Source organism: Alosa sapidissima, chromosome 10 (assembly GCF_018492685.1).
Source record: "Alosa sapidissima isolate fAloSap1 chromosome 10, fAloSap1.pri, whole genome shotgun sequence".
In the NCBI taxonomy this organism is placed as follows: Eukaryota; Metazoa; Chordata; class Actinopteri; order Clupeiformes; family Clupeidae; genus Alosa; species Alosa sapidissima.
In genome coordinates this window covers 32,151,049-32,211,996 of record NC_055966.1, presented here as the reverse complement: position 1 = coordinate 32,211,996, position 60,948 = coordinate 32,151,049, and the positions used below count along the sequence as shown (strand labels likewise).

The following is a 60,948-nucleotide window of genomic DNA, read 5'->3' as shown; positions in this document are numbered from 1 at the left end:
GGTGTATGAAGCTGTTGGTGAGTCTGGTAGTGCGGGAGCGCAGGCTTCTGTACCTCTTCCCAGAGGGCAGTAGATCGAACAGATTGTGAGCGGGGTGACTTGCATCACTCACAATTTTGGTCGCCTTGCGGGTGAGGTGGGTGGTGTAAATGTCCTTCAGGGAGGGGAGTGAAGCACCAATAATCCTTCCAGCTGTGTTCACTATGCGCTGCAGGGCTTTCCTGTTGTATTCAGTGCAGCTTCCGCCCCACACAGCGATACAGCTGGAGAGGATGCTCTCAATGGTGCCTCGGTAGAATGTGGTCATGATGGCTGGTGGAGCACTTGCTCGCCTGAGTTTCCGCAGGAAGTACAGGCGGCGCTGAGCTCTCTTCGCCAGTGATGCAGTGTTGGTGGTCCAGGAGAGGTCTTCGCTGATGTGCACCCCCAGGAATTTGGTGCTGCTCGCTCTCTCCACCACAGCACCGTCGATGGTCAGTGGCAGGTGTTGGGTGTGACCTCTCCGGAAGTCAACAACAATCTCTTTGGTCTTGCTGACGTTCAGCAGGAGGTTGTTGTCCCTGCACCACGTGGTCAGATGGTCGACCTCCAACCTGTATTGAGTCTCGTCGCCCTTGGTGATGAGACCCACCAGAGTTGTGTCGTCAGCAAATTTCACTATGTGATTGTTGCTGTAGGTTGCAGTGCAGTCATGCGTCAGCAGGGTGAAGAGCAGCGGACTGAGCACGCAGCCTTGGGGGGCCCCTGTGCTCAGTGTGATGCTGCTTGAGGTATTGTTGCCAACACGTACTACTTGAGGCCTCTGACAGAGGAAGTCCAGTAGCCAGTTGCAGAGGTAGGTACTGAGTCCCAGTTTGTCAAGTTTGCAGATGAGTTGTTGTGGTATTATGGTGTTGAATGCAGAACTGAAGTCTATAAACAGCAATCTCACATATGAGTCTCTTTTTTCCAGGTGGGTGAGGGCTGGGTGGAGGGCAGAGCAGATTGCATCCTCTGTAGACCGCTTGGCTCGGTATGCAAACTGGAAGGGGTCCAGGGTGGGGGGGAGAATGGCTTTGATATGTGACATGACAAGCCGCTCAAAGCACTTCATGATGATGGGTGTCAGTGCCACAGGGCGGTAGTCATTGAAGCAGGATGGAGCAGTTTTCTTCGGCACAGGTATGATGGTGGCAGCTTTGAAACATGATGGGACGATGGCTTGCTTCAGGGAAGTGTTAAAGATGTCTGTGAAGACATCCTTAAGCTCCCCTGCGCAGTCCTTCAGCGCACGACCTGGGATGTTGTCTGGACCTGTTGCCTTACGGGTGTTGATAGCAGCAAGTGTCCTCTTCACGCTGTCGGCATATGAGCAAGCTGTCATTGGCCAAGGTCCCTGAATTCACAAGAGAAATTGTACAAATGCACAAATCACCCAGGTAAAAAAGTAGTATACTTTAGTGTGTTAGAAATATGATTAAAGTATATGAAGTATAAAGCAAGTATGCTTACACTTTTTGTACTTTATGTAAAGTAGGTTTAATGTGTACTTTTAGAAAGTATACTTCAAAGTAGATGTTATTAAGTTCAACTTCAGTGTACTAAAATTAAATATACTTATTGTGCAATATTCAAAGTGTTTTTGTAATGTACTTTTCAAAAGTGTACTTTGTTGTTAGTGTATTTTAAATGGTAAAGAAGTTTATTTAGTTTAAGTGTATTAAATTGCTAATACTTAGAGTTGTAATATAGTGTACTTATGGAAAGTATATTTTTTTGGTAGGCCTAATACATTGTTTGTATAGTTTCATAGTCATCTCACCTTTAATAAAATACTAATGTGTAGCCTTTAGGCCTGATATGTCAGCCGCATGGATGGCAATGTGCAATAACCTAGCCTAGACACACTGATCTATCAGTTTTGGTCATCAAATAATATTTTTCTTTTGTTGATTTTGTGTCTTAGTAAGGTAGTAGCCTATACGTTTGTGATGTAGAGGTTGTGAGAGGATGAATGTGTCATTTTGTTAAATTTATAGGCAACACAGTTAAATGTATAGGCAGTCCAGTTGACCAATAACATGGCTGTTTGAATTTGAAATGGAGTGGGCAGATCTGTGCACCTTTCGAGCAAAATGTGGTGTGAGCAAACATTAACGTTATTTTATACAGTCTATGCTTGTAACTTTATTTGCAAGACAGATGGACTGTAGAGACCAGAAAATGCATACGTTTACGGTCCGTATTAGGTTACAGGTTTGTCCAAATTAAAGATACCATAAATTCTAGTCATGCCAGAGACGTTGGTCCTACAGAGCCAGAAGGACTCGTAATATGAGATAACAAGGGCTGAAGCCAGTTGGATCTAAAGTGCCAAGTTATTCGTTATCAGGTGAGTCCCAAAGCATATTGTTAAATGATTCTGATGTAGCTTACTCTTTATGACCTTCGGTAGTCTTTGGAGAAGTTAAATTGATGGCTTAGCAATCTTTCAAGAGTTTGTTTTTATCCTTGCTAGTACAAGCTAGCAATGCCAGATCACGTTAGCTAATTTAGCTAACGTTAACGTCATAAACCTCGACCCAGATCCCTATCAAGAAGAAAACTACATTAAACTAGCCTGCTTTGTGTTTGTGGGATTATTGACAAGCGTTGGCTAGCACTAACGTTAACGTTAGACAAACTATGATGGAAGAAAGTGTGTTCTTTAGTATTATGTGTGGCAACGTTTGCCTAAAGTTCACCAATGTTCTTTAGCATTATGTGTGGTGTAGGCTACCTCACAGAAAGGAGGATGGTGCTAGGCTAGTCACACTTCACATTCATTAGGCATGCTAATGACATTGTAGCTGTTTTTTTATTTAATCGTGGAGACATCTTTTAAAATGAGTCTACAGGGCAAATTACATGCATTTTAAGTATGACGTTTTTTTCCCACCATTGATATTAGGGGGAATTAAACCTGGTGTTCTACTAAGTTAGTGCTAAGAAGCTTAGGCTACATGATTGATATTATGCCTTGGTTTGCGATAGATTTAGATTTGTTTTAATTATTCGTGTTTGACAGAGCATTCTAGTTCATTTCATGGTAGTGTTTGTAATTTACCTAGTTTTAATATGTAGCCTAACTATGTTTTTACAGGTGTTTCTGGACAGTTTTGAAACCGAGATGTCTGAACGCCTCAAATAATCAGCAGTAAAGGTAAATATTCTTCATCCAGGACCTTGCCCCATTACTCTTAACCCTTAAAGGAGTACCGTCACACCGGTGTGACGGGAATGTTGAGAAATGAACGTTCTAAAGAATATCTGGGTTCATTAAATTCAACATAGAATTTTAGAACCTTCAATTGTTGCGGAACTTGTTCAAAAACCTACACCTTTAAGGGTTAAAGCATAACTCAAGCCAAAATGCAACCTAGGGTCTTTTTGTGAATGTACCTGAGTCAAACTTTCATTTGAAAGCATAATTAAGTCAGAAGCGCCACCATTAAGCTTGACTGTATTGTCGTTTCTGGGTCAAATGCCATTTTGAATGGGAGTCGTAGGGGCAGAACTATTTTGATACATGATTTTGATTCATGCATCAAAATAGTAGGCTAGTGTGCCCCTACGACTCCCATTTAAAATGCCATTTGACCCAAAAACGATAATACGGTTGTATTGGAAACAAAGGAATCTAAGGTAATCAAATGCAGAAAACAGGGTGGTTGCACTCATATCGGTGCCAAGGTGCACAACGCTTTAAGGATAGACTACCTGGCCGGGTCTACCCATACCAGGATGGCAAACAGATGGTGTCAATACCAATTTGACCCATAAAAAGTAAATGTCAAATAGGTACAGATAATCTGAATTAATCTCATCATTGCCAATGGATTTCTGTGTAAAATATTGTTTATCTTGTAAAATGTTGTCCATCTTCTTTCTGTTCACAGACAACAAAGACAAATTCTTTAATACCAAGGTCATTGCATTTGACTGCTGTCCAGCCCTGGGTTGCCACCGAAAACTTTATGCATCTTGGACTGGAAGATGGTGTTCTAGTAAGGAAGCTAGCTACCACAGCTTTTGCCACCACATCTCAGTGTTGGGAGGGAAGTTCACTCACTGCACAACTCTACCAGCTGTACCTTTCCTCCTCAGCCATGATCCGTAACCACCATGGTTTTCTTTCTGGGCCAGAAGACTTTGCAAACAAATAAGCAATAAATGATCATGCATTACAAATTTAGCCATGTTAGACTGTTAAGTGGTTGGCTTGTAGGCTGGGTGTCCAGTAAACAATTTCAAGCTTAGAGGGCAAATTCTCTCACCTAGGAGGGTAAACAACTTTTGTTTTTCATGAAATCAGCATTTTGAATTGATGGTCTACCAATGAGGCTGTAGAGTATCGCGACACAATAGTGGCAAAAAGCATTTGCGCGATAAAACATGCATTCGGGTGTATAATAATATATATATTATTTCACACACGTATATATTAAATGCGTGCGTCCAAATTCTCTCTGCGCGTGTGCACTCAGAGGAAACTGCTCCCCAAGCATGGAAGAAAATGCTGTGAGCGAGGAGGAATCTGACCAGCGCTCCAAACAGAAACAGCCACTCGAAAAATCTATGCATGTGAAATAATATAATACGCCCAAATGCATGTTTTATCGCGTTACCACATCCAACTTGAAAAGATATGCTCAAGAGATCCATAACTTTCATAAAAAAATGTTTTACTTTTGTTATGGATGAATATTATGTTTTGTTTTCATTCATGTCAATAAAATGTTTTTCTCCTAATCAAAGTGTAATTTGTCATGTAACAGAATAGGTAGGAGAGTACTAATAGTACAATTTTAAATCACACTAATATTATACTTAAATTGCATGCCTTTATAATGCTTAAAGTATCTTAAGACTATACTTTTATTAACATAACTGCAAACTTTCAAGGCACTTATTGTAGTCAGGAAATACATTTGAAGTTAATTTAAAATATTACAGAAGCATGCCAAATGAATAGAAATGAGGATAAGAGTGTATTCAAAATACACTACTACTCTATTATTAGTTATACTGTAATGCCTTTTAAGTACATTTCCAATACACTTGGAATGTTACAAAATTCCCAAAATACACTCCCACTCCTGTAAAGAAGACAAGCATGTGTTTGGGGTTTTAGACATGAATACATAGGAATGTACCTGGAGAAAACACACAAAAAACACATGCACACACACACACACACCAAGATCTCCTTTGTCCCCCTTGGGTCCAGGAGCTCCCTCTCTGCCATCTTTCCCATCTCTTCCGTCTTTGCCAGGGAGGCCGTTGTGCCCAGGGGTGCCAGGTAATCCAGCGAGGGCAGGGCAGCTGAGGGCTGGAGGCTCCAGGGATTGAGCTTCTCGCACAATAAGCAGCTGAATCTGCAGCAGCAACAGCACAGAGACACAGAGTGGGGATGCTGCCATGCTTTCACTAGCTCCTGACTGACCGTCTGAAGTGATCGAGAGATTCATGTATTTATACAGATCCTTGTCCAGATCATATGCTGTAAGTTCATTACAAATAAACCCTGCTCAAATATTTGTTTTCTGGGGCAGTGGTAAACTGGCTCAGACACACCTTTTGTTACAGTAATATTGCCTCAGAGATTACAGCAATTTACAGATTTTTTATGAAAATAGCTTAGAGTAGAGAATGAGGAAATAAAGACATAATTGGGACTAGGTTGATATTATATCTACTTAACTACTGTAGCTAGCTAACGTTAGCAATAACTATGCTAGCTAGGCTAGCTAACGAGGAAACTACAAATATCTGTCCATTTGGCATGTTTTCCCACTCGACATTATAAAAGAAGTAGTGAGACAGTCGTAAATCGCGGGCTGTTATCCCAGTGGACACAACCAATCCAATATGATATGTAAACAAACCTCCGTGATAACCCACCCTCAATGACAGCTACAGCCAGGCAGTATGGCTTGTTGGGTTGATGATGTTAGACAGTGGCCTCCGGTCACAGATGAAGGTACAAGCGATCTTACATATTATTTATGAAAATAGCTTAGAGTAGAGAATGAGGGAATACATAATTGGGACCAGGTTGATATTATATCTACTTAACTACTGTAGCTCTAACGTCAGCAATAACTATGCTAGCTAGGCTAGCTAACGAGGAAACTATAAAAATATCTGTCCATTTGGCAACAATAAATAAATGAATGGATATTAAATAAACAAATTCATGTTATTCATTTGTGACCATTGTTTATCTAATTTTCACATTTCAAAAGGAAAGGGTAAGGTACAGCTAACTGCTATCTGTGCAAACCGTATGGTAACGTTAGGCTACCAGACAGGGGCAGTCGTATTTTGTGTATCTCACATTTTTCTTTTGTTCCAACTGGTAATTTTATTGCTGCTATTGGAACAATTGAAAACGGAACATGTTTTCCCACTCGACATTATAAAAGAAGTAGTGAGACAGTAGTAAATCGCGGGCTGTTATCCCAGTGGACACAACCAATCCAATAGGAGGCACTGGCGCAATGCTACCCAGCAACAGCTCAGTAATGGCGCCCGCTTACTTCCAGTAGTTTCGCCGGATTCGTGTATAGGTTTAGTCAGATTTTTTTTTGTTTTTTTTCGCATGGCCAATTTTCCGTCAAGGATTCCCGGGACACTGAAAGACCGGGGTACACGAAACTTGGTGGGCATGTAGCCCCACATGGATAGCATGGAACTATTGTTTTTCGTTTTGATCTGTAGCCCCCCCGCTGGACTGGACCCCCCGAAAGGAGGGTAGGGCAGACAGTTTTCTGTGAATATCTCGTGAACCGTAGGGTTTAGGAGGACCACCTTTTTTTTGTATGTTGATCTTAAGGGGCCATTTCAACCCATTCCATAACCACTCATTTCATGTATAGCACCACCTAGTTAAAAACAAAAAAGTAAAAATGAGGTGTTGTAATCGCAGGTATCTGTGACCTGACATGGTGAAAACTGCACAAAATTGGAATAGGATCACTATGACACCCTCTAAATGCACGCCAAGTTTTGTGGAATCCTGTTCATGGGGGGCCATACAATAAATTTAATTATGTGCACATTTAGTGACTGTACACCAACAGAGTTTTCTGTGAATATCTTGAGAACCGTAGGGGCTAGGATGACCAATGTTTTGCATATGTTTGCCTCCAGGGGCCATGTTAACCCATTCCATATGCACACATGTGCATAAACAGATACACACGCACACACATACATTCACAGTAATCATACGTATGTCACATACACAAAGAGTAGACATATGTATGCATGCATGCACACACACAGGCACACACACAAGCACATGCATGCACGCACGCACACACACACACACACACACACACATAAACACGTACACGCACACATGCACACAATTCAAGAATTTCTCAGAATTATGAACAGGCAAGATGGGGTGGGTTTGTATAAAATGTATTTTACATGTGAAATCTATGAACTAATCACGTTTTGATACTTGTTGTCTAGCAGATACCAGTGAGAATTGAGTGTGAATTATGCAATTCAGTGAGACAGTTAGAATCATATATGCCTTTCACCTTTTGTTTTTAGCCAGCAGCCAGACCAGCAGATACCCTGACTTTGCTGAATTACTGAAGCTAAGCAGGCTTAGTTAGTACTTGGATAAGAAACCTCCTTGGTAGAGTAGGTTCCTGCTGGAAGTGGTTTTGGTGGCAAAAGCCACCAAACAAATATCAATTCCAATGCCCTATTGCAGTGACAGGGACACTATACTGCAGGAGATGTTTTCCTTTGCATGAATGTTAAATTGTGGTCCTGACTCACCATGGTTGTTAAAAATCCCATGGCATTTATTGCAAAGAGTAGGTGGTTCCCTGATTTGCTGGCTAAATACTTTACATTTTATGTTTGTTAACATTTTTATATTATGGTGATTCACTAGTCCCCTACAGTATTTTGAAGGAAAGAACCAGTTCTGTATGCATTATTGTAACAAATGGGCTATGTTATTGGTAAAGTGGTTGAATAGCACGCTACACATGCACACACACGACACGCACAAACACATAAACACACACACACACACCCTCACACACATACAAACACACCTACATACACAAACACACCCACACAAACACACACAAAAAAACTAACTGACATGCAGGCACACACACTCAATAAACACACACAGAAGCACACATATATACAAAAACAACCACACACTCTGCACACACTCAATTACAAACACAAAAAAGGAACAAAGCAGGAAATGAACACAATTTGACAAACGTGACTTATTTTTGTGGAAAAAATGTGCTGGACTTGGCAGAGCGGTACATCTAGTTTTTGATAGTTTTCGTGTTATTCTCTTAGTCCTTTTTACTGCTTCCAAGTCGGCTGATGTTGTTAATGTTTGTCCATTGGGAGCTTGTATTGGCTAGCTTTTGCCCTGGGCCTCTGACATCCTTCCCATCCATCTGTGAGCCGGTGCTGCACTTCACCGTCTGGTCGAGGATTTCTCGGGACAGCAGCTGGAGCTACTCTGCGAAAGATCTGCCGAGGCCGCCGAGCTGTTTCTGACCTGTGAGCTGCCATGGCAACGTTAACGTTAACGTTGAAGAAATCTGCATCACGGACCAACAAACTGTCGCTGTTAAAAGTCCACCGAGTTGCTGATCTACAAGATCGCCCACGACTTCGGACTGTTATGCTTCCAGTGATCTCCAGACTAACAAGGCCTAACGTTAGCGTTATCTTCAGACTGCCAGTGAGTTCACCGGGTTGGTCAGTTGTAAAGAACTTTGTTGGCGTTGCATCGGTTGTGGAGACACAGCCATGTGCAGTTTCACACGAGTCATTATTGCCCTTGGACATTTTCAGCCTGTTGGAAATTTTATTTTTCATTTTTATTTATTTTATTTATTAATTTGTTTGTTGTCTGTCTTATATGTCTTGGTGTCACGGGTACGCTGGCGACTACGCCGCTCCGTCCGGCATCTTTTGTCTTTGTTATTTCTTAAATGTATGTCTTGGTGTCACGGGTACGCTGGCAACTACGCCGCTCCATCCGGCATCTATTGTCTTTGTTAGTCTGTGTCAATGACAATGTCTTACTGTATATGTGGAGCGCTTTGGGTTGCACTCTGTGCATGTTAAATGCGCTATACAATAAAACTGACTTGACTTGACTTACGATAACTGTCCGGCTGGAGTTTGATACACAATCTGTGAGTGAGTGCATGTAAGACATATCATGTAGGAGAAACAGCTTTGACGAATGAATAACTATTATGACACATCTAAGATACACTGAACACCTTGTTTGCTGGCCCTTATCTTCTTAATCTTTGTTTCAATTACTTTATTTCTCCTTCATCCGGTTGAACCATAGACTGTATGGGTTGAACAGTGAAGTGGTTTGCTTTTAAGGACCTCTATTCAAATGGTTGTGTAAACAGGAAAGTACACTGTGTAAATGAGCTCGGGAATTCCAGTATACAGAATATAATCAGAGTTAAAGATTGAAAGAGAACCCTGTCACTGTCATATCTCTGATCCCAGTGTGGATCACCAACCATCCCAATCTCAAGATGATTCCACAAGCAGCATGAATGAGAGCACTGTCCGTGCACTGGCCAGATGAGATTTTAGGCCTGGCCTTAACTGAGAAGCACAACAAAAGGCCATATGAATAAACAATCATGAACGGGTTATTGATAATCGCTGTGACATTTTCCAGATGTTTCATTGTCACCATCACTTCAATATCTGACAAAAGGACCCTGAACAAACTGATCAACATTTTGGACAATGAGTGTTATCCACTCCACAGCACTATTACAAAGCAACAGGGGCCCTGGCCCCACCTGAAATTTCATTGGCCCCTGAATGGCCCCTGTACCGTCAATCATCAATAAATGTCAAACTTGTTGAGAACGATGATCAGAGATGCAATTCCATTCCCAAACAACTGGTGGCAGTAATGCACCTTTTGAAGCTTGAAAGCTAAAGCACGCAACGAACTGCTTAGGTCTGTGCACGAAAGAAAGAATACATTTGGCTAACCAGAGAACTCCCGGCTAATGTGAAGAACTGATACATTTGGGTAACGAAAGTATCAGCTAGTGTGAAGAACCGATCAATGGCAGCATTTCATCCTCCACAGAAGTTTCTTGGTGAGTCACAAATGTAGGCTATGTGAGTTATCATTAATATGTGAAAAGGACGTTTATTTGTTGCTGTTAGGTTTGTCAATTAAATTATAAAGCAGCAGCAAGCTGCTAACGTTACTTAGTCAGTGAACTGTTACCATTAACTTAACGTTAGGTTACCTGAGTTCAGCTTTGAATTCATTGTTGGCATGCTGATAGATTTTATGCATGGTAAGGTAACATTAATGAGTCAGGTTAACATTAATGTATGACATTTTTGAATGGCGTTATATGAAATGGCACTGCAGAGAAATAGACATCCTGTTTGTTTGGGGTCCAACATTAATATGTGCCAGTGCGTTTGATTTTTCGCTTGAGGAAAAGGTTTAGCAGCTGCTAACATTAACGTTAAATCTCATGAGAATGCAAGCCTAATTGAGGGGTAATGTTAGCTAAGCTAACACTACGTTTTTGTAGAGTTAATGTGAGCTATCATTGCAAAGTTATTAACCACTATTCTGAGTTTATTTGATTCATGGACTTTGCATGAATTCTGTCTCAAAGTAGAGTTTCATTGAGATAAATTGGTTAAATGTTCTATCCTATTCACTCAAGCTTTATATGATTTTTAAAAAAATAACTGTTTTTACAGTTGCTAGACAACATGCTGAATACAAGTATGGATTTTGTGACACACATTTGTATAATATAGTTAGTTAATATAGTTATATATAGATATATTTTTTCTAGTTTTGTTTATATTACTTTGCCTACTCTCTTATATGTCCATATTTATTTTATGCTGGTCTCTAGACTTTATTCTTGCACTGTTGCACTGTTGGACTTAATCATTTGCACCATCACTATGACACTCTCAGAGCCTTACCTTACTATGCACAGAGAATCACAGGCTCAGTCACTGCCTCAGTCATTGCAAGTGTCTCATGCTTAATCACGCACTATGTGGTTACTGTTTTAGATCTATCTATCTATCTATCTCTATTTTGTTATGGAGCAAGTGGACTTCACAAGAGAACATCTTAAGCTTTGCTTTTCCACTTTAGCACTCCATCTGTAACATGCAGTGAGTGTTTTCCAGCAGACAAGTTGACATAGCAGGGTGTGGAGACCTCTGTTAACACATACGAGAATTCCAAGCAATAAAGAATATGATTTCAACAAACAGGAACTGTTCCAGGAAGGATACCGGGCACACATTGCACAATGCTCTCATTGATGTGCAGTTACTCTCAGCTACATATAAAAGCAACCATCGGAGGGATCCAAACTCAGACCGCACACACTTGAAGATCCAACATGAGGCTCCTGTTTCTGGCAGCTGCTTTGGGCTGTGTGGGTAAGATGAAACACTAGAGTCCCTCTCCGAGCCACTCAAAGGTTGCTTAGTGAAGGGGACGGAATAGAGGAATGGGCATTTGAGACTCGTTTATTTATAAGTTGAACATACCGTTCTCGTTTAATAATTTGAACATATATACAAACATGTAGCCCTAATGACGGGGAAAGTATGATGTCAGTCAATGCTAATAAATTTGTGCTTTGCTCATCATTAAAATGTCATTGTTTTCTCAGTCTAGTATCAAAAATTAAGTGGCTGTAACTATGTGGCTGACTTCGATTGATTTAAAAAAATCTTCAAGAAAAGTTGACTACGGCAATAACAACTAACCGTCCTCAGGGGTGAGTGTGGGCACGGACTGCAGTCCCTTCGCCAGACCGTGGCTGGTCTCCCTCTCTTCTGGGCAGACTGGGATCCTCCTCAATGAGTGGTGGGTGCTGACCAAAGCCTCCTACTATGGCGGGTAAGTGCAACGAGCCACAGGCTCAGACAAGACAATCAAAGCAAAAACAGACCTTTTGTCTTCATTCTCGGTATGCTGGTCACTTCCTGGACTGGACTAATGGATGCTCTGATGCTGATCATCTGTATTGGCATCTCTGATCGTCATGCCCACACAGGTCCCAGAAACTGGTCGCTCGACTCGGGGTAGATGACCTGACTGGACAGTCAGCCACAGAGCAGAGGGTCTCTGTGGCCATGTGGATTAACCACGAGCCCTACCGCCGCCGTCGCAAGAGGAGTCCCGTAAATGACCTGGCGCTGGTGAGGTTGGCAGAGCCGGCACGCTTCACCCCCCAGGTCCAGCCGATAGCCCTGCCCACTCGATGCCCACAGACTGGGGAGCAGTGTGTGGTGTCCGGCTGGGGATCCAGTGGAGGTGAGTTTGAAAACAGGAAGCAGCTCTCTTTCTCTCTCTCTCTCTCTCTCTCTCTCTCTCTCTCTAAGGGTGTCAAAGAGTGAGAGAGAGAAAGACAGAGAAAGAGAAAGAGAGAGCAAGTTGTAACTATTCTTTGTTTGATGTGCAGTAACATTTCATCCATACTGTTGTGCCATCTGCAGGGGTCGGTGGAGGGCTCAGACATCCATAAAGTGTTCTTGAAATGGCACATATAGTAGACATTCAAACAAACACTGCAATTGCACATGGACATTCAAACAGACACTGCAACTGCACATGGACATTCAAACAGACACTGCAATTGCACATGGACATTCAAACAGACACTGCAACTGCACATGGACATTCAAACAGACACTGCAATTGCACATGGACATTCAAACAGACACTGCAACTGCACATGGACATTCAAACAGACATTCATTTCCTCCTGTTTATGTCTGTTTGTAACCACCGCAGGAACCGGGAGCAGAAAGCAACAGTGTCTGGTTCAGCAAGTTCTCAGTGATTCTGTCTGTAGGCAGCTGAACCCGATGTACTGGACGAGTAATGTGTTTTGTACTAAGCCCCACCACAACGCACAAGGCAACTGTTTGGTGAGTGAGTGTGTGTGCAGTGTGTGTCCATACATCACTTTTCAAAATGGCTCTCTAAGTGATTACATTAGCCTACTTTGTTGTCGCAAGTTAACTCAGTCGGACAAGCCCAATTCTGGTTCCATGCAACCTATTCATACTGTTTTTTCTCTATCCCATTCTTTTTATCTTTCTTTCTTTCTTTCTCAGAGAGACAGCAGTAGTATTTTGGTGTGTGGAGGCATGCTGCAGGGTGTGAAAGGCTTTGTATTCATATCTGAGGGATGCTCCTCAGGGAAGCCCGACACCTTTTCCAGCATCTGCCGGTACAGGAGCTGGATCAACACAGTCATGAGCACCATGTCTCCAACTGTGGGGCCACACACCACAACTCCACCCACGACTCCAAAGATGACCACATGGATGTGGCCTCATGATTTTGTATCTTAAATCAGTGTGTAAACTAGAAGAGCAAGCTTTTAACAACGCCAAAGTCATGGCTTTCATACTAAGAGAACACTAGTTATGCTTATGATACAAATGGAAAATGTAAATCTTGAATTTCAAATGTGATGGGAATAAATAAATAATTTTACTTCAGAAACCTTTTTAGCCTTTCAGAACATGTTCATTGCGGATTATTACAAAGTCCCTTCATTCTTTTTGTTTTCGTGCTGCTGTCATTATCAAATATTCCATTATGAGATATACTGTAGACCACATCCGACAATCAGCTTTGACTGAACCCTTAAAAGATTACGGGCCCTATCTTACACCCGGAGCATTGCGGCGCTTGGCGCAACACAACTGTCTTTTCTAGTTTGTGGCCAACGGAGTTATTACTCCGCCAGGTGCACACATTGTGTAAATAGCAAATGAACTAGCATAGCCTACCACACAGCAGTGTGTAATATCAGCGCTGCAGAGTTTTGCCAGTTCTGTGCAAAGCAAATGAAGTACCTTTCAACAGCCCCAACGCCACTCCCTACTCCTGCAGGTGGTCTATTTGTTACCCAATTGGTGACACAATGGTTGCTTATCAATGCAATGCAATACTGTTCATATTTTGAATAGCTACATATATTAATAAAAACACATACAATTCCAGTGCTCCAAAAATATAATTTATTATGGTTTTGCAATACTGATTAATTTGACATAAACAACTCTTAACACTTGACAACTATAGCATTGAGTCCATTTAATGGTAATGGATGATGCACATTCTACTAACAACAGGGTCAACGTATGGTGCTTTTAGTAATGAAAAGAGAGTAATAAACACCCTTAAATTAATTTTGATTAATTACATTTAATTTATCATTAAATTAGATTAACTATTTAGTATGGTATAATTATACAATCTAACCATTTAATCACACATAACTTACCGTTGTGAGTATTTACTGTACACTGTACAGAATCAGCATTTACAACAGAAAATGGATACTATCCTGAGTTTAAATATGGCATCTGCAAGCAGTAGGCAACTGAAATGTGTCAGTTGTTGCAGCATGAAGTTTGAACCTTTTTGTCACAGGATATTGCCATACTTATTCACTAGATGGCGCTACTCAACAAATGAGTCGCAATGAGCTAGGGTGACGTGCCTCCTAAAGTCCAACATACACAGCGGAAAATACATTAAAGGTGCCATGTGTAATGTCCGCCAACAAATCAATTCATACTCCACATTCCATAAAAGATGGGGGCAGTATACCTCCAGAAAGTGAGTTGGTCAACCCTAGAGTAACAACCGAGAAACGTGTATTGCAGTTTGGCTGGCGGTTATGTTGCCCGCATACCACCTCCCATGGCTGAAACTGATATTATGACACCTGTCGGGCTGTGGCTAGTAATTTAGCATGCTAATTCAGGTTGATATCTCTGCAGCACTATACCTTGTCATTTTTTTAATGACATCATCACTCTTATTTCTCCTAATTCTTTTGATGCGTGTAGCTAATTTTTTGGATATTTTTATATCAATTCTTACACATGGCACCTTTAAAGGTTCTGATATGTAAGATTAAAAAGATTAACAAATTCAAAAATCCTCATGAATGATCCCATGTTATTTTTTTTTTAAATTAGGTGACATCGCATTATTTCAATGTTTTTACCATGACATAAATTAATTATTTTATTTTGATTATGAGAAAATATTTGTATTGTGTTGATTTTACGCAAGTTTTGGAAAAGCATGGTTGTCACTGGCCCTGTCACAGTCACACTTTTCTCTTTGTCATTCAGATAATTAACAATGCCGTTGATATTCATAGCATATCACTGCAATGTAATGGATTATTTATTATTCATAAAGCAGTACCAATATTTTGTGAGCTATGTGAAACAAGGTTAACAAGCAGCAATATTTCAACGCAAAGTGGAATAACAATAATAATATACATAATAATATACATAATAATATACATAATAATATACATAATAATATACATAATAATATACATAATAATATCATCTAAACCTGTGAAATAATAAACACAAGTAAAAGATAAAGAACATAACACAGTAAGTCTACTGATATCAGAGGTGGAAATTCCAGCTTCAGAGGGTCCTTCAACATATCAGATAATTTACTAATCAGCACACTAAACTACCAACTCTTCAGCCAGGTAGATCATCTAATTAGTGATATCACCTTTGTGCACAGGCCAAGGGAAGGACTTTATCTCTGGAGCTGAGGTTGCCCACTTGTTTTCTGATAAAAAGGATTATGTTCCCATGTTAAACTGCTAAATCAGGCGACTTACATTATTTTGATGCTTTTGCCATGATTGGAAATAATTGTAATATTTCTCTTCAGTTGGTCATTTCACATATGATTAGATGATCAATGTCACAGTTGACATCATGCCATGTGCCAGATACAGAGGTAACAACACAATCTTCATTGTCATTACTGTTACCTGGCTCACCACTGCCCCACTTAGTGAAAATTAACAGTTTGCCATTTAATTCTGAAAATCGCCCCTCGTGCTTCCTGTCTGTTGCTCCTATGAATGGGTGAGTGGAAGGACCTATTTCCCGACAATGACCGGCGTTCTTATCCCTTACTTACAACATGCAATCTGACTGCTCTTCTAGTGGTAACATAAAATAAGTTGCCAATGAGAGCTCTTGGGAAATGTGTAATAGCCCTCACAGGTTCCTCCACACTCAGAATGTGTATGTGTGTGTGTGTGTGTGTGTGTGTGTGTGTGTGCGTATAACATTTATGTAACATTGCAAATTTACTTGCAAATTACTATTAACGCCCAGTGCACTCTAACCACCCTATCAATAAAAAAAATCAACATTTGACACATACTGTACACAAAAGCAAACGCACACACGAACACACTCATTTACATACACAAAAGTTGCAAGAGTAGGGGATGGAGTAGGAGATGGAGACAAATTTAAAAGCATGATTTATCTTTGTGGAGAGAATGTGCAGGATCGAGCGCATCGTATTTTTTTACAGACTTACTTAATATCATGTAGAATACAAACACATGCTTAGCTTAAACTTGCATGTATTATCAAATACTATGTTAGGGCAATGATAGAAAATTCTGTCTGAAAGTGGGGAGGGATGACAGCATTAAAGTCATTTGACCATTAAGAAATAATCCAAGAGTCACCAGAAGACGAGGTTCAAATGAGGTGACATTTTCCATACTGGTTCTGTGCTGTATTCTTTGTGAGCTGCGAGGTCGTCATGCTTTGCCGTGCAAACGATTTATTTACTCTGTCACTGTATCTGAGCAGAGAGAGTGCTGGGTAAATTTACAGTTTGAGATCAGATGGTTATTTTTTATTTATTTTATTTTTTTTAACCTTTTAGACAAAACTAGTGGCTGCTTTTATTGTTCTTGTTTCACTGGCATTGATTCATTCCGATAAACATGCTGGCTCTCCCTCTCTGTTTATTTCAGTCTGTGGTGATAAAATAAGATAACAGCTTATCTATTCACATTATTTCTGTTGCTCTTCTTGTAAGTCGTTTCCTTGTTTCCTTGTTTCTGTGCCCTGTAGTAGCCCCTGAGAGATTGTATATTTACAAATGGATTATAGCAACACAGTTCAATTCTTTTACCCTCAAATAATGGCTTCATTAGTTTGAATTTTCATTGTGCTGAATTAAATGAAACTTTAAGTCCTACAACATATTTTTTTCCAACCATTCACTTAAAGAGCTGTTCCTAATTAGCAAAACTATTCAGCCAGGTAGATAAGCTGATTAGTGATATCACCAAAGGCAGAGGAAATTCATTAAAGGACCTTTACTTTCTGAAGCTGGAGTTGTCCACACTCCAATATAAAGGATGAAAGTATTTTAAAATGTTGATGGATGTTCCCATATTGAACTTGAAAATTAGGATACTCACATTATTTTAATGTTTTTGCCATGATTGGAAAGAATTTCATTTTCGTGAGGATAAAACATTTTGCAATTATTCATTCTTTCATTATTTTGATGCTTTTGCCATGATTGGAAATAATTGTTGTAATATTTCTCTTCAGTTTGTAATTTCACATACGATTAGAAAATCAGAGTCACAGTTGACATCATGCCATGTGCCAGATACAGAGGTAACAACACAATCCTCATTGCCATTAGCGTTACCTGGCTCACCACTGCCCCACTTAGTGTAAGTTAGCAGAAAGCATCTGAGAACAGTTTGGTCTTAAGTCTAGATATAAAACTGGCTACGGTTGGGGCCTTTTTAATGTCATCTGAAAGGTAGTTCCAGAGCTGAGCCGCATATAGCTTAGCTGCTTCACCATGTTTAGTTCTAACAGCAGGTTTTACTAACAGGTGTATCTCTTGACCTGAGAGGTCTGGAGGGTGTGTACTGCTGAAGCATGTCTGAGAGGTATTTAGGTCCTGCTCCATTTAGTTTATGAACAAGCAGTAGTGCTTACATTATTTTGCTTTTACCATGATTGGAAATACTTCCATTTTGATGAGGAGGAAACATTTTATATTGCAGTATTTTTCTTCAGTTGGTCATTTCACATATGATTAGACGATCAGAGTCACAGTTGACATCATGCCATGTGCCAGATACAGAGGTAACAACACAATCTTCATTGCCATTAGCGTTACCTGGCTCACCACTGCCCCACTTAGTGAAAGTGATCAGTTTGTCATTTAAGTCTGAAAATCGCCCCTCGTGCTTCCTGTCTGTTGCTCCAATGAATGGGTGAGTGGAAGGATAAACTGCATGCACATTGGCTAGCGCTTGGTTTTCCTCTTCTGTTCTTGGCAGCACAAGTGTGGCTGCAGCATCTGAGCAGAACTTCAGGCCCTCATCAAAAGTGGCCAGAAGCCCATCAGTCACATAGTACTTCAGCCCAACCTTTCGGAAAGTGCGGTAACCTGAGGCTTTAAGAGATGAGATAAATATGCCATCAGCACATTGCACTACCACACATTGCACTACCAAACCTCCCTTCAAAGAAAGTGTACACAACAGTCACGACATTGTATACAATGTTTCAAACAATAGTTTGCCACTTCACCTTTTTCGAGTAGAGAAAGTCTTCCTCTGAGAGCCAGGATCTCTGATATGAGCAAGCTGTCATTGGCCAGTGTCCCTGAATTCACAAGAGAAATTGTACAAATGTACAAATCAGTTAATTTACTGATCATTTCAGCCCCTTTCCTTTGTATCACTTTGACAGATAACTGCAGTTATTCTCTACAAGTGTCCACCATTCCCCTGCATTACCCAATGCTCCTGGATCCCCTCTGTCCCCCTTTGGGCCAGGTGGACCCACTGGACCAGCTGGACCCCTTTCTCCTGGAGGGCCCTGCACTCCCACTCCTGTAAAGAAGACAAGCATGTGTTTGGGGTTTTAGACATGAATACATAGGAATGTACCTGGAGAAAACACACAAAAAACACATGCACACACACACACACACACACACACACACACACACACACACACACACACACACACACACACACACACCAAGATCTCCTTTGTCCCCCTTGGGTCCAGGAGCTCCCTCTCTGCCATCTTTCCCATCTCTTCCGTCTTTGCCAGGGAGGCCGTTGTGCCCAGGGGTGCCAGGTATGCCAGCGAGGGCAGGGCAGCTGAGGGCTGGAGGCTCCAGGGATTGAGCTTCTCGAACGATAAGCAGCTGAATCTGCAGCAGCAACAGCACAGAGACACAGAGTGGGGATGCTGCCATGCTTTCACTAGCTCCTGACTGACCGTCTGAAGTGATCGAGAGATTCAGGTATTTATACAGATCCTTGTCCAGATCCTATGCTGTAATTTATACTGTAATAAGTAACCACTGCTATAACCTTTGTCTCCTGTAATGTCCTTGTTGTTAATGTTTAAACACACTGATTTTATTACACATCAGCACACATCACCCCCATTCTCCATCAACTCCATTGGCTACCAGTTCCGTCCCGGATCAAATACAAAGTACTACTACTCACCTTCAAAGCCCTCCACAACCTTGCTCCCCCCTACATCTGCGACCTCCTGACCCCTTACACTCCTTCCCGCTCACTCAGATCCTCTGACCAAAACCTCTTGGCTATCCCCCGCTCCAGACTCTCCACCCTAGGTGGCAGGTCCTTCAGTGCCTTGGCCCCCAAACTCTGGAACTCCCTCCCCCAACCCCTTCGTGCCTGTCCTTCTCTTCCTTTCTTCAAAGCACATCTCAAGACCTTTCTGTTTAATGATCACTTCTCCTCCACACCCAACACATAGTTCCTACAGATAACTTGTCTTTGTTGTATTGTTTTGTTTGTTTGTTATTGTATTTCCCTGCCTTTGTCTCTGTTGTATTGTTTGTTTGTTTGTTATTGTGTTTCCCTGCCTTCCTACTATGTAAAGCGACCTTGGGTTTGAGAAAGACGCTATATAAAATAAACTTATTATTATATTATTATTATTATTATTACTGCTTCATTAACTCTTTATTAATGAGGTTATGTTTTCCATTATCCTGCTGAAGACTGAAAACTACATGTCTGGTTTTCATGAAACCTGATATAAGGGTGTAGGCTGAGTAATAGTAAGTAAGTAAGTAAATTTAATTTATAGAGCACATTTAAAACAGTTTCCACTGACCAAAGTGCTGCACAGAGGATATGGCTAAAAAATAAAAAATAAAAGCAAATCAGAACAAGCAAAATATAAAAGGCAAGCACAGAGAGAAGCAAGACAAATACAGAAATACAATAGACAAATAGACAGCCCTAAACAAATAAATAGCAACAGTACAGAAGACACTTGAATATGAAGAAGAGAGGAGAGAGATGGACAGCTAGGAAGCAGGGAAGGCCAAGGAGTAAAGGTGGGTCTTTAGTCTTGATTTAAAAGTGGTGATGGAGGGAGACAGTCTAACATCTGGGGGCAGACAGACCCCATTACAGCTTGGAGCAGATACTAATCAAAGGATCCACAAATTTAGTTTCACTTTTATTAACATTGCAAGATAGAATATTCGTATTCAAGCAGAGGTAAGCGCATTCTCCGACTGTCATTGTAGTTTGTACAGTAAGCTCCTTTGTGGCTCAAGCTCCTCTCAAGCTCTTGGATTTGTTTGTAGGCAGCCGTGGCATACTGGTTAGCGCTTCAGACTTGTAACCGGAGGGTTGCCGGTTCGAACCTCGACCAGTTGGAACGGCTGAAGTGAAAATCAACATTTGAAACCCAAATTGTTATTGGAGTGCACATTGTATGACATCCAAATTGACATAGAAGGGTGTGAAGTATGATAAGGGTGCATTCGTAAATGCAATATGACACTCTGAAAATAGATTAACGCACGGTTAAAACGTTTTGGAGTGTTCAGTGTGGCAATGTACGAACGCACCCTAAGTCTTTTACCATTAATAACACATCTGAGAAATTACGAGAAACAAGGAATTCAATGTCAACACGTAAGAAGAAATGTCAGGAAACACACTGTGTACCTCTAATCTCCCTTGTGTACATTAACTCCCGACCACATATAAAATCATACAGCAAATAGGGGCAGCCGTGGCCTACTGGTTAAGACCTCGGGCTTAGAACTGAAGGGTAGGAACCAGTAGGAAAAATGTGGGCGGGGGAAGTGGTTGAGCACCGCTTTCCCATGCCCACATCCACGGCTGAAGTGCTCTTGAGCAAGGCACCTAACCCCTCACTGCTCCCTGAGCGCGGCTGTAGCAAGGCAGCTCACCAGGTTAGTGTGTGCTTTACCTCACTGTGTGCTCTCTGTGGTCACTAATTCACGGATAGGATAAATGCAGAGACCAAATTCCTTGTATACGCAAGTATACTTGGCCTATAAACCTGATCTACAAAACTGTTTCTCAAGAAAGAAGAAGTTGAAGTATACTGCTGAAGTTGAGCACATTGAACAGTATTGCAAACTGATTCAGACAACTGGTTACCGAGTATTCAGTGGTCATTCCTGTGTGAGATGGCATCAAATAGAAGAAAGTTGTATTTGATAACCACTCAGGATAGTATTACAGGAGCAAAGCTGCCTTCTAAACAGCAGGTCCTTAGCTACTTTCTTCATTGTCATTAGGGGCAGCCGTGGCCTACTGGTTAGCGCTTCGGACTTGTGACCGGATGGTTGCCGGTTTGAGGCACCTAACCCCTCACTGCTCCCCGAGCGCCGCTGTTGTTGCAGGCAGCTCACTGCGCCGGGATTAGTGTGTGCTTCACCTCACTGTGTGTTCACTGTGTGCTGAGTGTGTTTCACTAATTCACGGATTGGGATAAATGCAGAGACCAAATTTCCCTCACGGGATCAAAAGAATATTTATACTTATACTTATATTTGCAGCAGAAGGAGACGGTTAGGTTAGCTGCTGCTAGAACAGTGGAGGCTGGAGGAGGCGGCCCCGGCTGATGTGGCGGAGGTGTCTGCGGCCGCCGGCCAGCGGGGGGTTCCCGGCTTGACGCCGATGTCGATGCGGCCCTCGTCTCGGGATCTCGTCCCTGGAGAGCGCAGGCTTTTGGGCGACCTCGGAGGACAGCCACAGCGGCTGAGTTTCCGCCGTCGGCTGTGGAGGAACTTCCAGAGCGTCAGCTGCCGGTCGAGAGTGTGGTGGAGTCGTGGCTGCTGGTTCGGGGGCTTGCGGTGCTCCAGCTGGTGGCCAAGAGGGCAGCGTCGACCTGTAGAACCTTGGGAGCTACCATTTTGTGGACTGTTTGAGATTTGAAGTGCGCATGTTCTGGTTGACATAAGTCTGCGCAATGTTTTTCACGTTTTGTGTGTGTGAGTTCCTGTGTGTCCCGAGCCTGCTGGGAGGGTCGGGGTCTCCATTTCCCGCCACAGTGGAGCATCGTTGTGCTCGAGAGACAGCCGACAAGAGTTCTACGAGAGGGCAGCGCGAGGAGGGACCTCGACGTGGACTGCTGACCGCCTGGAGATCGGCACACTGTGAACAGGTGGCAACGGCCACGAGCTGTCACAGTAGCCAGAAGGGGCTACCGAACGTCCAGGGGTTCCAGCGTATACGGGGGTTCGGCTGCAGTGGGACTTTGTTTGTTGCTGTTTAAGGTGGCGCAGCTGCACTGCAGGGAGACCGAGGGCCCAAGCGACACCACGACCCGCGAATGGCCGGTTCTGGTGCTTGTGCGGGGGGTAACTGACGTGGCAGAGGCAGCCGAGAGTCCTTCCAGTCGGGAGGGGTTATCGTTGGAGAGTGCCGGGCCTTTCTGAGGGACTCGAGGACTGATCGCCTGGGGGTCGGAGTTGAGGGCAGGTGGTGGCGGTGGCCGTGGAGCTGTCGCGACAGGCCAGGAGCGGGCCACCGACAGCCTGGGGATCTTATGTCTACAGAGAAGCTCCGGCCACCTTGGACACTTCATTTGCAGCCAGAAGCTTTTCGGTTCACTTGGACCGAAGCGGGGAGCTGAGCTGTCGTTGCCGGGGACGTCAATGGCTCGGAAGGGGGTTATGTAGCTTCGGTGGATGTACATGTCTAATGTTGAATGAGTGTCTCCCAGAATGCAGTGCGAGTGAATGCTATAATGTGTAATGTCGGTTATAATAGTTGTATTGGCGTTTACCATGTTGTGTTGTTAGCGTGTTAGTCTCTTTGGTTGTACCTCATGTGTTTATCCCCCGTGTTGATGTGTGTGGTAAACCCTTATTGCGTGTTACATGTGCGGCTGAGACAACCCCTGTGTTGCCCTATGTAGTTGTCTGTGTTATGCCTTGATCCCTGTTCCAATAAATGGCCATCCTGGCCAAAGACAATCTCTGTCTGCGGGTTTGATTGCTACAATATATAAAGAAGGTTGAAAAACTTTTCACAGAATGGACGGCTTTGAAAAAGAATGCCAAAAGGTGAGAAACACAGCAGAAGAAAGAAAACATGTTTACAAACTGACCATAATGAACAGTAAAGATAAAGATATGGTCTTAAAGGGAGCAATCGACTAGGGAAGTTTAGTGATATCTATTAGTTTAAAATGTTACCCTTTTCACCTGTAGTGTCCTACAGATGCCTGGACTATGATATTATGTGAAATAGCAGACTATAATGGCATTTTTGATGTTGCCCATGAAAATGCCATGGACTTTTATTAACTAACTTTAAGTCAATTGAGCTACTGTACATCTAAATATTCTCCAAAACTTTGTTTTTTGCAAATAATATTCAGGGGGTCAGAGATTTAAAAAAAAACAGGTATTATTTATTTTTCTATCAAAACAAGGACCACTCTAATGTCTAGTTATCATTTTAATTTAGAATGCATTGAAAACAGATTACTGTACTTCTGGAGGAAATGACACCCAGGAACAATAATCTTACAGCAGGCTATTAAAAAGTCCCTCTTCTCTCTCTTTGGAAATGCTGTCATTAATAAGCCATTCATTCTTAAATACAGCATATAGAAGGCTATAGAAAGCAAATTTGATCATTGACCCTTAGGTTTGGTCAAATGCTGTGAAAAACTTCTAGAAAAAGTTCTAGCGACAAATTTGAGGGGAAGACCGTAAACAGGCTTTCCTGTTTGTTCTGATTACAAAAGTTTTGTTTGCCAAAAATTATATGAAATTGAAGGCCTGTCTTTTCAAAACACTTTTTAGGTGAATAGGGTAAAATGTTTAAGTATATCACTGTGAATCATGAAACCCCAGTTTCATGATTAATTTTAATGTTATCTTAACCCACATATTTAATTCACCTCATATACACATATTTAATTAGCCTTATTTATATATTTAAACACATTCAGAAACCTTGTATTAGATAAAGATATGGTCTTAAAGGGAGCAATCGACTACAGAAGTTTAGTGATATCTATTAGTTTAAAATGTTACCCTTTTCACCTGTAGTGTCCTACAGATGCCTGGACTAGATATTATGTGAAATAGCAGGGTAAAATGTAAAATTATGTTTGGTAAACAAAATGTAATTTGCACCCCAAAGCTATGAGAAATAGCGAGGTTAATAACTTTTCCTCAAGTTTTCTGCTAGGAGTTCATTTTTTTTTTTCCAAAAGTGGTTGAAATCTGTTTTATCAATGGTATTTCATTGGTTCGGAAAAGCAGTTGGCACTGTTAGATGTAACTGAAATATGAAAGCTCAATAGCACATTATCTTATCTTTTATATTTGGCTATCTTGCATACAGGGAACAATGTCACTGTTCTCTTTGATTCATACATTTGCTGGAACTATTTGGTTAGTTATGTAACAATAAAACAGACTCTTGAGCCACATAATGACTACGCTTATACTGAATGAAAGACCAAAATGTTGCTGTCTTATCACTGATCCTATATCACTATAATTCCCACCAACAATCTGAAGCCACATACAACATGGAGGATGTAGACACCATCCCCTTACACATTTAGTTTTCAGAGAACCATTTCACAATATTACCGGTATTTGTCAAATAAAGGACAAATTAAGGTTAGATTATCCTAACTTACACAACAGTAGCCTACAACTGCTTCATATTCCAGACTGCCTGCTGGGGTGCCCAGAATGCCGTGTGGGTGGTATAATGCTGCTATTGTGTTCAGCTGTGTATTAAGTTGTAGTCGTGTATTATCGTGTAGTGTAGGTCAGTGTGTGTGTGATCTCTTTGGTTGTGCCTCTTGAATTATCCACATGCTGGTGATTACCCTGTCCCTGGTGTGTGTGATTACCCTGTCCCTGGTGTGTGTGATTAGCCTGTCCCTGGTGTGTAGCGTGCAATTACCCTTCTGGTGTGTAGTGTGTATGATTGTCGCTACCCTCATATTTTCTTATATCGTTATACTATTATTGTTGACCTCTTCAAATAAAACCTCTGTATTTCGCTTGAGACAAAGTTAGCTGTTTATCACAAATATGTATGTCTGATAAGTGAATTTACTTTTTCCATCAACACTGAGGGCAGTGAAACAATTGACTTAAAACTATTTCCACTTCCACTTTTGAAATGTAGGCTTTTGTTACTCCATTTGTTACATTACATGACAACATTATATGCCATGCAAATTGACATGAAGGGTGTGAAGTCTGACAAAGTATTTTCCAACTGCTAAATCCAAGAAATGATAAGAAACACAGAACACAATTTCAACACAAAAGAACAAATGTCGGGAAACACATTGAGTAATAGCTCTCCTCTGGCATGCGATTACTCTCGACTGCATATAAAAGCCAAAGCCAGGCTGGGTACACAGAGAAACATGAGACTCCTCTTGCTGTTGGTGTCTGCTTTGGGTTTTGTGGGTAAGATGACTTATTCATCAGTCAAAGAGTGATTAAAAGTTGAGTATATCTAGAATAAATCAAATCTTATTGATCCTTGATGAATCAAGTCATTTTTTTTCTATAGCCGATGCTGAGTAAATATAATATTGTGTATCACATCTTGACTTTTTGACAACACTAATGAATGTCCTCTGATTTCCACAGGTGTGAGTCTGGGTGGGGACTGCAGTCCCTTTGCCAGACCGTGGCTGGTCTCCTTCGGACACTGGCAGAGTGGAGCTCTCCTCAATGAGTGGTGGGTGCTGACCACCTACTCCCGCTCTGCAGAGTAAGTGAAACAGCTTCCAAGGGTAGAGTCAAACTAGCCTCCATCCTCAGATTTACTTGCATTCATTTATCAGATGCTTTTTTCCAAAGACACTTTACACGTTTTCATCTCTGACACAGGTGCATACCCTGTGAAGCATTACTAGGCCACAGATTCGATGTTAGATACTTTAGAATATTATTAGTCTATTATTATGATTTTATATTGAGAGAAAGTGGAATAGAACATTATGTCCAATATTCCAATATATGGTTTAATGTTCTGCATTTTGTCCAATATTCCAATATGTGGTTTAATACAAGGATACAAGGATACAAGGAAGTTTATTGTCACATGCATATAGTTACTGGAAGTAAGAATGCAGTGAAATTATGTCTGGTGTCAACCTTAATGTTCTGCATTTCTCATAGGTCACTTTGATACTAAAAGTATGATTCAATGTAATGACTGTATGATATCTGTGCTGTCCCTGTGTATATCTGTGTGTGACTGTGTTTAGAGATAAGCAGGAATATTATGACTTTGCAGTGTTTCACTGTTCTGCATGGCTGCGTCAGTAGCTATCTGCTCCGGATTGCCAGGCTGCCACTAATCAGGGTCTGATTCAGTGTAGTCCACGTGACATGGGATGACCAACGCCATCTCCCGTCAGCCTGGAAGGATACTTAAACTCTAACTATTTCCTTGTCTAGTTAGAGCAGCTGATGGATCTTTAGGTGAAGTCATGCTGTCTCTCCCTTGATGCGCATCATTGTAAATAAACTCTGTTCCTGATTTTCCATACTATTGGTCTGACTGGGTCTCTATTAAATCTATGGTATCAAAATTACCATCAATATTTATATATTATTATACGTATAATTTATTTGACTGTCTCTTGATATAAGGGTCCGCCAAGTAAACAAAAACATACTTTTACACAGCCCGGTCACCCTTGTGGACAATGCATCACTTTCCGTCTATTTCTCTGAGCCTTATCCTCTGTTCTTGTTGCTGTGTCCATCATCCTTTGTCGTGTCCACAGTTCTGAGAAACTGGTCGCTCGACTCGGGGTAGATGACCTGAATGGACAGTCAGACACAGAGCAGAGGATACCTGTGGCCGAATGGATTAACCACAATCCCTATTCAGACTTCCGCAGAAGCAGGAGGAGTCCCGTAAATGACCTGGCGCTGGTGAGGTTGGCCTGGCCAGCACGCTTCACCCCCCAGGTCCAGCCCATAGCCCTGCCCACTCGATGCCCACAGACTGGGGAGCAGTGTGTGGTGTCAGGATGGGGATCCACAGCCCCATTTCAATGTGACACGGGTGAGTTTGTACATACTCAGAGACATGGAGGCAGAGATATACAACTTTATTCAGGCAGTTAGACTCAATTTGATTCAATTGGAGAAGTGACTGCAAAATGTTTTTGATGGGGTAAATTGATTTATTACTGTAACTCATACGTCCATAAGCATTCCAAACACATGACCTCACACAGCAAGAATTGTCATGAATAAGGACTGGTGAATCAATGGAAGAGGAGAAAGACACTATGTTAAGAGACTGTTAGATAACTGTGAATGCATTTTTTGCTTGATGCCTGGAAAATACAGTCCCTGGTAATCTAGAAAGATTAAGGGTCTGGCCACGAACAATGTAATGGCCCAACTTGAGGGGCGGCAACAAGCATGCATTTAAAAATCTCACTGCATGCAATTGGATAACACTAGACCATGTTTACTCTGAATGATTTCGGACTTCGACGCAATCGGATAACACTACGACCAATGTGTACTGTCCTCCAACGTTGCAGCGCTCTCTTCATCAGTTTAGCTGGTTCCCCAGAATGCAAAGGGGAAAAAGTGCATCATTGCTCTTTGCCAGAGTGTCTCGCAGAGACAATTTCATTGTGCTCTCGCGAGAATTCTGGATTTCCAGCGTATGAATACTGTATTCTGTCCAGATCTCTCCACACTAGGGTGACCAGACTCGGAGCAGAGAGTCCTGGCTCATGCCAGACCATACACATGCTTGAGATTTTCTTCACAGAGCCCAGAATTAGACACTCACTTATGTACTTGCATGTCTATTTTTCCACAGCAGGTGCCTCATCTAGAAAGCAGCAGTGCCTGATGCAGCCTGTTCTGAGTGATGTGTCCTGCCAGCAAGAGCATAGGCTGTACTCGCCAATTCCCCACATGTTCTGTGCCGGATACCAGCACACTACAAAGGGCAACTGCCTGGTAAGAGTGTGTGTGTGTGTGTGTGTGTGTGTGTGTGTTAGTGTGTGTGTGTGTGTGTGTGTGTGTGAAAATATAAAGAAAGAAACATGTCTAAAGATGGTAGAATGTATGAAAACACAAGGTTGTGTGTGGAGTGTGTCAAATGTGAAAAATGAGGATGAGAGAGGGAGTGTGAGGGAGGAGAGTTGTGGACCACACGGCTCTATGCCCAGCTTCACCTGCCATCGGGTGGAGGGCCACGAGAGGGTCTCTCACTTGCTCCTTCTTTCTTTCTTTCTTTCTCAGAGAGATGAGGGGAGCGTTCTGGTGTGTGGTGGCGTACTACAGGGTGTGAATGGCTGGGGGATGGAGGGATGCTCTGGAAGACCTGAGACCTACTCCAGAGTGTGCCATTACAGGAGCTGGATTGATAAAGTCATGAGCACCTACTTTACCACAACAACAACAACTATGCCTGGTTCTCCTGAACCCACAGGGGATCCCAGGCCCTCCACATCTACTACTCGTACAACCTTCTGGGATCCCACAGGTTGGGGTCCAACTGTATGACATCATAAGCTTTTGACATACTGACAATTCCATCTCTGACATATCGTTCAGGGAGCATGTAGAAATGTGTCTTTTGTCGTTCAGGGAGCATGTAGAAATGTGTCTTTTGTCGTTCAGGGAGCATGTAGAAATGTGTCTTTTCTCGTCCTTTGCTCTTTCTCTTATTCTTGCATCCTATTCCTCATCATTTATTTCCCCACTGGAATGAAGGCAGACACATTTTGAATAACTTTGAAGTTTGAAGTTTGGATTTCTTGCCAGCAGGATTTGCATGTCCAACCAAACATTCTAGAATGGCAGGGCATTGCTGCCACAAATGGTCATTTGAAGCCATTCAACCCTATTGTGCTCATTGACTGTATATCTGCTGTAAAGCTTTCAAATAAACGGAGGAATACCGACAGTGTGAATTATTTACAGCCCATTCTTAATTTGTCTGTGGTGTATCAAGAATGACAATAATCTTTTGAGGATAGTTACGTACTAGCTAAGCAGGAGGCTGACTGTTTCATGATAATTTCAAACACTCTGCAGGCATCTTTTATATTTTTATGAAAAAAGCCGTCTGTTCCATGCCTTGTCCAACAGGTGGCAGTAGTGTCAAATCATTCCTCCATAAAGTTAAAGCAATCAAGTCCATGTATAGCCTGACAAAATCCAGACCCTGGGAATCTAGAAAGATTAAGGGTCTGGCCATGACTAATGTAATGGCCCAACTCGAGGGGCGGCACCAAGCATGCATGAAGCATGCACTTCGACGTAATTAGATAACACTACGACCAATGTTTACTGACTGGTTGCAGCGTTGTCGTCATCTATTTAGATCGCCTCTGGCCCGCCTATATCAGATACACCGATGTGATTTGGTACCCCACGAAACAAGGGACATAAGTATTGAGCATCATTACTCATTGCCAGAGTGACTCGCTGAGCAAATTCAAATTGTGCTCCCGCGAGAACTCTGGATTTCCAGGGTAGTCCATGTACAGGGTCCAGCAAAAGAGTTTCCTCCAAATGGCTCTGTGCATCTGATTTGCAGAAACCTCTCTGTATTTCCACTGACCCCAAAAAGTCACCTTTACATAAAACCGCATTACAGGTGAACTGGGCATATGCGATGGGCTGAAAAAATGACACTGACCTGAACATGTCAGTAACTGGCCAAAAAACTTGCTGCTTTACTTGCCCTGGGCCAGTGCTTATGTTGAACCCTGCCATGTAGCTTCCATAAATAAAATCAAGAAATGATGCTGTTTATTGGAAAACAAAATAATACAGTAAGCCTATTTTTGGAGCCACTGTATTAGGCTACATTGGCACCAGTGAGGGGGGGGGGGTCTAAACTTGAACTTCAAGTCCATTTATTACATCTTGTTATTAAACAGTGTTCACACTGATATGACAAGGTGTCAAGTGGTCTGATAACATCCTTATACATCACTAAGACGTGGGAAAAAGCCCAATACAACACACATGACATTTACTGATAACAAAAATCAACTACACTGAGTGAAATATAATTATTTATGACCAATGGTCATGGCCACATGATTCATGGCTGAATCATGACTTTCACCACATCTGTATATGTCCTCATGCCCTAACCCACCCATAAAGTAACTTGTTATAACATGAACTTCAATATAAGATACATGCAAACAAAGAACCTTAAACATTCTTCACACATACCATGATCTATAAGTTCACCAACTGGTGAAATGTGAAATATATGTCCTGTATGAGTCACTTCCACATATACTTAGGTCATAACACAGATGAAGAGTTGGTAACACTTTACTTGACAGTGTCAACAAAAGAGTGACATGACATGACACTGTCATAACTATGACATAAAATTGTCATAAACGTGTCATAAATGTTATAAACATGTCATAAACGTCTGTCATTAAGTGTCATTCGGTTTTTATCATGACAAGTCACATTGTTTGGGTTGTCTTATGACAACTTGACATTAATCAAAGTGACATTACCAGAAGTTGTCTTGGTCATGACAAGTTGACATTAAATATGTTTGGGATGTCTTTGTAATGACAACTTGACATTAACCAGGATGACATTACCAGAAGATGTATTTGTCTTGACAACTTGACATTAACCAGGATGACATTACCAGAAGATGTATTTGTCTTGACAACTTGACATTAAATTTGGATGGAGTGTCAATATTACAGTTTTTTTCAACTGCTTACACACTAAATCTTTGCTTGTCACACAATTTTCTAAACATGTCCTCTAAACATCATAACCCGACACCAAATCTGCAAAACCATACACTAATTTTCAGTATTTGACTCAGTTTTCAATTGACTAAAACACATTTTGCAAAACACCACACACAATTTTCTACCTAACACACAAAAATCTAACAGGAAGTAACTTGATTTCGTTCTTCAAACACAACCCATCAAAATGCCACACTAAATCACCAGTGCTTCACTCTTTCTCTTCACATGTGCAAACACTCTTTACTTTACTGAACACCATCCAATCATTGCCTTAGTATAGGTCTATGAATAGATATACTCTCTATATAGGTATAGACCCTTTCAATCTGCTCCTAGAGGATTTCCAGTTGAAATATTCAGAACCAATGCAGATACTTTAAAAATAGAGAAAATACAGTAATCGGACTTTAGCTTACAGTAATGTTCTACAAAAAAAATGTGTCTTTTTACTCTATTTTTGTTTGTCCCCATGTTACAGTACCATTAGCTCAATACATTTTTCTGTGCCTCCAGAAATGCCTTAGGAACGCTTACTGTAGAATTGTTTGTTTCTGCAGTTGAAAGGGTCTATAGGCCTATGAATACATACTGTACACGACCCCCCCCCCCCCACACACACACACACACACACACTTGTCTTTAGAAAAAAACAAAATCAGTGTTTTCAAAACTCCATGTACATCTGGTGGTCACTGTATTCTTCTTTGCTTTTTTTCTTGTTTGCTGTAAAATACTGTATTCACAACAGCAAATTATTTGGGAAAAATCACTATTTTTGGTTTCAATATTGCTTGCATTTTTACTGTGTATTTCAACTTCTCTTTGTTGATATCGTAACTTTCACTCTTGTATGGAAATGCATATAGAAAGCCTAAGACAGAAGAGCTCTAGGTTTTGAGCAACAGTGTGTACATGATGTATCCAAAATGTCATATTATGACAAAAGTGTTTGTAATGTGAGGCGAATGTTTGCTTTAAACATGTGTTTTTGACATTTTGAATGTTGTGTGTGCCATTTTGCTGGAGATTTGGGGCATTTTGCATTTTGTGTGAGCAGTTGTGGGTTTTGTGTGTGGAGTTTTGAAAAATAGACACAGAGTTTTGAAAACGTGTGTAAACAATTGTAAAACACTGTAAGACAACTTGACATTAAACAGGATGACATTACCAGAGGATGTCTTTGTCATGACAACTTGACATAAACAGAAAATCCATGTCCTTGTCATGACAAAAAACAAATGACACTTACAGTTTTTCTCGATCGTTTTGATACCTGTGTCAACTCTGAAATCACGCTCTCAAAACAGTTAACACCCGTGTCTGAACAAAAGCACTCTGGACAAAATGACACATTTTGCTTGCAAAAGGCTGTTACTCTCTCAAAACACTTAAAACATGCAGCAAAAGCAAATCTTCCCTTCAAACACTACAACTTGTTGCCAATTAAAAAACACTCTTTAATCAATCATTACACACTGGACAACAAAATGCTAAATCTAGTTCTCAAAATGAGCATTTTTGCTATGTCTGTTCCATTGCTTTCTCATTTTTCTGGTATCAGAAAAAAACTGAAAAGACAAAATGTAATGAAAGAAAATAATAATTTATTCATTCCTCCCAAGATGTAACTGCCATTGACATGTAAGACATACAGTACTGTAAATACCTAGCAAGATACAGTAAATTTCATCGAAATAGACCTACAGGACCTACTTTCTCCACCAAATAGGCAATACAGTACTTTGTCTAAATGTGCATTAGATGATACTTGCCTAAATAACAACACAGAACAGACATCTCTTATGTATAATGAAGGATTGCTGATTGAAGAATTGTGCAAAGGAGTTTCACACAGGTGTATCAGAGATTCAGACTTATGCAAGGAATATATACCACCTGTGAAAAGATGTTTTCCTTTTGTTTAGCATGGGAAAACCAATAGAGTTTGGGGCTTTTGAATGACACCTGTGTTAACTGTTTTGCAAAAGGGTGTGAGAAATGTGTGAACCCAATGAAAATGTGTGAACACATTCGCAAGAGATGACTTCTGCTGTGCAAAGAAAGTAGTCATGAAGACCAAGTGGGTTCTAGTTTACTTAAGCAGGTAAAAGCAATCAAGAAAAACTGTAATGACAGAAGTCATAAACGTTTATGACATGTTTATAAAATTTATGACAGTGTCATGTCATAGTTATGCCAGTGTTATGTGACTCCTATGTCGACACTGTCAAGTGTTACCGAATAGTTCAGCATTCTGTCATTTAATTATACATAAACACAAATGCATGGGTATTATTGGACACTTAGCACCTGACACAAGGAGTCAACAGTCTGTTCTTCCCTAACACAAAATTAGCCTAGAAATCTAGACGCGCCCCTAGCGGCAGCAAATTACATTTGCTGCCAGGGCTAGTCTAGCAACTCTCCGTTGGCTTGTGAGCTCCAGAAATCGAAACTTAATCAGGCCAATGAAATCGTGTATAGAGTCATTAGGTGGGCTTAACATAATGATTGATGGCAGAGTTGCAACGGTTTGGCTTGAATTCCCTGCTATTTGAAAACAAATAAGATGGATGTTGCTGTTGGTGAACAGTGTGACACGAGTTAAGCTTTTATTAAGTTGGCAAACGTTTGAGCTAGCCAACTAGCTCCGCTGATGGGAAACGCATGGGACTCATAGTGCTGCCGCTGTCCTATTGCGTGCAGAGGGAATTTGAAAGACAACTGATTATCCCGCCCCTCGGACTGAGCACTGCGAACGGTGAGTGCCCAGACCCTACATTTTAATGTGGGTCTGGCTCGTCAGGCTAACACAAAATAGTACAAAATACTGAAATATTTTTTGGATTTCAGCAGCTGAAGGTGACAGCTGAAGTTAGCTAAACTTTTGTTTTATCTTAACCGTTTCCTGTCCTTAATTTTGGTATTGATTAAATTTGTATTTCCAAAACCCAACTAGCAAAACATGTGCTGATTTCCTTCCACATGATTTTCAAATGGCCACATTCACACAGGTATTGATTATGGCCAATTCCTTATAATGTATAACCTGAGAAAAACCACTGAACTTAACTCATTAAGTTCATACATTTTGAATTCTGACTGCCAGGTGCTCAAAGAGAGCTTAGCCTGACACTGCAAATACAGTATATGCTTACTGTTACATAAACAGAGATAATTGGTGATTTTACTGAAAGAACACAAAAACCTTGAAAGTATAATTCCAGCATTATTATTGAATGGTTTACAAACCCTTGACATAAAAATACATTATTTATTTTCAACACTGAATAAAATGGTGCATAAAACAGTGCTTTGGGGATATAAAAGAGCAGGTATACATACATAAAGCAGAGGCCTGCTCTAACTTTGCCCAAATCACTGCTCTAACTTTCGCTTTGTCCAAACAACTGAAGTATATACAGGAATATTAGGACTATGTCCAAATAAAGAGTCAAAGCTGCAAAGATGTACTCTTCTGGGTCAACGCTGTGTTTGTGGTTTCCACCTAGAATCAACTGGGTATCCACCACCAGGTACTAGAAACACACACAGACAGACAAGGGAAACAGATGATGATGTCTGATGTTGATATCACCGATATTGGATGCTCAGTTTACCAGTGGTGTTGCATAACCTTTTTTACAGTAGTACCTACCACAGAAAAGAGTGCAGTCCCCAGCCAAGCATACACAATGTTGACATACTGTTGACAGAAAAAGAATAGAACTGAATTAGTACTACAAAGAAATAAACGCACACCTTTTTGCATCCAGTAAAAGAAGGGGGGGGAGGGGTTGTGCATGTACCTGTGATCGTAAAATGGCACATAGGATTCCAAAGGAGATCAGTGACCAAAACAGAACCCACAGAAAACCATTGCACCCACCAAACTTCCACTGTTAATGAGGATCACAAGACAAGGGTAAAGAGCTATTCACACCAGGAAAGACCACTATAACAACAAACCACTGATAACAGCATCTACACCAAATACTACAACAACAAAGAAACGCAATGCTGTGAAATCATATCACATGGCTTTATCAAAAGCAGATCTCTATCTTGTTGTGATACTCAGAATGTCAGAATGTATTATATTAGCCTACTGCAACAGTGTTATTTGCATGTGATGTCTTTATTTGTATTTATCCATACATTGTGCTGTACTAATATTAGAGGAAACTCTTGACTGGTAAAAGTTGATTAGTGAACACCTAATGAGAGAAGAACATGTCATCAAATAAATATAACATTAATTGTCACATTTGAGGATATTTTAGCTTTGACAAGTGCTTAGCTTTTCACTGACAAATGTAAGGTTAATGATCTTGCCATACAAAAATGTAACATACATGTAGAATGAAAGCAAACATCTCTTGTTAATTTGGTCTGTATAGTAATAACAGATGTACCGATTGAAAACAATAGGCCTACATTGAGATGCACCTACTTTGGTCTGCAGAGTAAACAGGGTCAGTGTAAAGCACACAAATGCAGTCGCTCCAACAGCCCAAAGCACTGGCTCAGCACTGAAAAACCTAGAAATGAGAAATCGTGTGCATTGCATCAATCTATTAATCAAATGAAGTTCATATAAAACATTTAATGTTATCATCCCATCATAATATCACTAGCAACCTATGAAAGACAAGAAGTGTTAACAGCAATTTCCATGTTGAGATGAATAGATCTAAAGAAACATAGAAAGTACTTACACGGTAACTGAACCGAGCATGAGACCCTCTACAATTGTCTATGCAAGTAGATGAAGACAGGATATTTATATCATATCACAACACATCATTGTATGCATCAACATTACACTTAATTAGCTTAATTGACACACACACACACACACACACAAACACATACACACACATAAACACACACATACTTACAAACAGGCCCAAGAGTATGTAATTCAAGGGTATTTTTCGACGAATGTCACCACAGAATCCTAGCACCATAATGATGACTAAAGTTGCTGACCTGATTAAAGGGAATGTTCAGATACAGTAATCCACTGCATTCTCACACATTTCTTTTTATGAAATATTACATGAAATCTTACCCTGTGGCCAGAGTGAACCAGTAGGTCTTCAGTGTCCATATCTTTAGATCATTCCTGAATAGAAAAGGAAAAATAGGAAAAAGGTTAATAGTTGACATTTTTCGTCAGAACAGACAAACTGTGCTGTGGATGCAGGATGTAAACTGATGAAACTTCTCGCGATGTCTGAGACTGTGAGACTGAAGGTCGGTGGGTACGATACACTGAACTTGCAAGCGGGATATTTTTCCTACAGGCAGTAGGGGCGGTTCATTCGCCCTGTAATGAGTCATTTAACCATTTATCAACTTACGAAGATGATTAATTAACATGAAAACGTTGCCTGGTGTCCCTTTAATGTTATGGTACGCACACCCATCTCACCCCTTGAAGTCTTTAGTTAGTGACGTCGCTTAAAACATTGTGTGCTGGTAATGCTGCGTGCGTGCGCCGCCATTCTCTGTCCTGAGCAAACAAAAGTGTGTGCGCATGGTTCTGCATTAAGTTGATTTTAATAAGGTGTTTAAATAGCCGGTTGTCGTGCCGTTAAAGCAACACCAAAGAACTTTTCCTCTGTCGCACACACTATTTGTTTATCCAGCACCGGCTTTGCAAATATGTCACAGTGCAAAACAATGTCCACAGACAAGGTAGAATATGTTGCATGATTTTATGAAAGTACGATGTATTGCGACATCAGATGCAAGTCAAATTTGTAGTTTCTCATGTCTCATTCCATCGACTACAGATCGGCTACCCGATCCAGCAAACTTACATAGTCCGGTTATAGCCGATATAGGGCCGCGAAGCGAATGCAGAAAGTGCCGTTCACCCTGTTACGAGTTGATGAAATGATTTTGGAAACATTATTTTAAGGTACAAAAAACTCTTTGGTGTTGCTTTAATGAGGTACTATGCAGAGTTTGGAAATTATGGTAGGCCAACTTCACACACAGGGGAAATTTTCTCTCTCGTTGTTGAGTAGTGCGTACCGCCGTGCACCTGCAGGCACGCTTGGAGGCCATCAACAAATGCTAAAAACCCTTTCCAATAGGCTAAACTTTGATAGGCTGCTTCGTGCTCAGTTTAGTCTTTGTCACCTTGGGCCTACTTTTCATTAAACTAGATGTACCACAAAACGGTACAAAGTGCTTTACATTTGGAACATTTAACACAATAATAGAGAACAAATTCTAACAATACAAACTAACAAATAAAACAACTAGATGTAGAGTAAAGCAGTACAAAATATGAGCACCGCTCAGTCCTGCACATTCTCTCCGCAAAAATAAGTCACGCTTGTCAATTTGTCTCCATCTCCTACTCCATCCCCTACTCTTGCAACTTTTGTGTATGTAAATGAGTGTGTGTGTGTGTGCCTGCTACACTAGCAGTGGTCATAATAATGTATTTTAATGATGCTGTAATTCATGAATTTGCAGGTAGTATACTGAAGCACTAAAGGAGCAGAAATATTGTATCAGACGCTAGGCCTGTACTTACCAGTACAGGAAAGCACAGATTATTCCAACAGTGATCAACAGCTGAATTGTCAGAGTGAAGTAGACCTTTCTCACAAAACCTGCAACATTTCCATCAGTGTGAAAGCAGGAACCAAATGCTTGATAATCACTTTGTGCTGCTACATGGGAAATATTCCTAATCACCGGCCAACGGCTCCATTATCAAACATTTTGGTTAAGCGTAAACAACAACTTTCAAGTAAATACTCAAATATGGCTATTTGCTTTGCTTTATTAAAGGTGCCATGTGTAATGCCCGCCAAAAAATCAATTCATACTCCACATTCCATAAAAGATGGGGGCAGTATACCTCCAGGAAGTGAGTTGGTCTACCCTAGAGTAACAACCGAGACTGTGTATATTGCAGTTTGGCTGGCGGTTATGTTGCCCACATACCACCTCCCATGGCCGAAACTGGTATTATGACACCTGTCAGGCTGTGGCTAGTAATTTAGCATGCTAATTCAGGTTGATATCTCTGCAGCACTATACCTTGTCATTTTTTTAATGACATCATTGCCCTTATTTCTTCTCATTCTTTTGATGCGTGTAGCTAAGTTTTTGGATATTTTTACCTCAATTCTTACACATGGCACCTTTAAGATGTGAAGTATTATCCATGTACAGAGTTTTTTACTGTATCACATCGCACTGGACATTAGATAGGCGTCTTTAACTGGAGGACAAGAGGGTATTCACTTAGCAAAAGAAGGACATGAAGGTAGTTTTTTAAAACTAATGAAATGCAAAACAAACCTCTTCTGATTGACGCATCTGAAAAACAGTTTTCCTCTAGGATTTCCTCTAATCCATGAGTATAGTCTGGTGGTGGCATAGTATCGGCCTCAGGCTTTCCTAGGGTGATCCTTGTGGTGATCACGGAGATGTTCCCTTTTCCATAGTCTGGTGGAGGCATGGCATATGCCTGGTTCTCAGGCCTTCCTCGGGTGATCCTTGGGGTGATCACGGAGATGTTCCCTTTTCCATAGTCTGGTGGAGGCATGGCATACGCCTGGTTCTCAGGCTTTCCTAGGGTGATCCTTGGGGTGATAACAGGGATGTTCCCTCTGCTATCATTGTTCGCTTTTCCATAGTCTGTTGGTGGCATGGCATACGCCTGGTTCTCAGGCTTTCCTAGGGTGATCCTTGGGGTGATAACAGGGATGTTCCCTCTGCTATCATTGTTCGCTTTTCCATAGTCTGTTGGTGGCATGGCATACGCCTGGTTCTCAGGCTTTCCTAGGGTGATCCTTGGGGTGATAACAGGGATGTTCCCTCTGCTATCATTGTTCGCTTTTCCATAGTCTGTTGGTGGCATGGCATATGCCTGGTTCTCAGGCCTTTCTCGGGTGATCCTTGGGGTGATCACGGAGATGTTCCCTCTGCTATCATTGTTCCCTTTTCCATAATTGCCACACTGGGCTCGGGGGTACTTAAAGTTGTTGTAGTTGGTGTTGTTGGCTAGGGGATTCCACCCACTATGTGTGCTATCAGTGGCCATATTTACCTGCCAAGTAAAGGACTAGTAGCATCAGTTACCGCAGGTGGAACAACAGATAAATACAATTATATTCAAAACAGACTACCGATACATTCAAAATGTAAGATGAGTTCATTTGTATACTTAATCAAAAAACAAGTAAACATTTCATAGACTGGAGAATGTTCTGGATCCACACAGCTAGTATTATTATGACCGCCACACAGCGAAGCTATCCGCGGCAGTCATAATATACCTGTCATATAGGTCTAGTTAGAGTTTTTTCTTCCGTTTTTTTTTTCCTGCATGTGTAATTTTCCGTCAAGGATTCCTGGGACACTGAAAGACCGGGGAGCACGAAATGTGGTGGGCTTGTAGCTCCACAGTTTTTACAGTTTTCACAGTTTTCTGTGAATATCTCGAGAAATGTAGGGCCTAGGAGGACCACCTTTTTTGTATGTTGGTCTTAATGGGCCATGTCAACCCATCCCATGACCATTCATTTCATGTATAACACCACCTAGTTAAAAATGAAAAAGCAAAAATTAGGAGTTGTAATCACAATATCTCTGGCTGACATGGTCAAAACTGCACGAAACTAAAAGTGTAGGATCATTGTGACAACCTCTGAATGCATGACTTTCGTTCATGGGGGGCCATACAATAAATTAATTTATGTGTACATTTAGTGACTGTACACTAACAGAGTTTTCTGTGAATATCTTGAGAACCGTAGGGCCTAGGATGACCAATTTTTGCGTGTTTGCCATGTTAACCCATTCCATATGCACACATGTGCATAAACAGATACACACGCACACCCATACATTCACAGTAATCATACGTATGACACATACACACACAGTAGACATATGTACACATGCATGCACATGCACACACACAGGCGCACACACAGGCACTCACACAAGCACATGCACGCACACACACACACACACACACACACACATAAACATAAACACGTACCTGCACACATGCACACAATTCAAGAATTTCTCAGAATTATGAACAGGCAAGATGGGGGTGGGGTTGTATAAAATGTATTTTACATGTGAAATCTATGAACTAATCATATTTTGGTACTTGTTGTCTAGCAGATACCAGTGAGAATTGAGTGTGCATAATGTAATTCAGTGAGACAGTTGGAATCATATATGCCTTTCACCTTTTGTTTTTAGCCAGCAGCCAGACCAGCAGATACCCTGACTTTGCTGAATTACTGAGGCTAAGCAGGCTGAATTAGTACTTGGATAAGATACCTCCTTGGAAGAGTAGGTTCCTGCTGGAAGATATTTGACAAATATCAATCCCAATGCCCTATTGCAGTGACAGGGACACTGTACTGCTGGAGATGTTTTCCTTTGCATGAATCTTAAATTATTGAGGTCCTGACTCACCATGGTTGTTAAAGATACCATGGCACTTATCGCAAAGAGTAGGTGGTTCCCTGATTTTCTGGCTAAATTCCCAACCTGGTTCATTCAATTTGGCCTTGTAATCATCCTCCCAGTGTGTAATTGGTTCATTCACTCCTTCACTCTCCACCTGAAACAAGTGTGTGGTGAACATTTTGGCACATAATGGCTGTTGTGCATCACTGAGATGGGTGCTACACATTGGTGGTGCTTAGTGAGATTCCGCCTCTCCTGTGAAGCACTTTGAGTGTCAAGAAAAGTGCTATAACTGTAATATGTAATAACCCTTCTCACCCCACCCTACCCCTTTTATATATATACTGTATATATATATATATATATATATATATATATATATATATATATATATACAGTATATATATATATATATATATATATGTATATACTTTACATTTGATGTTTGTTAACATTGTTACATGATGGTGATTCACTAGTCCCCTACAGTATTTTGAAGGAAGGAACCAGTTCTGTATGCATTATTGTAACAGATGGGCTAGGTTATTGGTAAAGTACAGTAGTTGAATAGCACACTACACATGCACACAAACATACACAAACACACCTACATACACACACACACACACACAAACACAAAACACACACAAACAAAACTAACTTACATGCAGGCACACACATACACAAACACACACACACTCACTCAATAAACACACACAGAAGCACACATATACACAAAAACAACCACACACTCTATTACAAACACAAAAAAGGAACAAAGTAGGAAATGAACACAATTTGACAAACATGATTTATTTTTGTGGAAAATATGTGCTGGACGGGGCGGCGGTCATATTTTGTACCGCTTTGCGGTACATCTAGTTATTATTATTATTATTATTGTAATATGTGTGTGTTTGCTTGTGTGTGTTTATCTGTGTGTGTGTGTGTGTGTGTGTGTGTGTGTGTGTGTGTGTGCCTGCATTTGTGTGCATGTATCTTTATGTGTGTGTTTGCGTGTGTGTATGAGTGCGTGTTTGTACGTGCGTAGTATACAGTCACTAAATATACACATATATTCATTTATTTTATGGTCCCCCATGTACAGAATTCCATGAAACCTGCCATGCATTCAGAGGGTATCATATTTTGTGTTACATGTTAGCCAAAGATACCTGCGATTACAACGCCTAGTTTTTGCTTTTTTATTTTTAACTAGGTGGCACTATGCATCAAATGAGTCGATATGGGATGGGTTGACATGGCCCATGGAGACCAACAGGCCCTACGGTTCTGGAGATATTCACAGAAAACAGTGTCTGGCCTACCCTCCTTTCGGCGGTCCAAATCAATGGTTCCGTGTCATTTTTGTGGGGCTACAAAGTTTCGTCTTTCAGTGTCCCGGGAAGTGTTGACACAAAATTACTGAAGAAAAGAAAAATCCAGAAAAAAGAAGAAAAAAAACTCCTGACTACTCCTAAATGACCCCTATCTACACTAGCGGCGGTCATAATAAAGTGAAGAAATAGAATACAAGATAAAAGTGGGTTAACTAAAAGCTCTCAGGTATGTTTTCAGGTCTTTTTTTGAAGATGTTTACAAAATTTGCCTGTTTGATATACAGAGGCAGGGTGTTCCACAGCTTTAGTGCATAATGGATAAAAGCAGCTATTCCGCTTTGCTTGTGGAGCACTTCCGTCACAATTAAAAGATTAACATTGGAAGATATAAGGTTCCTTTGTGGTTGATAATAAGATATTAAAAGCCCTGAGATATATGAAGGTGGTATGCCATTTTGAGCTTTGTAAGTGGGCAGCCGTGGCCTACACAGCGCCGCTGTTGTAGCAGGCAGCTCACTGCGCCGGGATTAGTGTGTGCTTCACCTCACTGTGTGTACACTGTGTGCGTGTGTTTCACTAATTCACGGATTGGGATAAATGCAGAGACCAAATTTCCCTCACAGGATCAAAAGAGTATATATACTTATACTATACTTAAACTTTAATTAATTGAACCTTAAAATAAATTCTATAGGAAACAGGGAGCCAGTGCAGTTCAGCTAACACAGGGCTGATGTGCTCTCTCTCTTGGTCTTAGTTAAAAGTCTAGCAGCAGAGTTCTGTATGAATTCCAATTTCTTCATATGCTTTTTTGGGAGAACGGTAGAAAGTGCAATGCATTAGTCTAACCTGCATCTTGTTGAGTTAAACAAAAGACCACACTTGCAATGCTACTCAGGGGGACATGAGCTGTCTTGGTAGCTTTACTAATATGGGGCTTGAAGCTTAACTCTGTATGTAAGATGACACTTAGGCTTGTTACTTTTGACTTTTGACCTTACTTTTGACCTGGCGTGCCAGGTTTTCCAAATGTAACTAAGAACGGTGTCTCGCTTTGTTTTTTGGTCCAACCAAAAGTACCTCTGTTTTATCGTCATTTAGCTTTACAAAATTGTTGTTCATCCACTGACTACAATTTTTGCCTACTGCTTACACACTTGTTATGTTATGTCAAAACTCTACACACAGCCAAATAAGACATAGCACGTGGAGATAAACAACTCACATCTATGCCAAAATGAAACACTGTAATCAAAACTCAACAATCCTTTCTAAAAATTGTAATTATTGCAACAAAACCATACACACAGGCACAATTTGAATTACTCTCAAATCAACAGCAACACACTGACGTGTTCTATATAAAACACTGCAGTCTTTGTGTTTTTATTGTCATTTTCTCAGTCTTCTGTGAAACTCAAAAGTAGAATTTCTACAGTAATCAACTGACATTTTTTTGCAACAAAAGTAAAAAAAAAAAAAACATTCTTACAGAAATAAGGACAAATAGAATCACACTTATCAATTGAATACTGTATGTCCTCAGTCTAGGCAACATCGAAAATATCACCTTGTGTGCCATATGCACCCTTGAACTGACCCCACCTCAATCTCTCTGCCTTCCATTGCTTGCAAAAGAGGCATGTATGGTTGGTGGTCATATACTTTTCATTGGCCCACTGCAAATAATTCTTCGATGGGTTTTAGAAATGGGCAGTAAAGGGGCAAATACAGAACTGTACATGGGTACTCAATGTAAAAGTATACACTTGAATGGGTACACAATAACTTACCTGTCTATTTGTAGAGCTTGTAGTGCACCCCATCAAGGCAGTGAATTGTTATGATCAATGGTGTCGAATGCTGCAATCAAATCTAGAAGAATAAGGATTGAGACTTTGTTTACTGTAAGTCAATAGCAAGTCTGAGATCATTAACTATTTTTACTAGAGCCGCTTCCGTGCTGTGATTTGATCTAAAACCTGATTGGAATATTTCTAGAATACTGTTTTCATTGAGGAAGGTATTAAGTCAATGTATGTTGTTCATACTTCGTTCATACTATTGTTCATTGTTCATACAGCCATATTTATTCTGCTCTTATAGGGTCACTGTTAATACACTGCACATATGCATACTTAATTTATACTAGAAATGTAATGCCAGAGGAATTACAATAGTGGATGGAAAGCTGCTGGGTTAATGTTGGTGGGGAGATTCCTGAAAAAAAAACATTGAATCACTTAATCTTTGCGTTCATACAAACCCTTGTACCAAAAAACCTTGCGCGTCAGGCATTCTTGAGATATCACACTCAAGGTGGGTTGGGCCTTGACATTTGACTTCATTGAGTCCATACAAATGTTCACACCAAATTTGAAGCATGTGCGTCAAGCCGTTCTGAAGTTGTGACACAAGCATGAAAGCTGGCCTTTGGAAAATGTATTTCAGAGTATGCAATGCAAGACTACTGTACCTGCAAAACGGGGCTTTCAGTTGGTGTTGATGACTGCTCATTCTGCAGCCAGCTAACAATTACTTTGTCAACGTTAAAATAATTGAATCAACTTCGCACTGCAACATTTATTCTACATCACTTTTGCACCCTTCATTAATATTAAAGCAACGTTGAAATTCTAACTACAGATAAATGGGATTTCAATGGTATTTCCACTAAAATGAATATTGAAACAATGTTGAAATTACAACCAAACTAAAGATCAACGTGATTTCAGTGCTATTTCAATTGATATTAAACCTCAGTAAACCACTATTAGCCTAATCTGGCAAAATATTGGGAAATTCATATCCTGCTTTATCTACAGCCAGGATAAATTTGGCTAGGCCTAGGTATGTCTTGTTTAGGCTACACAAGCTTGCATAAATAACCATTGACAACTTGTTATCAGTTAAGCAAGTGCATTTATTCACTCTTCATCTAGAAATTCACGTGTACTGTGTTTTCCTGCCATCCATAGCAGTTGCAGTCAGCCTGATCCTTCAGTAGCAGAGTGAAGCGGCACCTAACAGAAATAGAAGGGGGGGCAGCTGTTAGATAAATATGTTCAACTGAGCAACAAACTAACAGCTAAGCCTACAATCAAGTTATTTTACGCCAGTGGTTCTCAAACTTTCTTTTATTCCCCACTTAGATCAAGGGGGCATTTTAAAACCCCACCTGTCCCTCATCGCTCTAAGAAAGTGGTAGGTCAAACTTAAAATTGTCAAATTTATTGAAATAATGACAAGTTCCAAATATATCCTCGGCAGCAGAGTTAAAATCAGCTGGTGCTGCAGATATAATAAATAAATACATAATGTGCCATTGTAAATTAAACACACATATTTCTGTTTTCCAGCAACATATTAGGAAGCATAGGCCAGTATTTTACAGCATTGTACAATATATTCAATGAAATACCAACATGCTACATTAAATGGATCACTGCTGGTTGGGAAATATTTTTGAAATAAACTTTGCAGGGATGTGATGTAGGCCTACAGTGGCTCCCGAATCAGACGTTTCAGTGATTTCACTCGGATTCTCAAAAGCATAATACTGTCGTGATCGAGGCGTGATTTCACTCAGGCGCCTGTCCCATACCTCAAGTTTTTTGGTGAATGCAGTAATCTTAGATCTGCTAGGTGAGGTAGGTGCTTGTCTTAGCCTTGTAACTGGAGATTTAACTCATTGAGCCACTCATACAAACGTAGTTCAAAACGAAGGCTAAGTTTCAGCCAGTGATTGTTTGCCATTTCCCTCGTCAGGCCAGCTATCGCTACGAAAGGCGGCTGGCTGGCAATTTGAGTGCTTAGCTAGCTGCTACCGCCTCCACTGCACACAACCGCGAACCTAGAAACATGAACTTACTATGTTGCTAAGCTACAAGTTTAAAGCTAACGCCAGCTTGCTTGCTTACTTGATTAGCCGAGTCGTTTTAAACAGACTTCACACACTCCATTCAAATACAAAACACAAAATAATTGTAACTTACATTGGGTGTGGACGAACCAGACAACAAGAACGTAAACTTTCTTCAAGAGGATGCTTGACAGCAGCAGTGCCTGTAGAATCGGTAGGAATAAATGAGGCAAGGAGAACGCTACGCTGTAGTTTTAGGGAGCACCAGATTGTATGCATTAGAAGCTGAGACCGTTGAATTCACAGGTGACACCTGTGCCAGTGTTCTAATCAAAGATTGTTAAGGCGGAGCAAGATACTTCGTCGTAGTTCATGTCTATGGGCGCGAAATGGGGATCGAATCCTGTCTGCATAAAGAGGCATGTCGATGACGTATTGACGAGCGTACGTTGCAACCGGCCAACAGCAGCTGCATAAATAACCGGCGCACACCTGATATAAGGTTGATTTTCTCCAGACTGGAATGCTCAAAAATGCTAAAAATGTACCTGAAATGTTCAGAAGGGTTTGAGGATCATGAAAACGTGCCCAAAATTCACATTCCTAACTCTATAGAACCAAGACCTTAGCATATGTGGTGAAATTAGACTTCAATGGAGCAGTCGCTGCCTCTGCTCTGCATAAAGGGGGATTTTGACCCCCCCTCGTGCGATCCGGGTTCCCGGAAGTGGCTCCTGATGAAACATCTTGCTCCGCCTTAACAATCTTTGTTCTAATTAGCCCGGGAACTTCTCTGGGAGCTTAACAAGCGCAGCTGCCTTTAGGCCATTATGACATCACAGCCTTTGAAGTCTATGGGGGGAAAATGAGCTTTTTACCATTTTTAATCCCTTATTTCTCAAAAAGTATAAACTTTTTTAAAAATCTGAAAAAATAACTCTCTTGCCCCACTCCAGACCTTCAGAACGGTTATTTCAACATGTCTGTACGTTAAGCGGTTAGAGTTGCATTAATTCTTGAAAAGGTAAAAAGAAAAGGTTATAAGAAGAAGAAGAAGAAGCCAGGAGATTTCAAGATAGTGGATTCCATCCACTATAATTACTGTAAACTAACTGTACTATCTAAACTGCACTATATATCTTGTACTGTCTATGCACCACCTGTTTATACTTTGTATATCACATTGTACTTTTCAGCTTTTTTGCACTTCTGGTTAGACGCAAACGGCATTTAGTTGTCTTTGTACTTGTATTCTGTATAATGACAATAAAGTTGAATCTAATCTAATCTAATCTAATCTAATTACCAGGTACTTTGCTCAGGAAGGGTAGGTTTGATAAAGGCCTGTAATTACTCAGGATAGTATGGTCTAGATTTTACTTTATTAAGTAAAGGTTTCACAACAGCGGTTTTAAAAGCAGTCAGAAATATACTTGTTTCTAATGAGGTATTTATTATCTTGAGAATAAAGGGAGCCAAACTATCATATACGTTCTTGAGGAATCTAGTCGGTACTGATCCAGAGCACATGTTGAGGAGCTGGTTTGAGTTACAATTTTGCTGAGCTCAGAATGATTGCATAATAGTGTTACTGTAAAAAATCTGAATTTTGGGAGGGCTGTTTTTGGGTGCTCTATCAAACTTATTACCTGTGTTACCAATGGCCACCCTTATATAAGTGACTTTGTTTTTGGAGAAGCCTGCAAATTCTTCTCATCTTGCCTGACTGAGTGTGTCAAAGGGTTTAGCCTATCAATGGTGGAGAACAACATCCTAGAGTTTCCATTGTTTTCAGCGATTACCTTAGAGAAGTGGATCATTCTCTTACGAACATTTATTATAGTTTGATATTTTTTTCTTTTAGAATGGCACGGTGAACCGGTAGCTTAGTTTTCCTCCATGTTTTCTCAGCTTTCCTACAGGATCTTTTTAGGCCATGGACATTTTCGTTCATCCAAGGTGTCAATTTGCTACAGGGCCTTTTTTTAGTTTTTAAAGGAGCCACTCTGTCAAGCAGGACACCTAGTTCACTATTGAAGGCCTCTACCATTTGGTTAATAGAATGATTGAAAATATCTGAATTTATAGAGTTTGCTAGAGCTATGAACTGCTGTTCTCCTTCAGTGTCCAGGAACCGTAATAGTTTCGTGATTAATTTTTATTTTTTTATTTTAAGTTTTTCTCGATCGTTTTGATGCCTGTGTCAACTCTGACATCACGTTTTCAAAACAGTTAACACCCATGTCTGAACAAAAGCAATGAACAAATGACACATTTTGCTTGCAAAAGGCTGTTAGTCTCTCAAAACACTTAAAACATGCAGCAAAAGCAAATCTTGCCTTAAAACACTACAACTTGTTGCCAATTCAAAAACACTCTTTAATCAATCATTTCACACTGGACAACAAAATGCAAAATCTAGTTCTCAAAATCAGCATTTTTGCTATGTCTGTTCCATTACGTTCTCATTTTTCTGGTATCAGAAAAAAAACTGTGAAAAGACAAAATGTACTGAATAAAAAAAATTATTTATTCATTCCTCCCAAGATGTAACTGTCATTGACATGTAGACATACAGCAAACACCTAGCAAGATACAGTAAGTTTCATTGAACTACAACTTGTCATTTTTCATCGAAATAGACCTGCAGTAAACACCTTTTGTACTGTTTCTTCACCAATTAGGCAATACAGTACTTTGTCTAAATGTGCATTAGATCCATACTTGCAAATGGCAACACAGAACAGACATCTCTTATGTATAATGAATGATTGCTGATTGAAGAATTGTGCAAAGGAGTTTCACACAGGTGTAACAGAGATTCAGACTTATGCAAGGAATCTCTACCACCTGTGAAAAGATGTTTTCCTTTTGTTTAGCATGGGAAAACCAATAGAGTTTGGGGCTTTTGAATGACGCCTGTGTTAACTGTTTTGTAAAAGGGTGTGAGAAATGTGTGAGCAAAATGCCTCAAATCTCCAGCAAAATGACACACAACATTCAAAATGTCATAAACACATCTTTAAATCAAACATTCGCCTCACATTATAAACACATTTGTCATAATATGACATTTTGGATACATCATGTACACACTGTTGCTCAAAACCTAAAGCTCTTCTGTCTTAGGCTTTCTATATGTATTTCCATACAAGAGTGAAAGTTACGGTAAAGAGAAGTTGAAATACACAGTAAAAATGCAAGCAATATTGAAACCAAAAATAGTGAATTTCTTCTAAAGACAAGTGTGTGTGTGTGTGTGTGTGGGGGGGGGGGGGGGGGGTCGTGTACAGTATGTATTCATAGGCCTATAGACCCTTTCAACTACAGAAACAAACAATTCTACAGTAAGCGTTCCTAAGGCATTTCTGGAGGCACAGAAAAATGTATTGAGCTGGTACTGTAACATGGGGACAGACAAAAATAGAGTAAAAAGACAAATTTTACATAAAGTCAACTTTTTGAAGAACATTACTGTAAGCTAAAGTCCGATTACTGTAATTTTTAAAGTATCTGCATTGGTTCTGAATATTTCAACCGGAAATCCTCTAGGAGCAGATTGTAAGGGTCTATACCTATATAGAGAGTATATCTATTCATAGACCTATACTAAGGCAATGATTGGATGGTGTTCAGTAAAGTAAAGAGTGTTTGCACATGTGAAGAGAAAGAGTGAAGCACTGGTGATTTAGTGTGGCATTTTGATGGGTTGTGTTTGAAGAACGAAATCAAACTTCCTGTTAGATTTTTGTGTGTTAGGTAGAAAATTGTGTTTGGTGTTTTGCAAAATGTGTTTTAGTCAATTGAAAACTGAGTCAAACACTGAGAATTAGTGTATGGTTTTGCAGATTTGGTGTCGGGTTATGATGTTTGGAGGACATGTTTAGAAAATTGTGTGACAAGCAAAGATTTAGTGTGTAAGCAGTTGAAAAAAACTGTAAACTAGATGTACAGCATAGCAGTTCAAAATATGACCGCTGCTCAGTCCTGCATGTTCTCTCCGCAAAAATAAATCACACTTGTATATTTATCTCCATCTCCTACTACTCCATCCCCTACTCTTGCAACTTTTGCGTATGTAAATGATTGTGTGTTTGTGTTTGCTTTTGTGTGTGTGTACTTCTGTGTGTGTGTGTGTGTGTGTGTGTCTGAGAGAGAGAGTGTGTGTATGTGTGTGTCGTTGTGTGTGGGTGTGTTTATGTCTGTGTGTGTGCATGCATGTGAGTGTGTGTGTCTGTGTGTGCGGACAAAAAGAAGGACAAACATCAGTGCAGCTCAGTGCCTGGTTTCTTCCATTGGGAATTGTGGCCAAATAATTCAGTCTCTGTTTTGTCCTTCTTTACGCTTCTCTCATCTTCTCAAAGGAACTCCAGATCTCATTTATAGTGACCATTGGGTCCTTGGTTACCTGTCTGACCAAGGCCCATCGTCGCGGATTACTTAGTTAGGCTGAGCGGCCAGATCTAGGAAGACTGTTGGTTGTGCCAAACTTTTCCATTTGAGAATGATGGAGGCTACCGTGCTCTTGGGCACTTCCAAAGCTGCAGACATTTTGTGTCCCCTTCCCCAGATCTGTGTTTTCACACAACCCTGTCTTGCAGGTCTACGGACAATTCTCTCGACCTTGTGGCTTGGTTTTCACTCTGACATACACCATTAACTGTGAGACCTGATGACCTGAATGGACAGTCAGACACAGTCAGACACAGAGCAGAGGGTCTCTGTGGCCGATGGATTAACCACGACCCCTACCGCCGCCGTCGCAAGAGGAGTCCTGTAAATGACCTGGCGCTGGTGAGGTTGGCAGAGCCGACACGCTTCACCCCCCAGGTCCAGCCCATAGCCCTGCCCACTCGATGCCCACAGACTGGGGAGCAGTATGTGGTGTCCGGCTGGGGATCCACAGCCCCATTTCATTGTGACACGGGTGAGTTTGTGTATACTCAGAGACATAGAGGCAGAGACATAGACAACTATTCAGGCTGTTATTCTTATACTTAATCTGTTTTAGGAGGTAGTCATTCAATTTGAGAAGTGCAAAATGTTTTTGATGGTGTAAATTGATTTATTAACTCATATGCCCATAAGCATTCCAAACTCCTGACCTCACACAGCAAGAATTGTCATGAATAAGGACTGATGAATCAATGGAAGAGGAGAAAGACACTGGGCCCTATTTTCCGACCTGGCGCATGGTGGAAAACGGGTTATTTTCGTATGCTCGTCTCTTTTTTTTGTCTAAAAATCGCTATCTAAAACGCATTAAGCCACTGACTAAGAGAAACCTGGTCAGAAGTCCATGGCGAGTTATTTATTATGTTATTTTAAGGGCGCACTATCAACAGTGATATGGGCAGGTGCCCAACACACCATGCTTCTTTCATCCACGAACGTGCACCAGTGCACATCAATGCAAAACATTTCAAATTGCACGATTACAAAGGGGAAACATAGAATAAAGATATTATGAATTACATCTCACAATAATTTGGCAAATATGAAGCACAGCTGAAGACGCACTGTAAGCAACTCCTCTGCAGGATAAACGTGGTTTATTCAGTCATTCGAACATTATTGGGGTAAGTGTTGCTTTTTCCAGGCCATATTTTCGATGGTAACCCATTGTCAATAGTGAAAGTAACTAACTGTGTATGACTGTTTGTCATTGACTGACACCACGGTGAAGTTAGTTTCACTTTGCCAATGAGTTCAACTAATAGACGAGTGCAGGATCTGTGCCGGATACTTTTTCGTTTCAGATTTTCAAATTTGATTTAAATTTTGATTTGATTTGATTTTATATAGGCCTATTGAACCAGTGGCCATCCTGGACCTTCCACACACAAACAGAGAAAATGGTGGCTTATTGCACATATTTTTATTTAATATATTTTAGAATCAATATAAGTGTATATATTTTGTTAATAATTTATAGTATTTTATGAGCTGCGTAATTAGCCTAGCTAAGAAATTAGTAATATGAATTCTTCATATTGATTTTTACACTATTACACCATAGTGCATATGGATATCATATGGATGCCATTCATTACTATGTCATCAGATAAAATAAATGTTCAAAAACTAACAAGTAGAAGAAAATCTTTCTGGAATCATAGAAGTGTCTCTGCCTGCCTAAGACTTATTTTTCCCCATTTGAAACACTCTGCAGGCATCTTTTTTTATTTTTATGAAAAAATCTGTCTGTTCCATGCCTTGTCCAACAGGTGGCAGTAGTGAAAAACCATTAAGTCCTCCATAAAGTTGAAGTAATCATTTTCTTGTATGAGGTCCAAAAGAAGGGTTTCAACTGGTTCCTTTGGCCAAGCCAGTACATCTGATTTGCACTGGTCCTCCTTATTTCTACTGGCCCCAAAAAGTCACGTTTACATAACACCGTTATTTTATTACCCTGTTCTGTTAGTAGTGGTTCTGCACAAAACTGATAGCCTGACGAGCCAGACCCACATTAAAATGTAGGGTCTGGACACTCACCGTTCGCAGTGCTCAGTCCGAGGGGCGGGATAATCAGTTGTCTTTCAAATTCCCTCTGCACGCAATAGGACAGCGGCAACACATGCGTTTCCCACCAGCGGAGCTAGTTAGCTAGTTCAAACGTTTGCCTACTTAATAAAAGCTTAACTCGTGTCACACTGTTTGCCAGCAGCAACATCCATCTTATTTGTTTTCAAGTAGCAGGGAATTCAAGCCAAACCGTTGCAACTCTGCCATCAATCATTATGTTAAGCCCACCTAACGACTCTATACACGATTTCATTGGCCTGATTAAGTTTCGATTTCTGGAGCTCACAAGCCAACGGAGAGTTGCTAGACTAGCCCTGGCAGCAAATGTAATTTGCGGCCGCTAGGGGCGCGTCTAGATTTCTAGGCTACAAAACTGATGAAACTGATCCTGAATGAAATCAAAAGAGAGAAACAGAAAATTATGGGATAGAGAGTGTGTGTGTGTGTGTGTGTGTGTGTGTGTGTGCGTCCCTGACATGGGAAAAAACACCAATACAACACACATGACATTTGCTGATAACTACAGGGAGTAAAAAATAATTGTTGGTATTTATGACCAATGGTTCATGACCTAAAGAAACCTCCCATAAAGAAACTTGTTATAACATGCACTTCAACATAAAACACATGCAAATAAAGGACCTTAAATATACTTCACACTTCACACATACTTCATAGTATGTCTCAGAATCAGGAAACCACAATCTATAAGTTCACAAGGTGGATAAATGCGAAATATGTATCCTATGTTTGGGAAGACATACTTCCACATATACGTATGTCATAACACAGGTGAATATTTCAGCATTCTGATATTTAATTATACATGAACACAAATGCATGGGTATTGTTGGACACATACAGATAGCACAGATGACACAAGGATGCAAAAGCCTGTTCTTAATGCAAAATAGTACAAAATATGTGTGAAGGTATACTGTTTGAAATAAATTATTGATTTCAGCAGCTGAATGTGACATGATTTTTGTTTCATTTCCTTAATTTCTGTATTGATGTAATTGTATTGTAACTGACTGTATTGAACAAAACCCAACTGACAATGCATGTGTTGATTTCCATCCACATGATGTTCAAATGGCCAAGTTCACACAGGTATTGATTATGGCCACTTCCTTTCAATGTATAACCTGAGAAAGAATAGTGAACTCTGCCATACAAAGAGAGCTTAGCCTGACACTACAAATACATGCTCACTGTTACATCAACATAGAGATAATTGATGATGCACTGAAAGAACAAAAACACTTCAAAGTATAATTAATACAGTTACAGCATTAACATTGAATGGTTCGTATACAAAAACACATGGCATATTTTGTATGACAGTGCAACACAAAACTGACTTAAATGGTTCATAAAACAGTGCTTTGGAGGTATGAAAGAGCAGGCATACTTAACAGAGGCCTGCTCTAGCGGCAGAGTCCAATCAACTGAAGTAGCAACAGGAACAGTGTGACTATGTCCAAATAAAGATTCAAAGCTGCAAAGACGTACTCTTCTGGGTCTAAGCTGTATTTGTGTTTTCCACCTAACATCAGCTGGGTATCCATCACCAGGTACTAGAGACGCACACAGATACAAGCAGACAAGGGAAACAGGGAGGAATACATGTCTGATGTTGATATCACCGAAATCATCTAAAAGCTCAGTTGACCAGTGGTGTTGCATAACCTTTTTTACAGTATGGAGATATAGTATACATTATTATTATTATTATGGTATACCTACCGCAGAAAAGACTGAAGTCCCCAGACAAGCATACACAATGTTGAGATACTGTTGACAGACACAGAATAGAACTGAATTAATGCTACAAAGAAATAAACGCTCACATTTTTGCATCCAGTGAAAGAGGGGTGTGTGGGGGGTTGGGGGTGGGAGTGTGGGGCATGTACCTGTGATCGGAAAATGGCACATAGGATTCCAAAGGAGATCAGTGACCAAGCCAGAGCCCACAGAAGGCCACTGCACCTAGTAAAGTCCCACTGTCAATGAGGATCACAAGAGTAAGTAGCCGTTCACACCGGGAACGACAACTATAACAACAACAACAACAACAACAAAAACAACAGCTTTAAGTTCTGCTCTAGTTACTATGAATATCAGCTTTAGGTTCTGCTCTAGCGTCCACACAATAGCACTATGAAGAACAATATTGTTTGGATCACTTTCTGAGTGATTTTAAGAACAAAGCAGTCAATGAAGAACACAATGCTGTAAAATCAGTATCACATGGCTTTATCAAAAACAGCTTTCTATCTTGCTTGGGATAAATCCCACTAATATGAGATTAGAATGTCCAGTGAGCACTATGTGGCTTTGACCAAAGAAAAAAAAAACCTGCATGGTTTTGTTCCATTAGTTTATATATTGCAACAATGTTTTTTCCATGTGATGTCTTTATTTGAATTAATATCCATACATTCTGATGTACTAATATTAGATGAGTACAGATTACTAAAAATTGATTAGTGAAAACCTCATCAAGTAAATATGCATATAATTGTCTACAACACACTCAAAAAGACTCATTATTTGAACTGGTGCTGAAATTGGTATTTTGTCACATTTGAGGATCTTTGAGCTGTGACAAGTGCTTAGCTTTTCACTGTAAGGTTAATGATCTGGCCATGCAAAAATGTACCATGCATGTAAAATGAAAGCAAACATCTCTAGTTTTGTTTGCATAATAACAGACATACCCAGTGAAAACAATAGGCCTACATTAAGGTGCACCTACTTTGGTCTGCATAGCAAACAGGGTCAGTGTAAAGCACACAAATGCTGTGGCTCCAGCAGCCCAAAGCACAGCCTCAGCACTGTAATACCTAGAAATTAGAAATCATGTGCATTGCATCAATCTATCAATCAAATAATCAAATGAACTTTACTCTGTACTTGTACTCTGCACAATGACAATAATGTTGAATCTAATCTAATCTAATCTAAATGAATAGATATATAAAATAGAAATGTTATCATCCCATTCATAATATCACTAGCAACCTATGAAAGACAAGAAGGGTTGATAACATTTCCATGTTGAGATGAGTGCATCTAAAGAAACATAGACAGTATACTTACACAGTAACTGATCCGAGCATGAGACCTTCTACAATTGTCTATGCAAGTAGATGAAGACAGGATATTTATATCATCATACCACACATTGTATGCATCAACATCACACTTTTGTTTAATTGCCACACACACACACACACACACACACACACACACACACACACACACATACTTACAAACAGGCCCAAGAATATGAAATTCAAGGGTACTTTTCGACGAATTTCACCACAGCAAGCTAGCACCATGATGAGAACAAAAGTTGCTGGCCTGATTAAAGAGAATGTTCAATCAATTAATCCACTGCATCCTCACACACACATTTCTTTTTATGAAATATTACATGAAATCTTACATCATGGCCAGAGGGAACCAGCTGGTCTTCAGAGTCCATATCTTCAGATCATGCCTGAATAGAAAAGGAATAACGTTAATAGTTGACATTTCCCTCAGAGTCAGAACAGACAGATAATGAATTTGAATGATGCTGTAGTTCATGAATTTGTAGGAAGTACTGAAGCACTAACGGAGCAGAAATGTTGTACCAGACACTAGGCCTGTACTTACCAGTACAGGAAAGCACAGATTATTCCAACAGTGATCAACAGCTGAATTGTCAGAGTAAAGTAGACCTTTCTCACAAAACCTGCAACATTTCCATCAGTGTGAAAGTAGGAACCAAATGCTTTGATAATCACTTTGTGCTGCTACATGGGAAACATTCCTAATCACCGGCCAACGGCTCCACTAAATATTTTGGTTAAGCGTAAGCAATGACTTTCAAGTAAATACTCAAATATGGCTATTTGCTTTGCTTAAAGATAAACAATACCTGAAGTATTATCCATATACAGTAGCCTACACTTACAATGGCAAAACTTTATCTAACCTCCTGCCAATAGATTGCATCATTTGATAATTTCTTCTAATTCAGGGACATTTAATTGTTTTCAACATGTATTCATTGTTTTCAACATGTATTGTTTTTTTACTGTATCGCATCGCACTGGACATTAGATGGGCCTCTTTAACTGGAGGACAAGAGGGTATTCACTTAGCAAAAGAAGGACATGAAGGTAGTTTTTTTAAACTAATGAAATGCAAAACAAACCTCTTCTGATTGACGCATCTGAAAAACAGTTGGTTTCCTCTGATACTTGATCATAGTCTGGTGGTGGCGCCTGGTTCTCAGGCCCTTCTAAGGTGACCACACAGATGTTTCCTCTGCTATCATTGTTCCAATGCCCATATTCTGGAGGCATGTCATACGCCTGGTTATCATGGCCTCCTGGGGTGATCTTTGGGGGGACCACAGAGGTGTTCCCATTTCCATAATTGCCATACTGGGCTGGGGGGTACTGAGAGTAGGTGTTGTTGGTGCTATCAGTGGCCATATTTACCAGCCTAGAGGACTAGTAGCATCAGTTACCACAAGTGAAACAACAGATACATACAATTATATTCAAAACAGACTACATTCAAAAAGTAAGATGAGTTCATTTGTATACTTGATCGAAAAACAAGTAAACTACATTTCATAGACTGGAGAATGTTCTGGATCCACAAAGCTAGTATTAGTCATAGTTATACTACACATACAGTTATTTTTCTTAGTAGTAGGCTTACTATTCTGCCATAAAATCACATACTAATTAACACATTTCTGAATTATTAATACTGTTACAGGTAAAATCACATTGAATTAAGTTTATTCAGATTGAATTTGATTGTTTTAAAGAGTCATCTTCTTACCTCTATGTAGGTGCTTCAATTCAGGCTTTACTTCCTGTAGTAGTTCAGTCAGGCCAAAGTCCACCTTCGATCCCCTCGTTTCCAGGCAGAAAGGACTTTGCTTGCTTATATATCAATGGTGGAACATCAGCATTACATCCCATCATAAAACGGACACATCCTGCACTTTGTTCATTTCCTATTTGCTGCACCCATACACGGCAACCAACATTAATGCTTAATCATGCTTAGTTCAGTCTCTGTCACCTTGGGCCTAATTATCATTAATTTATGTTATACACAGGAAGCCCATTTTTACATAAACATTAGAACACTTATAGGCCCTGTTTTTTGACAATCATGTTCTTTTCAAAGGTCCTAGACCTACATTTTAACTGAGTGAAATTATAACTTGTCATCACTGACACATTCTCAAAAAGTACTCCACTAGATGACAGCAAAGAGCAATTTTGTTCCATTAACAACAATACAAAGGAGTCATTGACTTATTTATATGTCTCCGGGTCAAGCTTAGTTTTGGAGGCCACAGAGCATGAAAGCGAGGGAGTGGGGGGGGGGGGGGTCAGTATATTTATCATTGTGAGTGTGATAAGCTTAGTTTATGTGGGAGTTAAAATGGGAGAACAAGCGAATACTCCAGTCTAGACATTAATGTAAAGTGTCTATTTAACATTAATACACAAATGATAAGTAAGCCTAGTTAAAATCATTATCAAAGGTCAAATTTGACAACAGGATATGCCTACATAGCTTAGGGCTATCAAGACCTACATTGTTTTTAATGCTAGCCTTACTAGGCCTAGTCATCTGTTACTTGATAATTAGCAGCCTATGCGTAGGCCATTAGGTTAGGTGTTGTAGCCTACCTTTTCCCCTCTGAGAGCCACTTTGACTAAATGAACGTGGATGAAGGCTACTAATGTTTAAAATTAGTAGTAGTAGCATATATTTGCTTGGCTGATCTCCACTCAAAACAGCTGAATATGCTTCATGTGTTCCTTTCAACTTCTTTACCTTATCTGCTTGGAGACTGCTGTGGAAATGTATTATCAACTGACAGTCTCACACAACACACACACACAAATTTACATTTGCAGAAAAAAAAATGGTAGCCTATACTTTTTTACTTCAACTGACCTGGTTATGTTCAATAGTAGCCTAATAGCCAGATCTGGTGTATTATGTGTGCTTGATAGCCATCTCATGCCACCCCATGCCAAGCCTATATCACTGACTAACCAAACTAGGCTGGGGAACAGTTTTTTTTTGTGTAATTGGTAAATAATAATTTTGTATCAGAAGGGGCAGAATGTCTGTACATTTATATTTGAATCAAATTTAAATTGTATTTGACAGGAATTTTAACAGGTTTAAGTGACTGCGTTATCTTTAGGAGAGCTACTCAAAACGAACTGCAGTAGGCTTACCTGTTGGAGACCCTGCTTTAGGCTAACACGAATGCAAGATCATAATGATTATTCATAATTCATAAGCTGTATTTGTATGTAAATGTGTCCACCATTGCTCCGTTTTGGGGTAGCCTAATGCATTCAATCTATTAGTGAACTTGTGAGTAGATCCAGTTGGCAACATTGCGGTTGTCCAGAAAACATATAATAGGCTATTTTACATGCTTGTTTGATTTCGGCCTATAGGGCATACAAATCTAGCCTACCAAAGAGTTATTCAGTCTTAACCTTGTGTTGTTTTTGCTTTGATAGCCTATTGTGTTTCTGTAAGTCTTGACTCTTCTGTTAAAGCTAGTTCGTATGCCTAATGTTATGAGTCTAGGCCCTACTTCTATTACTTTTCAAGTTGGAGACCTGAAAGTTCTTTTCATTTGATAGCCTACTTCTGTTCCGGTAACTGGTGTGCAATTTCTCGATGTATGACGATATGTTCTTAAATCAGTTTTAATGTCCTTATGTCCTTGTTTCTTAATTAACTCATTGTATTAACAAAGTCATGTGTGTTTGCAGGGAGGTGTAGCCAGAATAAAACAATGATAGGCCTATTACGATGCAAGCTCGGCTATAAATGTGTAAGAAACAACTTGTGTCTTTGGTGCTATTTGTCTCTGCATCCTGATTGCCTGATACATGAGACTTCTCTGCAGAGATTAAACTAACGAGAAAGATAAAACTTTATCTCAGACTCTCAGTATTTATAGCCTAGATCTGTAAGCTTAATTTCTTCCGTCTACACAGAACAGACTGTCCGTAGGCCGCCGTATGAGAGATTTGACCGACATCCCAAAATGTTGGTGACGATGTCCTCTCTGCAGCCAACAGAACTGCTGAACATCGTACTTAATATTCAATTAGGCCTACCTCGTACCTAACCAGCGCAGGGGGGGCAGGAATACGTCAAAACAACAGCGGTTCATTCATTTCAAAGTCGGAAGTCCCTGTTGTAGCAACTACTGAATGCCCGACATTACGTCTACACTTAGTTTAAACATTAGCTATTTCAAAAGTGTTGTGAAAACCTAATTTCCAAAACTCCAGCATGGAAGTGCATCTTGTATCGTATGCAAATACGTATGCTGACGTAGATGATCATGTGGGTTTTGGCGTAGATCCCCCTGTGATCGCGAATTTTTTTCGGCTGTTGTCTTTAGGATTCGGTAGAATCTTTACAATTAATCGTTGTATTTGCCCTATCCTTGGAAGACAAACCGATTGCTGGAACCTGTTTGTCAACAACCCAGCATCATAGAACCCTAACGACGTGAGCAGGTAAGAACAAGATAAGCTAAATAGCATAAAATGTATATCAGCAAAACACGTTTCAAAGTTAAAAAGCTGTAGATGATGCGAGCTTCCAGCTTTCTCTTTCACCACTACCGTAGACAGTGAATAATTTGTGTAAACTTGGCTTTGCTCTGAACTTTGGCCGTCCCAGCCGTATTGAGGAAAGTGGTCATTTGAATGGCCACGACTTGGTTAACTGTCTATAGCTATTGCGATAACCTGTGCTAGCTTGTTTACTAGCCAATGATTTGTCATCCTAAGCAGGAAGTTTTGGTTGAATTCTAGCAGTGGACCAGATTGTATGGGAAAACATGTCTTCTCCCGATGTCGAAATAACCAGCAAAATATGGCTTCCAATGTCGACATGGCGTTACGTCGGTGAGCTTGATTAAAGGACCATCGTTTGTCCGCCAAAGATCAAGCTCTCATTCTAGTGGTACCTAAGGGGTGTTAATAGCCACCCCATAATTACTCTTATTAATTCATATTGTTGTTTTGTGTAAACACGGGCGAGTTAGCTGGCAAACTACCCACTTGGATTTGGGGCTCGTGCGGTATGATGTAGGCAGCGGTGACGCCTTCCGCGACCATACTGCATGGCTCACGTAGCCCCATTGCAGTAGCTAGCCACTCAGACGTGGAGCCCACACATTCTCCTTATAAACTGCAGAGCCGTCTATGCGACAGTAAAGTAATCTTGCTCAGAAGTTGTATTGACAGTGAACTTTGTCATGAAGTTTCAATGGTAAAATAGCCATGGATGTTACTTTGTTGAAACGGACGTAGCGATAGTTCAAAATCTTAAAATCTGAAGTGGTCCTCTCGTAGAGTCCATCTTTCTGTGCCACTTTCGGCCGTGGATATGCCCCTGTTGTGCGTGGCCTATTTCTTGTTCATGGTTGGTTAGATAGAATGGGTTAAATGCTCACATGTGTAGTAGGGTCTATCTATCTATCCTTCACCTATGGCCTTGGATGCTGAGGATGCAGCTCTGTGTGTTTGGAATAGATTTCACCTGATTGAGTAGTCTCGGTAGTTATGTGGAACTATATCCTCGTTGTTTTTGTGGTGATCCATTTGGGCTTCGGTAGCTGTTAAAGGTACAGGCCGTACT

At 40.4% G+C, this 60,948-nt stretch overlaps 6 protein-coding genes and 2 long non-coding RNA genes across 13 annotated transcripts in view; 4 read left to right on the top strand and 4 right to left on the bottom strand.

The window, feature by feature from the left end:
* The first annotated feature begins 1,999 nt into the window (after window positions 1-1,999).
* On the top strand, window positions 2,000-4,209 carry LOC121720292. The gene is made up of 3 exons (XR_006034479.1): window positions 2,000-2,371; window positions 3,122-3,181; window positions 3,918-4,209. It is a non-coding gene; the product is annotated as an uncharacterized LOC121720292 (long non-coding RNA).
* Window positions 4,210-11,399: 7,190 nt separating this feature from the next.
* On the top strand, window positions 11,400-13,604 carry LOC121720244 (trypsinogen-like protein 3). Its single transcript, XM_042106237.1, has 5 exons — window positions 11,400-11,505; window positions 11,848-11,971; window positions 12,129-12,388; window positions 12,869-13,005; window positions 13,195-13,604. The coding sequence occupies exons 1-5, from the start codon at window positions 11,466-11,468 to the stop codon at window positions 13,432-13,434; spliced, it is 801 nt and encodes a 266-aa protein (XP_041962171.1). The 5' UTR covers window positions 11,400-11,465; the 3' UTR covers window positions 13,435-13,604.
* Window positions 13,605-16,401: 2,797 nt separating this feature from the next.
* LOC121720246 (mannose-binding protein C-like) lies at window positions 16,402-19,323 on the bottom strand. Its single transcript, XM_042106238.1, has 5 exons — window positions 18,973-19,323; window positions 18,726-18,821; window positions 18,517-18,591; window positions 18,110-18,379; window positions 16,402-17,626 (listed from the first exon to the last, which is right to left on the bottom strand). The coding sequence occupies exons 1-5, from the start codon at window positions 19,193-19,195 to the stop codon at window positions 17,511-17,513; spliced, it is 780 nt and encodes a 259-aa protein (XP_041962172.1). The 5' UTR covers window positions 19,196-19,323; the 3' UTR covers window positions 16,402-17,510.
* Window positions 19,324-25,662: 6,339 nt separating this feature from the next.
* Window positions 25,663-29,185, top strand: LOC121720034 (trypsinogen-like protein 3). The gene is made up of 5 exons (XM_042105867.1): window positions 25,663-25,705; window positions 25,892-26,015; window positions 27,040-27,323; window positions 28,101-28,243; window positions 28,529-29,185. Exons 1-5 carry the CDS (start codon window positions 25,663-25,665, stop codon window positions 28,790-28,792), a joined length of 858 nt encoding a protein of 285 aa, XP_041961801.1. The 3' UTR covers window positions 28,793-29,185.
* Window positions 29,186-34,416: 5,231 nt separating this feature from the next.
* Window positions 34,417-39,115, bottom strand: LOC121720032 (protein lifeguard 2-like). The gene is made up of 9 exons (XM_042105866.1): window positions 38,371-39,115; window positions 37,595-37,673; window positions 36,113-36,166; window positions 35,940-36,030; window positions 35,757-35,794; window positions 35,492-35,579; window positions 34,848-34,937; window positions 34,697-34,744; window positions 34,417-34,577 (listed from the first exon to the last, which is right to left on the bottom strand). The coding sequence occupies exons 1-9, from the start codon at window positions 39,113-39,115 to the stop codon at window positions 34,425-34,427; spliced, it is 1,386 nt and encodes a 461-aa protein (XP_041961800.1). The 3' UTR covers window positions 34,417-34,424.
* A 5,630-nt stretch (window positions 39,116-44,745) lies between these two features.
* LOC121720312 lies at window positions 44,746-46,063 on the bottom strand. The gene is made up of 2 exons (XR_006034502.1): window positions 45,839-46,063; window positions 44,746-44,866 (listed from the first exon to the last, which is right to left on the bottom strand). It is a non-coding gene; the product is annotated as an uncharacterized LOC121720312 (long non-coding RNA).
* Window positions 46,064-52,938: 6,875 nt separating this feature from the next.
* On the bottom strand, window positions 52,939-59,604 carry zgc:110410 (uncharacterized protein LOC553618 homolog). 5 transcript variants are annotated; one of them, XM_042106222.1, is made up of 11 exons: window positions 59,419-59,604; window positions 57,082-57,185; window positions 56,441-56,741; window positions 55,897-55,975; window positions 55,685-55,738; window positions 55,509-55,599; window positions 55,336-55,373; window positions 54,992-55,079; window positions 54,147-54,236; window positions 53,980-54,027; window positions 52,939-53,810 (listed from the first exon to the last, which is right to left on the bottom strand). In XM_042106222.1, the coding sequence occupies exons 3-11, from the start codon at window positions 56,721-56,723 to the stop codon at window positions 53,661-53,663; spliced, it is 921 nt and encodes a 306-aa protein (XP_041962156.1). In that variant the 5' UTR covers window positions 56,724-56,741; window positions 57,082-57,185; window positions 59,419-59,604; the 3' UTR covers window positions 52,939-53,660. The 5 variants fall into 5 exon arrangements, with proteins under 5 accessions (XP_041962156.1, XP_041962155.1, XP_041962159.1 ...); XM_042106221.1 differs by having other exon boundaries at window positions 59,412-59,497; XM_042106225.1 differs by having other exon boundaries at window positions 56,441-56,733; window positions 59,412-59,497.
* Window positions 59,605-59,649: 45 nt separating this feature from the next.
* Window positions 59,650-60,948, top strand: part of zhx2a (zinc fingers and homeoboxes 2a) — a 15,317-nt gene continuing 14,018 nt past the window's right edge. For both annotated transcript variants that reach the window (XM_042106112.1, XM_042106113.1), the window contains exon 1: window positions 59,650-59,819. The gene's annotated coding sequence lies outside the window, so the exon portion shown is untranslated. The remainder of the gene's footprint in view (window positions 59,820-60,948) is intronic.

Bases quoted from the DNA above. Each gene is read 5' to 3' on its own strand.
- LOC121720244 (XM_042106237.1), top strand. From the start codon at position 11,466: ATGAGGCTCCTGTTTCTGGCAGCTGCTTTGGGCTGTGTGG. The intron at 11,506-11,847 runs GTAAGATGAAAC...AACCGTCCTCAG, and splicing joins AGCTGCTTTGGGCTGTGTGG to GGGTGAGTGTGGGCACGGAC. The intron at 13,006-13,194 runs GTGAGTGAGTGT...TTTCTTTCTCAG, and splicing joins ACGCACAAGGCAACTGTTTG to AGAGACAGCAGTAGTATTTT.
- LOC121720246 (XM_042106238.1), bottom strand. From the start codon at position 19,195: ATGGCAGCATCCCCACTCTGTGTCTCTGTGCTGTTGCTGCTGCAGATT. The intron at 18,822-18,972 runs GTGTGTGTGTGT...TCTTCTTTACAG, and splicing joins GGGGGACAAAGGAGATCTTG to GAGTGGGAGTGCAGGGCCCT. The intron at 18,592-18,725 runs GTAATGCAGGGG...TTGTGAATTCAG, and splicing joins AGGGGATCCAGGAGCATTGG to GGACACTGGCCAATGACAGC.
- LOC121720034 (XM_042105867.1), top strand. From the start codon at position 25,663: ATGAGACTCCTCTTGCTGTTGGTGTCTGCTTTGGGTTTTGTGG. The intron at 27,324-28,100 runs GTGAGTTTGTAC...ATTTTTCCACAG, and splicing joins CCCATTTCAATGTGACACGG to CAGGTGCCTCATCTAGAAAG. The intron at 28,244-28,528 runs GTAAGAGTGTGT...TTTCTTTCTCAG, and splicing joins CTACAAAGGGCAACTGCCTG to AGAGATGAGGGGAGCGTTCT.
- LOC121720032 (XM_042105866.1), bottom strand. From the start codon at position 39,115: ATGGCCACTGATAGCACACATAGTGGGTGGAATCCCCTAGCCAACAAC. The intron at 35,795-35,939 runs GTAAGTATGTGT...CTACTTGCATAG, and splicing joins ACATACTCTTGGGCCTGTTT to ACAATTGTAGAGGGTCTCAT. The intron at 35,580-35,756 runs GTAAGTACTTTC...TCTCATTTCTAG, and splicing joins ATGCTCGGTTCAGTTACCGT to GTTTTTCAGTGCTGAGCCAG.
- zgc:110410 (XM_042106222.1), bottom strand. From the start codon at position 56,723: ATGGCCACTGATAGCACCAACAACACCTACTCTCAGTACCCCCCAGCC. The intron at 55,374-55,508 runs GTAAGTATGTGT...CTACTTGCATAG, and splicing joins TCATATTCTTGGGCCTGTTT to ACAATTGTAGAAGGTCTCAT. The intron at 54,028-54,146 runs GTACATGCCCCA...GTCTGTCAACAG, and splicing joins GTGCCATTTTCCGATCACAG to TATCTCAACATTGTGTATGC.